Here is a 60,020-nt window from a genome sequence, read left to right on the forward strand (position 1 = left end):
CACAAAACACTATTCCAATGTCCGGAGGCACTCGTTGTTATGAACCGAAGTTGAGCGCTCACGCAGTTCTCGTGTCCAATCATGGCCTCCGAGATTTTTCGCGCGCTGGTTGCGCTCTTCAGGCTATTGGGGGCGTTTCGATCTGGATGAGCATCGTACCGGCGTGCGGTCGTGTATCACTACTGCGTGATGCACGTTAAAGATCACAGGCTAGGGGTTGCACTGCACTTGCTGTATTTCTCATCTATAGCTGGGAGACTCGTCGCCCGTTGGAGGCAGACTGTATACAGTCTGCCTCCGACGGTCGACTAGGCTGTATAAACGTACACACAACCCAACCCCAACCCCTCAGGCTACTGCAGTCTCCTGTAGAGACTATTGCTGCGGGGCGTTTGGTGGCGCTTGCAACCAAACCGAACAACACAAAGGTGCATTTTAGATTAAATGCATGCGTTATCTTATCAAGACGTACACGTTTCAAACGCCAAGAACACCGCTTCTTCATTCGACAAGCAAATCTCGTAAGAACTACTTGGCGCCACGTATGAACAATGCGCAAAACTTGCGTTTTTCTTGAGGTGAAAACGGTTATAGGTAGACACGGCACGTGCCTTCTTTATAAAGTTGGGCGCAGATGCGAGGGGGTGCCAGATAAAAAAGACCCCACCACAGAATACATTAAAACGCGAGATGTTACTGACGCAACGATGGTGGCTTTTGGGGGTGATCTACGCGCTAGCTATAAATTAGAACAGTGTTTGCTTGGTACTGAATGTAAAACGCCCGTGTGACATTTTTCTAACATCTAAATTTTTGTATGATCAGAGAATTGGGTATAGAGCCGCGAAAATGCTTGACTCTACCGTTATTAATATTGGCTGTTTATAATTCTTTTAAAAGAAACACAGTTTTTTTTTAAATAAAAGAAAGAAAAATAAACAGTGCTAGCTATACACTAATGCTGTCTGTGTCGGTGAGTTGTACGGCCAGAGGAACATAATATAGAAAATTAATCGTTACGATACGATGGATAATTAACTATAACGTGCTAATTAACGTTGAGTAGTTGAAAATATACGAATGGTTCAGTAATCAGAAACATGCTCAGCGTCATCAAAAACAACTAGATCAGCAATTAAAGAATACCTGCAGCACGTGGAAAGTACAGGGGTGTACTAAAGGTGTACCACTCGTGGAGCAGGTGCGAGGCTTTCCACACGAAAAAGCGCCCGCGCGGTTTTTCCGTCTCCTATCATCCACGTACCCTCTCGCGCCATGGCCTGCGCATTAAAGATAATATTGATATACGTACAGTCAAAACAAGCTCGCGCTCCATAATTCGTTCAAGCGAGGTACAGTTATGACTTGCGAAAGCCATCCGCGGCGCCGTGGTATGTTGGGCACAGAGCTGGCAGTAATGTAATTACTGTAATGAAATTACAGTAATTTAATTACTTGTTCCAGTAATTAGTAATGTAATTCATTACTTTTTGTTGCAGGTAATTTAGTAATGTAATGAATTACTACAGCGACGGTAATTGTAATTAAATTACCTAATTACTTTTTCGCACCAGGCATATTTTTTGTGTCCACAATACACAAGAGCGCTTTTCTTTTTATTTTACTTTTTTTTTCCTCTACACCTTTCCAAAAAACGCTCTTTGGCCGCTATGTTGCTGATGCTAATGCGGCTGGTGCGACTCCCGCGCCCGCTATCACCTAGACATTTTCTGCCACTCTCTTGAACTGTGAAAACCCGGTCAGCGCGATTCTCTACCTATGTTTTGCGGTTTTGCATTCGACGTTTTCTGGCCGCTCTTAAAAGTGTCCGCTTACTTTTTCTGATGCATGCTGCGTACCCTCTCTGTGTTATCTTCCACTGTGAGAAATAGGGCTGGTAAGTTTCTGCCATTCGAGCTTTTCTGCTCGACATTCTCGGGAAACGAAGGAGGGGAACTAGGTCGAACTAAGGCCCCTGGTGGAACGGTCCTCGACGCGATTTTGCGAACAATGACAATTGTTCTCCCCCGTCCCAGAGATAATCCGCATGGGGTCCTCAGTCATCTCCAAAAATAGTTGTCCGGGTTGGGGTGGGAAACGGATCAGTCGCGTGCGTTCCTCTGTCTATCGGTAAACATATTATTTGTGAGCGTGAAAAATGCATGCCTTTCGGCTATCTTCTGTTGTTAATTAATTTCGACAGCTAAACGCTTTGTCGTTTGACACGCGGCTAATCGAGCGGCGCCAAAAAAACTTCCCGCAAAAAAAAAAAAAAAAAAAAGCTACTAGCATTCTAGTCGCATTCGTTCTGTCACGCGCGTACCCAACAAAAATGGTTTACTGCTTTTTTTTTTTCAAATGTAGTACAATGCTTCCCAATGTCCTCGGGAAAATACATGCACCATGAAACACAAAATGCAGTGGGAAAACACGAGAATTTAGCCGCCAGCAGTGTTTGAAACTGCGCCTGTATAGGCGCAGCCTGTAAAAGTATACAAAAGTAATGCGAAAGTAATGTCATTACTTTTAAAAGTAATTTGTAATGGTAATTAATTACTTTCTGGCTGTGGTAATTCGTAATGTAATTTAATTACATTTCAGCAATTTTCAGCAAAGTAATTAGTAATGTAATTTAATTACAAAATATGAGTAATTTGGCCAGCTCTGGTTGTGCATGATGTGAAGGGGTCCCCCGTCGCGAGGGATGAAGATGACCACCGTTAGCCACAAATTCACGACGCAATTATTTTTTCGACACGCGAGCGATAAGCAGGATGTTGGTGCAGCTGCTATGATTAGACAGCGCGCATTCTTGAAGTCATCGCTGCAACAAAGTATCTTCGAGCTCGGCCGCCTCAAAGGGGAAAACTGCAACATCATCTTATAAAATATAAAAGCGCTAACAAAGACGAGGACAAAAAAGGAAGGCGAACAGGATGAGCGCTTACTCTCAACTAAACATTTATTTAAAAACAGCTAAAGCAAACAACTTCCGACAAAAATACACTGAATCACTCAGTGGCTTCACTCATCACCAGGTGTCAATAAAATCACTCTCTTTTTGGTGCAGAAAAATTGACGGCTTCAGTGCCCTCTTTCTTGATAGCATGCGCTTTAAACACTTCCCTCGCAGCTTTTTCACGAGACCTTCCCACAATCGTGGTATTTTGAAAGTTCGGCTGGCACTGACAGTCTCTGCAATAAAGAGGCAAGTGTCCTTCAGGTGTTGAGCGTAAAGCCAGGTCATGTTCGCGCATCCTCTCATTTACGCACCGTCCTGTCTGACCGGTGTACACTCTACCGCATGTCAGCGGTATTCTGTACACCACACCCACGTTACAATCTACAAATCTTTTGGCATGATTGACGATGCACAAGCGCACGTCGTTCTTTTTTTTTTCTGAATCCATGGGCATAATTGAGCCAACTTACATGGCGAAAACACAAGCGGCACATCAAATCTTTCTGCCACCTTTTTCAAGTTATGTGAAAATTTGTGCAAGTAGGGGACGACCTGAAGTCTTGTTTTTGTTTTTTCTTTTTTTACCCTCAAACTTGCCCTTGATCTTCTTCAGCAGCGTCTCGGCAACTCCAAGCAAAAGCGATGTTGATAACTGGCATCTCTAGGTCGACTAACCTGCCGCACTTTTGCTTGGAGTTGCCGAGACGCTGCTGAAAAAGGTCAAGGGCAAGTGAGGGTAAAAAAGAAAAAAAACAACAAAAAAAACGAGACCTCAGGTTATTCCCTACTTGCACAAATTTTCACATAACTTAAAAAATTCAAAGCCGTTTACAACTCCCTGTAACGCCGAATTAGAGCGCAGCTCTTCAGGAGGAGTAGGGAGGGGTACTGAGGGGGGGGGGGGGAGGAAGGAAGGGTATTGAGGGGAGGGTAGACCCCTCCTCCTTCTTCCTCTCCTCCTCCTCCCCTCATTCTTCAATATCCTTCGGGGGGGGGGGGGTCACCTGACCTTGGGGGGAAGGGGTCACGTGACCTCGGGGGGGGGGGGGGGGTCACGTGACCTGGGATGTCACGTGACCTGGGGGAGGGGGTCACGTGACTCTGGAAGGGAGGGGTCCCGTGACCGTGGGGGGAGTCACGTGACCCTGGGGGAAGGGGTCACGTGACCTGGGGGTCCCTCGAGAGGTCACGCAGTCTTGAGTAGTAACGCGTTACTGTAATTTCGTTACTTTTTTGGTAACTTGTAACTGTAACGAGTTAATTTTTTTTTAAATGTAACTTACAACTGTAGTTCTATTACTTTTTTGGGTGTAACGATGAAAGTAACGACGTTACTTTTGTCGTTACTTTCCGGTGTTTTATGAATAATATATCATTGTTCGAGTACAATTTAGATTTTTCTTGCACTTTTCATATCGTCTATTCCGACATTTCGAGTGTCAAGTTGGCCTTGCACAAACTTGTGAATACGTTCTTTCTCACGAGTCACGACCCGAATATAGCCACGTGTAGATATCATGAAAAAAATCTAGTTATCGTTACGCACGCGCTTGTACTTTGTGACTGAACACTTACATCTTAGTGTCTTGAAGCACTATCTATTCTGTGGTTTTTCTTTTTTTCTGTGAAAACGCTTTTTAATCGGGTGAATCAACCGTGAAACAACAATACACGCGGAGAACACTGCGCACGTTTCGTATTTTGATTAGCGCCAGTACTCGACACTGCGCATGTTTCGTATTTTTATTTGCGCCACTACTCTGGCGTGGAAATTTTAAAACACTAATTTCGAGAAGCAACTTCTGCTAACTTACAATATGAAGTAAAAAGCCTACTGAGGGGCGTTTTCTAGTTTCCCCTATTTTTCTGTTATAAAAACGTAACTGAAAAGTAACGTCATTACTTTTTAAAAGTAACTGTAACCGTAAATAGTTACTGTTTTTGTTGCGGTAACTGCAACGGTAACTTCGCTACTTTTTTCTGAAAGTAACTGTAACTGTAACGAATTACTTTTTAAAAGTAACTTACCCAAGACTGGGGTCACGTGGCCTTGGTGGGTGGTCACGTGACCTCGGGGGGACACGTGACCTCAGGCGGTCACGTGACGTTGGGGAGGTCACGTGACCTTGGGGGTCACGTGACGTCGGAGTCACGTGATCTGGAGGTCACGTGACCTCGGGGGGTGGGTCACGTGACCTTGGGGGTCATGTGACTTGGGGGTCATGTGACCTTGGGGGGTCACGTGACCGCGGATACGCCGACGGCGACGCCGCTCAAGCCGCAAACGGGACCCTAAGAGCTGCGCTCTAAATAGGTGGAAGAAAGATTTGATGTGTCGCTTGTGTTTTCGGCGCCAATTAAGTTGGCTCAATTATGCCCATGTGTTCAGAAAAAAAAGAACGACGTGCGCTTGTGCATCGTCAATCATGCCAAAAGATTTGTAGATTGTAACGTGGGTGTGGTGTACAGAATACCGCTGACATGCGGTAGAGTGTGCATCGGTCAGACAGGACGGTGCGTAAATGAGAGGATGCGCGAACATGACCTGGCTTTACGCTCAACACCTAAAGGACACTTGCCTCTTCATTGCAGAGACTGTCTGTTCCAGCCGAACTTTCAAGATACCACGATCGTGGGGAGGGCTCGTAAAAAAGCTGCGAGGGAAGTGCTTGAAGCGCATGCTATAAAGAAAGAGGGCACTGAAGCCGTCAATTTTTCTGCACCAAAAAGAGAGTGATTTTATTGACACCTAGTGATGAGTGACGCCACTGAGCGACTCAGTGTATTTTTGTCGGAGGTTGTTTGCTTTAGCTGTTTTCCAATAAATGTTCAGTTGAGAGTAAGCGCTCATCTTGTTCGCCTCCCTTTTTTGTCCTCGTCTTTGTTAGCGCTTTTAAATTTTATATCATGAAGCAACTCGCCCGCTTCGTCACTTTAGTGCAACATCATCGTCTTCATCATCGTTGTCATCAGGGTATACTGTCCAGCTATTATGGCTTTCAGTGTAAGCCAACATCTGCGCTTGTTTGCCTCAAATCTCATTTTCTGTTCCTAGAACTACCTGATGCAATATTTATTTTTTATTTTTACTACCTTTATATTTGTTTTATCTCTCTCCCTTTCGTTCCCTTACTCTCCCTCCCTCTGTTTTACTGGAAAGATTAATTAAGCCTATAAAGACTGGAGGAAAAAAATATGAAAATAAACAATGCGAGAACAGAAGCAGCACGTCCAGAAATAGCCAAAGGTCGATAATGCGCACGAGAAAAGGGCAACGAGATGGTGTGCATTTTCGAAAGAACAGAATGTTCACCAGGGCCATTTCAAAACGACAAGGGTCATGATGGTCCTTCTGACGTGTGCTTTCGGCTAATCTTGAATTCTTCTTTCCTTGTGTATTTACTTCCTTCTGAAACAAAGTCGACTAATATTTTTTCTCGTTCTTTTTTTTTCTTGTCGCGCTATATTTCTGTGCCCTCTGAAAAAAATAATAACGCTTACCATTAAGTATCTCAAGGCTAAGCGAATGAGATACTTAATGATCATGATAACAGCATGCTTCGGTCTGACATTAATGCTATCAACGAGTGGTGTGAAGTATGGTCTATGACTCTTATTACTAACAAATTACAGATGAATGCCTGTATCTCCCCAGTCACATGAAACTCACTACTTTCTTAATTAGGCTGAGCTGGACACGGTATCTTCTTACAAATACTTAAGAGTACGTATAACTTCTAACCTCTCATGGGAAACACATGTTCAGCAATCACATCTAATGCTAACCGTTGTAGGGCGCTTGGCCCGCCATGCGGCGGCGATTGCCGAAACTAAGGCGGGGGGGGGGGGGAGGGGGGGGGGGGGTTGGCGGTTCCCGTTAACCTCTTAGAAATAGGAAGGTCAAGCCGGGCCATGGACATTGACTGTTTTGTTTGTCCGGGCTCCTGTCAGCCAAGTCATTGTAACAAACTCTGCCCGAGCCCACGGAACGAGTCGTAGGGTCGATCACCTGCGGCGGGCGGCGGAAGTCGAACGCCACAGCTATATGTTAGGATACCTCAGGCCTAACCTTTCATTAGTACCTGTTTCCCTCAAGCTATTCTTTTTTTTAAACTCTAGTTTGATTGAAGTCATAATATGCAGCTTTTGTCTGTGATCCCAGACAAGCCACTCTTATCACCGCGTTGGAGTCATTAAAAATAGATCCGCTCGTTTTATTATTTCTAATTATCATTATAAATCTAGCGTCACTTCTATGAAATCAACTTTGTCACTTCTGCCGATCTTCCTGCGACGTAAGCTTTCACGCCTCTCTTTATTTCAGAAAATATGTTCTTATAACTCTGTGCTTCGCGACAAATTTATCACCGTCCCTTTTATATTTCTGCTCGTCATGATAATCAGCACAAAGTTGAGGTACCTATCGATATCACATCTACATTCCATTCTCCTTTCCTTCCTCGCACGTCCCTCAACTGGAACCACCTTCTCGGACCAACTGATATCCATCACCAACACTGTACTTTCTAGGTCTAGGTTTTTTTTTTTTTTTTTTTTTCTTTCTGGCTAGATTCAGTTTTGTTAAAACTGTGATCGCCCGATACAAAGGGTTAAGCCACCATATCCATATCCATATCCATCCATGCTCTAACCAATCATTTTTCTGTTGAGTGTAAATATCTGTACATTGTTGTGAACCCAACTTTGCCCCCCCCCCCCCCCCCCCCCCCCCATCCCCCCTGTAATGCCTTCGGGCCCTGAGTGTAAAGCAAATAGATAAATAAATGACGAGGCTAGGAAAATGGGCTTCATCGAATTACGCTTTCCAGACGCCTGCCCTCAAGCCAAGTTCAGGGGCTTTAACGTGATCACAAACGAAGAGTACGCACTAAGGAGTTTTCGTGGATCGTTTCCGCAGTCCCGCAACGTTTTCCGCAACCTGCTACGAGATCCGAAACTCCGCAGGAAGGCTAGTGCCGCGCATGCGCAGTAGTGGCATCTTCGTTCCGGAGAGCGTAGCGGAGGTGGGAAAACGATCTACGAAAACTCCCTAACGACACGACCGCCGCGCTTTCGCGAGAAATACGTGCACCTCACTAAGCTGGCAGTTCCCTTCCTTATTATTTTTTTTTCTAAGGGGTTACCTCAAATGAACGCCAATGTTCGTTGCGGTAGGCGGGGTCTCATTCCATGAAACGTCCTTCTCTTTGACACTGGCAGCTTAACAAACGCAGGCATTCTATTATCACCAGAATGCGTTCTCTGCCCAGCAGACGAAAATACGACAGCACGCCGAAGGCGAACACTTTGAAAAATGGTGTATGTCGAACGCCAACTCTATTCGCACAAATAGAGACGCGCGAAGACACTCACATATACAGCAGGACTAAAGCAGTGGCCAATAAAATAATCCAGTCCGGCAATCCAAGGAATCCCAGAAGGCCCATGATTGTTGCTGTCAACCAGTCGTGCGAATCCCGTGAGCGAGGCCGCCGCTTCTTGATGACCGGGCCTACTAGTGTGCCTACATTTTAGAGCGTTTCTCCAACTGCTCGAATCGAGGTCACGTGGCTCATGGGCAGCGTGTGCAATACGAGTTGCAAGGAAGGGGCCGAAGGCGTCAATCATCGGCAGGCATCTCCAGGCTTTGCTCACCCTCTACCCCAGCCATCCTCCTTGCCACTTGAAAACCCACGCATGCGCACCAGCAAGGAGGTGTCCGCCTTTAAATTGCAAGCGCTTTCCGTGATTGTAGTTGCTTCCTCCCTTAAATCCAGGCTCTTTATACCTAACGATTGAACCTGACGGCTTAACACAATGTGTGCGGGAGTTGCTCTGAGCTACCCTAAAAACGATCCCATCGGTCTGGCGATACAACGTGGTGGGCTATTTTTGTCCGGCGGGAGTTGTCGATGTACACACTTGAGTGTTCGGAGGTCGAGCGAACGAACGCGGCACGGACCCTCCTATCTGGGTCGCCCGTCAAGGACAGTGGACGGAGCGTGGGTTGAGTCTGTCGTCGCCTAGCGACGCGACTCACGAGTGAGTTACCCTTGGAAATAATTGAGGAAAACAGAAAATCGCGCGTCTATCAGATAGCTTTCAGTGTCCCGCGTTTTGAAGAACTTCGATGACAAATGTGAAGCATCGCGGGCGTCCCCTTCTTTTTTTTTCTTTTTTTTATATACAAAACATTGTCCGCCAATCTTACTTTGAAAAGATACACCCAGCATGCGATTTTTACTTTATTTCTTCATTATTCAGGATCACACCGCTTCTTTATTAACACAATTCTAATAAATAAAATATCGCCTCCCACTTTCACCTTAAAAGGGTACACCAGCGTGCTTTTCTTTTTTCTTCACACACGCCGCTTTTTTATTTTTTATGAACACAATCTATAAAGAAAATAACAGATATCTTCTCGACGGCAAATTTGCTTGTCCGAAACAATGCTTCATTGTTTCATATCAAAAAAGTGTCAGGCAAAAGATAATTAATTACAAAATAACGTTGAACGATTCATTACGTTTTCTTTTTTTTATTTAACGTTAAAACATTATTTATATTTTTATTTAAAAAATTGACTGTGTGATTATTGTCGTTGACAGTTTGAAAGAAGCGGGGCGTGGCGAGTCCTAAGCATCGAATTATCTCTCCACAGCCAATCAAGTTGCAGCATTGGCCGATAAGAACGTCGAAGGGCCAATTACGAAGTAGGAAGGTAATAGGCCACGCCTGGCGTTTCTTAAGGTCTTAGTAAGTCAATAAAAACAACAAGCGACACTCCTTCTTTCCCAAACCGAGGGGAAAAAGGGGGGGGGGGGGGGGGATACTCGCTTATTTTCTGCATGAGGTAGTTGGCGGAGACATTTTGCAGAAATTTATAGACGTCGCGACATGCATGTTTGCGAAAATGAATAATGACATTACAAAATATGATTTTTTTACGACCATTGTAAACGCGCCATGCAACTGACATTGACATATAGAACCTCCCGGAAACATAAAAACTCCTGGCTGTTCATTGCCAACTTCCAGGAACACTCAGTGGAATAAAACCTTTTTAAGAAAATATCAACATTTTAATTGATTTGCGTTCTGAAACCCAGGCAGTGACTGCCTGGGTATCAGACGTCGGACGATATTTTGTCAAGAAAAGCAAAAATTGATAATTTTTAATGTGACTTATAGGATTCAAGGAAAAGAAACTACAGAGCTGTAAAATAAAAGCTACACGCGTCCAAATGTTTAATTGGTGCTTACTAATAGTTCATCTGTCGCCTAAAATATTTCCAGGAACATTGCGATGTTTTTTGTTCAGTTGTTGTTGGACATCCAAGAAAGTTGGAAATGTTAAATGCGACCGCATTAAAAAAAAAAAAAAGAAGCCAGGGGACGGTCAATGTTTTGTAGCTTAAAAAAATACCGGGCTTTATTTTTTAGTCATGAAGTAGAGAATTGGCGTCGTAGACTTGAGGATGGAAAGCATCCCGGCAATCAGGACCTTGAACTTACATTCACTCCCTGCGGCATCACCAAGCCGACGCTGCCGAATTCTGTATGCAAGCTTGTCTGTCTTGAGCAGTCAAGGCTACCATTGAAACTCACCGGTACTTACAACAGAATTAAAGAGTCGATAAACGTGGGGTTACTGTTGGACATTCGCCGCGTCAAGCATAGACGCGTATATTTACATGACAGAGGAAATCCCGGTGGCCAAACTGTCAGTCAAAAAGCCATACGGCATGCAAGTTGTTTACCCCCTGATGAGGCTATACGTGCTTCTGCTCCCCCTTCCCCTCTCCCCCTCCCCCCCCCCCCTCTCCACGACCTCGATCAATGTCGACGAGTTCGCTGCCTCGTCATCGAGCGTTCCTTGAGCCTTCTCTTTGTTGACCTTTCAGTAATGTGCCCCCTCCCCCCCCCCCCCCCCCCCCGCCCCCCCACGTCCCCGCCCCTCCCCCTCCCCCCCTCCCCGCCCTTGCATTCCGATGCGCCAAGAACGCGCTTTCGCAGTTTGTGGCGTGGTCCTAGCATTTCCTTGTCGGTCCGGAGCCAATGAGATTAAGGCATCAGCCTATTAGAACACCGAAGAACTAATCGCGTGACTATGATAGGCCCGGCCCAGCGTTTCTGAGGCTACCAGTGACTAAACCGAGGACTATAACATTTAGACATTCCTGTCAATGATGTGGAACTAAATGCTCCGAGGGCTTTTATTGATACAGACACGGATCGGAAACCGGACATGCATTTCTAAAAGTATAGAAGTAGATTGATGGCTGAAGAGCGGTCCAGAGACTGGCATCTAGTTGTAAGCGACAGCCTGCGTCGCGTCTGCGAGTCAACGCTGACGAATTCCGATTGTCCAGTCTTCTGCGTTGAGCAGGCCGATGCCCCTTTGGAAAACCATTGGTACCTATACGCAAGAAAAACAGAACAAACCAGAGGAAGGTTAAGTAGTGCCTTAATTAGGTAAACTAATATTTCGCGTGGTAATTTGTGTCCTGGTCAATGAAAGCCCTAGAATAGCCCAAAAATATGAGAAAGTAAGAGAGACCCGCTCCCTTCAAAAAGCGCAAAACGTTTTTTTAAAACATAAAAATTACGATCTCATGTCGATACCTCGATTGGTGTGTTTAGAAAGACCAGATGTCAAATACTAAAGCTTGCTAACTGTATATCGCTTACTGGAAGACAAGAAGAATACCACAACAAAAGGAATGTATGTAACGCTTGTTACACGTACGCTACATAAAAAAAAAGAAGAAAAACGTTTTTTTTTTTTTTTGTTCTTGAAAACAAAATTTGGCAAATGTCTTGTACTTCGCAGGCGCCTGTTCTGCTGCAGGTTGTTTTCCAGCTTGAGAGTCTACGGAAACTCCAGCAGTCAGGTGTTGTGACTCCGCGCTGACAGCGACACTCGTGTCCATTCGTACTTTTTTTCTAGGAAGTTTCTAGCTCCAACCGCCAGGATCGCGACATCCGACACCATGACACGCCGGTTTCTGCGACGCCATTTGTTGCCACTTCGGCACCATATTTAATGTATGGGCGGGATAGGACACTAAATGCATCAGTCGAAAACGCGTTCGTTGTCCTGAATACCAACAAATTTTAGGTCAAAATGTCCATAGAGTCAAAATGTCCAATATTGGGCATTTCGACTCTATGGACATTTCGTCCCGATGGACGTTTTGATTCGTTAAGCGTGTTTCACATGCAGCGATTTTGGCCCTAAAGCGGCGCGATTTCTGCCGTCGCGGCGCTCGTGCCGCTCAACCGCTGGTGCTGGCCAGAGCGCCGCGACGGCAGAAATCGCGCCGCTCTAGGGCCAAAACCGCTGCATGTGAAACACGCTTTAGACGGTCCTCCTCCTTCACTCATATTTTAACACTGGTGTTGATACCGACTTGTATACACATGTAAACTATATACACGCGTGTTCTTGCACAAACAGTCATAATTTGACCGCTGGCGCGAACCTGAGGGACTTTTTTTTTTTAATTTTGGGACGAACCATATTTTGCTGTTCCGGATGTCTAGGAGAGAAGAGCATTTTCTTTTCAAAAAATAAAACAAAGATATTACGGGCCGCTCAACCTCCCCCAGAACCTGCACAGTGCTGAGAACAAGGTGCCGAACGTTTAAAGAAAAAGTGTTAAAAGTTCTAAAAGATGTGAGCGAATTAAAAAAAAAAAAAAAAAAGGCGCGTTCTCTGACTTTCGTTTTACAAATATAGCAGTTTGAATACAATTACGAAGAACTAGTCCTGCGATTCATTCACCTCATCCTAAAGAATATGACGTATACCACTCTAAATTTCGAAAATTAGCTGGAGAAATTCACCAAGTTTCGAATTCGCGAAAAAACTCTCATTTAGAGTAACCACAGTCTCTTTTGTCAGTGTGTTCAACATTAACTGACTTTCTAGTAAATTTTAATTATGTTAGCGCTCAGAAAAACAGTAGCAAACGAGCTGTATATTGGTCGCATACCTGTGGTTTGATAGAACTAAACGTGCCACGGAATTATTGTAAAAGTTTTGTCATTTAGATAAGATAATGTCAACCAATAGGTGAATACTAATAAAAAAGAACTAACTCGAAAATACTTTTCTGGCTCCTAATGACGGGCAACTATTTTATCACCACTGTGCTAATTTTGAAATTTGGAACATTATCGTGCTAACTACTGCTGAAAGTGAACGAGCTGCAAATTACGACGTTTGTAACAAACGCACTCTGCGGACCGAAGGAGGCGGGCCGTTTGTTAAAAGACAATTCGTAAAAAAGCCACTCGTGGCAGGGCTATTGGTCTCATAGGGGAATTCGTCATAGGGCACTTCGTGACTTGGTCAACTGGTCAAACACCGAGAAAGGGCTGGCATAGAACGTTTATGTGGAATGATACAGTTTCAAAGACCCCTTATTTTTCGCACACTTGGTGGTTTCGCAGCTCTCAGTCACTTTTGTTTTCTGGGTTTCGAGTTGAACCCTGTTTAAAATTACACTCTAAAAAAAAAAAAAAAAAAAAAAAAAAAAAGGCCCGTGCGTCTACTTTTTAGCATAACACTCGGAGAGCCAATCACCGCAACTTACGGAGGCAGCCCAGCGAATGACGATGCCGAAGCATATGTTTAGGCCGAAAAACGCAGTCTGAGTTGTTACATTAATCAATGCAAGCGTGACGTCTTGGATTGCTTAATATCACAACTCGGACTGCGTTTTTTGATCTAAACATATGTTTCTGCATTGTCACTCGCTGAGCTGCCTCTGTAAGTTGCGGTGATTGGCTCTCCGAGTGTTGTGTGAGAAAGAAGACGCACGGACGTTTTTTAGAGTGCATAGTTTGTCGGGTTTCCAAAACTTGTAAACAAAAACAAAAGGACCCGATTGACATTTTTACTCGGTCGTAATTTCGACCCGATGGACATTTTGACTCGGTGGACATTTTTACCCTATTGGGCATATCGTCTCGATGGATATTTCAACCCGATTAGACATTTTGTCTCGATGGGCACTTTCACCAGAAGCCATAGTAACACACACCTGGGTCTTGGCCGTGCGCACAAACCGGACGTTGTGCACGGCGTGCGCGAGGCACAGCTTGACCATCTGGATGGCGAACCTCATCCCCACGCAGTTCCTCGGACCGGCGCCAAAAGGCAAGTACGTGTACGGCCGAATGGATCCCATGTTTTCATTGCTGAACCTGCGAAGGGAGAACCAAAACGAGACGCGCACCGTGTGCCATTCCATTTGAGCAATTGCTCAGCGGCGAGGGAAGCGGAGACAGCGTCCTGGTACTAACTTCTGCCTTCGAAATTTCCAGGTTGGCATAGTTCATACTGCTGGCTATTCCCGCTTTCTATTCCCGCTTTTGTAATAGCCATTGTTGCTTTTGCTATTGGTCTGCTTTCTGCTTTTGTAGTGACTGAATCCGATTTGCTCTTGTATTGTAATAAGTCACTCGCTGATAATGGCTTGTTTCTAGCATGCTCGGTGTGTAACTATATATGGTTATTATTTAGCTTCGTGTTCGGGCGTTTCCAAAACAACCTACAAAGCGAAAGTAGATGTGGAAAAGAATAATTGTAAATGTCAAAAATGCGAAACTTTGAGCGCTCGCGGGGCCGTGAGGGCTGGAAGGCACAATCACGACCAAGAGGCTGCCTTTCAATAAATATTAACAGAAAATAATTTTTAAAAAGACTTTCAGAAATACCTACAATTAAGAGCAAAGTAGATGCTTTGATGTTGATAAAGGAAACGGTTGGCAAGGTGGAAGAATCTGTTCAACATATTTCCGAGCAGTATGACAAGGTACTAAAGAGGTGAAGCGAAACTCTTATCACGTTGTTATCCTCAAACGAAAAGTGGAAAAGATCGAGGCTGACAACTCTAGCCAGAGCATTCAAAATTGAGACAAGTCAACGCTATAGAGTAATGCAGTAGAGGACAAAACATAGAAATTCATTGACTGCCACAAAGTGAAAACGGAAACCTACGCAGAAAAATAAATATTCTCGCCGGTAAACTACAGCTTGTTGAACTGTTTCGAAACGATGTAAAAGGCCTTTACAGGCTTTTTCCAGGGCCTGGCAAAACTCGACGAACCAAATTTGTGCCATTGCATATTATGCGTAAAATAAAACATAGCTCCGTTAATGCATTCCCCCTTTGGCCTGTAAGGATACACAGAAAGTCTCGCAAACTGTGGGTTACTTGTGAGCTGTATAAAAAATTATCGAAGGAAACAACCCATGGAGAAATTCATCCGGCTTAGGGACCAAACCAAACTAAATACAAACAAACAATAAATTAATTGAGTATCTTAAGAAGACACGCGTAGATCATCACAAGAGCACATTTGTAGCAATATCTAACGAACCCAAACAATCTGGAGCGCACTAGATATAGTGTTATTCCAATACACAAAAAATTAGATCCCAGGTGCACTTTTGATGGTGTTGACTCGTGTATTCGCATCTACATTACTGGTTACTTCTTCCTGGTTTGACAAACACTAACATAATATTTTTTTAAAGATAATACGCTGTATTGAGACCCTGCAGGGCATAAAACACATAGCGCTGTTCCTTTTCAACACGCAAATTTCTTAGCATTACGCAACTATTCCAACTAATGCTTTCGATTCATATCTACTACAAGATAAAACGTGACTTGACCACGTTCTTCAACCCGTTCCTTCTTATAGACCTTTTCCGTGTGCTCTTGTCCCCAGCCACCTAAAAGGCGTATCCGGTATGGGCGACAAAAAAATAATCCAACGTTGCAACCTGCAAATAGTAAAAAAATAAAGGGGAGGCAAAACGGGAAAGTGTGACGGTTACGCTTATATCCTAAATGCCTTCTATTGGCGTGGCAAAGGCAAAACAATGTTTTCGCCCATACTGGAAGTGACGTCAATTCAAGATGGCGGCGCACTTGCAGAAAAGGTCTATACTTCGTCTAATCCTACGATGGACCAACGGCAAAAGCTACAGAACGCCAGATCCAATCACGAGCCACTTAGGAATTGAGTGGTATTTTGCTTCGATGCACGTATCGGTGCCCGCGTCTCGAATCACTGATATGGATGGGGGGACAGTGGTTCGATTCAAATAGCACTGACTCATAAATTTTGCATTGCAAACAAAGCCATGACATACAGGCTCTTTGCAGTATCGAAGCCATAGAAATGGTGCAGCGCTTTTAGAGCGCAGCTCTTAGGCGCCCGTTTCCGGCTTGAGCGGCGTCGGCGCCGATGTAACCGCGCGTAACCCTCGTAACCCTTCTGAGGGTCACGCCCTCACGAGGGTCACGAGGGTTACCTTCACGAGGGTAACGAGGGTTATGAGAGTTACCCCCACGAGGGTCATGAGGGTTAAACGAGGTTCAAACAGACTCGGAATACGGAGTCCGAAGGCCGGAACCCGCTTATGTCGCTTCTTTTATTACCTTTCCGGGTCAAACTTAAAGGGATCCGGGAAATTCTGGGGATCGTGGTGCATCGCGTAGACGGGGATTCCGACGACGCAGCCCTTGAACAGCCGGATGCCTGTACCTTCGAGGACGTACTCTGTGGTGGTTGTTCTGTCCACCCTGCAAGAAACATACACAAACGTACTCGAGTGAAATTGAGACATGTAGCTTTCCTGACGCGCACGGTGGAAAGAGAGACAGATGTTTTAACGGCACAGCCTCGCAATAAAACAAGTGTGACGAAAGTTTTCTTGCGTGCTTGCACACAAAAAAAGATTTTGAATTGGGGAAAAAAACCGAAAGTAATTTATTCTATATTTTATAAAATGATTACCAATGTTTACATGATATAAAAGCCTGAATAGGTACTATTGGGAACAGTATGAAAGGGAACAGTTAATCTTTCTTCTTTCCAGTTTCACAGCTCTCACAACCTTCGTTAAGCCCCAGCTTGTCAAACAGTATGAAGTTTAAGACCTAAACTTTCGGTCCTAGCCCTCAACGGGACCATAACATGTTCCAAGTAGATCAAAAACGCGAGGAAGTCTGTTCCCTTTTATATCGTCGCCTATAATACATTTAATGATTTCATTGGTTGGTAATGCGAACCAGTCAAACAATACATCTAAGAAATACGGCACTTTTCCTCCGCCAGGTGGAAACTTTCGCGCATGCTCACGAAAGTCAAACTTTAAGCGACCTTTTGTTGGACTTCGCGTTGGGAGTTTCAAAAAGTCGAACTTGGTCGGGGACCGCAAACTTCGGCAGGTTAGCGACATCCCCACTTGCAGGGTTCCTAAGCGCTGCGCGGAGCGCGTCTCTCATATATGGCTCTGGCATCTTGTAGACCGACAGTGCCCCTGCTGGGAGACGCGCGAAGCGTGAACAAACATTTTGCTGCCTTAACTGGCCTTGTTCCGACAGGAATTTTCTGTTCTTCCACCATGGTGTGACTCATTTTGAATTTTTGTTTTAAATTCTTGTTGGAAACCGTAGCGTGTGTTTTCGAATGGCCGACTGTGTAGCAGACTTTGAGAATTTTACAACAGACTGTAGTTTCATGCGGTTCGTTTGCAGAAGACACGAAGGCAGCACGGCTGCAGTTTCCTTACCAAAACATAAAACAAACCTTGAAAAAAAAAAGGAACACTTGTTGTTGACTTATGTGATGTAAAACGACCAGAATTTTTCTGGCCGTGATGTCATGAGTTGCAATTTTTTACCACTTATCGTCACTTGCAAGTTCGATGATATGGATAAAAACAAATGGAAGTTTGGAGTCATTTTATTCTTAAAGGGGCACTGACACCATCAAAATCATATTTTTTTTATTATCCGAAACGATTGAAAACGATGCCGGGACATTGCTCTCAAAATTCGAAACTTGGAAATTCAATATTTCTGAATTAAAAGAAAAACAATTTCCAAATGCCAAATTTGAAGTTTCCGCGTAATCCGCGCCAGTGCAGTGAGTCAAATTTTGCGGTCTCCTGGGACTCGACTTTCTTTGGGACCTCCGTTGCCACTGCGACCCGAAGCGAGGCGGACGTGGCCAGGCGGGATAAAAGGGCGCCGGCACGGGAAAAAAACGGTTTCTTCCCCGTCTCGCCGATAAGCCACTGCTCGAGCGCCGCCAAGTTTTCCGAGCGACATCACAGCGAAATTTGATTTTTGGTAATTCAAAAAGAGGGGCCGTAGTGCGTTTGCAATTGCGTTAAAAACCTTTTTTACGACTGCCGTTATTAAATGTTATAGAAATGTCGCCTACAAAGCTTCTAAATTTCCTGATTTTTGACGTCACCGATCAAAAGAACCAAGGAGGTGAGCACGGGAGATATAAACGCCAGAAATAAAAAGGCACGCGCGCGCGAGGGGAAATTTTTTTTCGCGATGCGTTTTTTTTTGTTTTTGTTTTTGCGTGTCTATGACTATAACTTGCATCGTTTTAGACAATAAAAAATAATACGACCTTTGGGGTGTCAGTGCCCCTTTAAAGGCCGACGTACCATCATCAGTTTTCTGCAGGGAAGATAATCCTCTTAGCGGTCCCCTCTCCTAAGCTGCGAGGGGAGCCAAGTTAGGGCAAGGGGAAACGTGGAGAGCATATCGGAAAGGAGGAGGCGGGCAAAAGTGGGAAGCGCGAAGCGTACGTCGGCCTTTAAGCCAACATCGTGACAGCTGACATCCTGACACTGCGCTGATTTCCGTCGATGGGAGAAAAAATAAATTGTATAAAGACGGCACGCGCAGAGCGGTTGGCCAATCGCGGATTTCGCCTACAGCGATCCTTTGGTAGCGCAATAGACCATTTGCGATATACCCCAAGCGCCCCGGCCCGCAATAGAGGAATCATGAGAACGGTGTTCCTTCAGCTCTTTAGTAATCGGTAGTTTCGACCCAATGCATGGTCACAGAGTTTCTGAGCGTAATTCGGAGTCACCTGAACAAGCGCCTGATATACCCCAGGACCTGTCATATCGCTTTAAAAATTTGTCCTCAATGTCGTTTTTCTTTTGGATGCTGTGCATGCTGTCCAGCCTTCAACGGGATGAGCTGCAGAAATCTCTTACATTACTATCATTCTCGTACAACTTCAAAGACGCCGGTATTGAATTAGAAACGCTAAAAATGCTATAAACAGCCCCGCTGACTCCCAGCTAAATCCTGGTTTTTTGGTGTTGTGAATTATCGGCTTTTTAAGCCATTTTCGCTCAAACAACAATGACGAGAATGATAATAATGTAAGAGATTTCTGCAGCTCAACCAGGTTGAAAGGTGGATCGGACGCAATATATCAAGAATGCTGGCATTGACGAAACATTTGAAAAAGTGATATGACAGGTCCCTAAGGTATATCAGGAGCATGTTCAAGGTGACTCCGAATTACGCCGAAAAGCCGTGTAATCACTGGGGACCGTTCCCATGATTCCTAGAGTTCGGGTCGGGACACTTGGGAACATAGGAAGTGGTCTATTCGCTAGTAGTCACCGACGGTTTGAGAAACGCAGAGTGGGATCTATTATGTTTACACTCTTAGCTCTGCAATTCGTTCTTCGGCATCCTTATCGGCAGGTGCAGCAATTTCATTGGTCGAGGAACGATATTAAAAAGGCTCATGACGAAAATAAGGGGGACAAAGGACAAACATAAATCTCCAAACGCTGTGTTTGTCCTTTGTCCGCCTTCTCCAAAGCTTATTTTCGTCATTCTTGTCCAAGTCGTTTGCACATTTGCACTTAATTGCATTATATCATCGTGACTCGCCACGTCCTGGGTTTGTTGAGCTCTCACAGACACTAAAAAGCGCAAAGAGCAGCATGAAGGAGGAGGCGAACTCCTCTTACGGTCGGCACAGACGCAGTTTTAATTTTTTAATTGCATTTCTATATTCTCGGAGTGTCTACAGAGATGTCAAAGCACAAACTATTTGTCATTCTACTTAATATTGCGTTTAGCGGTGCGGCAGTCTCAATCGGTATTCTGAACGGGCTATAATTTTTTTTCTTCTATTACCCAGAATATGTGATAGCATGGGCACAGCTGCAAATAATCATAAATACAATTACGTCTCTCGAAAAAAAAATATTTGGTCAGATTCCTTTGTGGAAGAGATGGAATCCAAAACTTTTGTCATTTTCGAAAGCATAGCGTGCATTATGATAACTCTAATGTCACTGACAAGGTGAGAACAACAAGGAAGAGCTCCACTTGTTTCTCTCAAGCTGAGTCTCCCCCTCGAAAACGCTTCAACGTCTCGTGCACATCAAGCGCGCGCGCAATGTCAAAGCACAGTGGAAGGCATGGCGCGCGTAGTGGAGGCCAGGTGTTTGAAGGACATGCATGTCGTTTTCACTCTGTCAGTGTCTATAGTGACATCATTGAGCCTACAATACGATACAAATAAGCAAGACCGATGACATGCACATTTGAAGCCGGAGACGACGGATGGGAGAAGAGGATGAGATGAGACGCGTCTGAAATCCGGTTTCAAAGAAATGCGACCGAAACCCGCTCGCCTACTTGCTTACTTTGTTTTCGAAAGAACGATAGTGGCGTTAGGCGGTTAAACTGGACTGCATAAAGAAGAGAAAAAATTACCTCGGCGCTGGCGGATACATGCGCAGTGTTTCTGACACAACGCAGTGTAGGTATTCGAGCTTGGAGACGGCGTCAAGGCTTGGTTCTGGACCCTGTAGAAGGAGATGAATGAAAAACATTATAAGACCTAAACACAAGCTGTTCTTTTCTTCTTAATAATGAGATATGCCTGCATTATGCTCTTTCAGGGTAATTCTTATTTGATTTTATATGTTACGCTTCCAACTGGTATTATAATCTAGATTGCATGCTGAAAACAAGCATATACGAGTTGTGAAACTCGTATATGCTTGTTTATGCTTATTTTATTTTATGCTATTAGCTTATTTCACAACTCGTAGTTGTGAAATATTAAATTAATGAAAAGAAACAAATTTGAAACTACCGACTCTCTTAGTTCACAGTAAACTGATGAGTAGAAACTTTCCTTTTTTGTTTTTACAAAATATTTTATTGGGTTACATAATGCTGTACTGAGCTGCCGAAATATCAGGATTTTGAAAATTTCACTGCAGACGACCCTCAAAGTTGTTTTGAATAGGTTTGTTCTCGGTTTCCACCGCTATTGTAACAGGAAGAAAACATCATTCTTATATTTTGTGCTTAATATCAGTGGTCAATGTTAAATGCAGGCAGCGAAATTTGACGGCGGCATTCTTATGGCATTAAAAGAGCAGAAGATAGTATAACCAACGTTTCAGCGCTCTATATTAACACCATCTAGACAGCACGTCTTGCTGTCTAAATGGTATATTGCGCGCGCTGCTAGCCAAGTATCGGCAGCTAGCGCGCTCGCAGCTAGCAAAGTCACGCCCGTGGCCGAATAATTATCGTACTTGACTCCTACGCAAAGGGCCGAGGTTCGATACAAAGAGGGAGCGTCACAGGCGTTGAGGGTCGGCAGAGTAGCATGAACGAGCGCAAGAGCGAGACTGCCTCGGGATTGCCACGCGGGGCCCCTTACACGCGTGGGCCTCTGGAGATATCGGACCATAGTCCACTGAACTCAAGAAGGTAGGGCGAGGGAAAGGAAGGCCGGGCAGGCGGAAAGCAGACGGAACGCTGGGGAGTAGGGGGGAAACCTCATCCTCTCTTTAGCGTTTCGTCTGCTTCCTCCTCCCCGGCTTTCCTTCCCTTCGCCCTACCTTCTTGAGTTGCATCGGACTATTGAAGGTTCGGTGCGTAGAACATTCGAAGCTCGAATAAGCAACAGAGTTCTCGAATACACCGCAACGCGACATTTACTGAAATAACATAAAGGTGTGTCCGCTCCCAGGTATCGAACCTCGGCGCCTTGCGTGGAGCCAAGCACGCTAACCATTCGGCCACGGGCGGGCCGCTTAGTTGGCTAGCTGCGCGCGCGGCAATACGATAAGTATATCGAGAGCAGCAACATTAGGATGATTTTTTTTTATTTACAAAATATATTAGACAATAAGGACAGGGAGTGTGACAGCATAAACTATATCGTAGCGATTTGGAACTGAAACTTTCTTCGCAGCTCCAATGGCGTATACATTTAATCCCCTTGGCTTCGCTAGACTGGTGAAACACATTTTGGCCACCGAGCCGCGTCAGTTCTCGCTCCACACTTGCGTAGACGGTAACGGCACTGCACACTCCTTCGCGTGTTTTCCGCTGGCGGGCGTCGCGTCTTCTGGGGTTGCGAGCACACGCGGAGCAAGGGAATGGTGAACCAACACCGCCTATAAGACAAGAACCGCGCATTTTCCCCCAGAAAACGCCATCCCTAATAGGTCCACACAGCGCCGCATAGCTGGCGTCAGCGTCGCCGCCGCTGAGTGTCTTGCAGCGTTTCACAAGGACCGCGACGCTACCACGCGGAGACGCCAGTACGGACGATTCCGCCGCTTTGCGGTAACTCTCGTCGAGCAATTCAGCACGTTTAACGCTTGGGGTAGGTCAGAGATCCAATAAAGATAACACCATGCACGGGCCTTAGGTTTTTGGTTGGTATTGCGCTCGGACGGCCATCTTGCATGTGGCAAAGTCGATTTTTTGGAGCGTTGCATAGGCTGGGCGGCATCCTGCTGAAGACACGTTTTCTGCTCGTTCGCCGTCATTCGCCTAAGGAGTTTTGATTTTATATCATTTGGAAACGATCATAGTTGCCTTTGAGACAACACGTGGAAATTTTTGCGAAAGCTCAGCGCCGCAGGAGAAAGGCACAATTCGGTGACTGCAGGTCTCGAGGCGTGATCAAAGCTTTCTTGGCACGCCGAAGTGTTGCGTCTCTGTGCTTTCGTACGCTTGGATACCAATCAAAAATCGATGCTGTGAAAAATGTTTGAAGGTGTGTCGCGCGTAGGTGCGCCTGCAAAATATATCGGCCACGGAGTTCTGAATCGTCCAGCTGTTCCGATGAGTTGCTATCAATAAAGGAAAAAACAAACAGTTTGCTATTATGCACTATTAACCACGGCTATGTTACAAATCTCCTAGAATGGGTCCCATGGCAGCACAATTAGAGCAACTCTGGGAAGCAAGGTTCGTTTTCGAGTTTAAAAGTAGGAAATGGCGAAATCGAAAATATCTTGAATCGCGGCCCATATGGGGGGGGGGGGGGGGGGGGGGGAGGAGAGGAGGGGGGTCGTGTGCAATCTGTCCTCGTTACCGCCGCCGTATCCCCATCCCCCTCTTCCGTCGCCACCGGATCAAGCTTGTTTCTGGACCGCGAGTGCCGGAGTTATAAATGCAGTCGCCAGAATAAAGTAAAACCCTGGTCCAGACTCGCATACGCTTTCACGCACGTTGAACTCGCGAAACACATCCACACGACGTCGATTTTGCGAAGGCACAAAGACGCAGAACTTCGCCGTGCCAAGGAAGCTTTGATCAAGCTGCGAGACCGGCGAGACTTGGGTTCAACGAGTTGCGGCTTTTTCCTGAGGTGCTGCGATTTTATTAAAATCTCCACCTTTTCTCAAAGGGAACTATGACCGACTACACGAGGTTAAAAAAAAAAAAAGCTTATACGGCGAAGGACGACCAACGAGCAGAAAACGTCTCTTCAGGACGCTGCCGCCCAGCCTCCGCAACGCTCCAAAAGTTTGACTTAGGTACATGCAAGATGGCCGTCCGGTGGCCGTACTTGCGCTGCAGCGACCAAGTGGGGATGCGCGATTCAAGAAATTGTTTGTAGAGATGAGTACCCTAGCACGCGGCGATGCAAAGACACAAGCGTCTGCCGTGTGCCGTCCAAAAGACCTGTCTGCCGCATGGTGAGGTTCGGGGAGTTTAACTAACGACGACGTAACGCGCATTATTTGACTTCTAGGAGGTGTTGGGTGAACTCACATGTTTTGCGAAACAGTCGTCGACTTCTTGTCTCAGCCTGTCTTGAATGTCGGGGCACAAAGCCAGCTGATACACGGCGAAGGCGATCGTGGTCGACGTTGTTTCGAAACCCGCCGTGAAGAACAACACACACTGCGACAGGGCTTCGTCTTGTGTCAGGGCTGAAAGTGGCGGATCACGGCACGGTTGAATTTAGCAAGCCATCGGCGAATTCTTAGAACACGTTTAAAGCGTGGACAGAGACACAGTAGGCAGCTAGCTTTGCGTCTACCCGCAAATCGAACGTTTGTAAAGCAGCGTGCGTGTAGTCAAACAAAATGTAAACGAACATTTTGTGATGAACGAGGTCTCCGACTTCTGCTCGCTCCCAAGGTTGTAGAGACTGTTCTCCATGTCTTGGACACCGTCGCTGCCGACTTCCGCGATACCCGACTCTTGGGCATCTACCATGAGCTGGAGAAAGTCCTGATGCTTCTGAAATGTTTACGAAGCAATAGCGTGGTAATATACATAATAGAATATTAGAATGCATTTAAACAATTTTAAAAATCCTTTAGAAATTGAGGATATACTCTGAAACCAACGCCAGGTTTTAGGCTCCGTATATTGTTTTTGCGACAGACAGAGAGCGATCATAACATTATATAATGTGTGAACATGTACTTACGATATTAGCTTCTTTTCGCTTTTCGATAATGCTTACGCATATATCCTTGAAGTAAACAAAGATCTCCGTCGGAAAAAATTTCGGGCTGAGCACTTTGAACAGTGACGGAAACAGGTTTGAAAGAACAACTGAAATGTAAACGGAGAGCTCATGAATTAACTTTGAAATCCAAATACTGTTTTTGTTGGCCATACTTACTTATAACCAGCAGAAGTGGATTAATTGTAGTCGTGAACGCCTTCCTGGCTTTCGTTACAAATTCATTCGTCTGATTGGAATGCGAGTCAACTTTAGTTCCAAACGCGCACCTGCCGATGACGTCCAGTGTGTAATGGCCGAAGAACCTAAACAACAAATAAGGTATAACACTTAAGGGGCCCTGTAACAATTTCTGTACTTTCAGTAAATACCGCTTACAATTGTTTCTTAACATCCCTAACTTACGGAACACAGGTTAGTTTCTTTACCTACGGAAAGGAAGTCGCAGAAAATAATTAAATAAGAATGAGCAGCGTTCACTCCTTAACTCGGAACCGGAACAAGCGGCCTCGTGATCTGGAGCCGATTATATGCTGCCAGTTTCTATGACAGCGACGCGCTCGGCGTTGGTAAGGCACTGGACACAGGCTGCAGTTCCACAGATTGTTAAGGTTCGGTTATTTCCCTCATCGCAGGGATTGGGCACGAGACACTACGCGAAGGTATGTCGAGCCATTGATTTCCACGAGCCCAAATCGAACGCCCGCGCAGTGCTTGTGTCCACTGTATAAGCCGGATTTAAATATCGTCCCCGTGGGGATCGCAAAGCTTGATGACGAAACCCTACAGATCTCGTTGTTGGCCACGCCATCCATCTGATCCCCACAACTTCGTCATCAGGTGTTGCGAAGGAGATACTTTATGTGTGAGGGGGGGGGGGGGGGGGGGGGGGAGGTTCGCATTGCTTTCTACGAGTTAAGGTTTCGTTTTAACGGAGGTCAAAACGAGATGTACCCCGACGTCACGGGGACGTGTCAAAATTTGCCGAGAGTCGTGTGTAGGAGGTGGTATATGTACGATTGTGCCAACAGACCTTTTGTGAAATCCCCCAAGCTCCCCGGCCCGCGTGCGAGGAGTTGTGGGAGAGACTGCCCCTCGCCTGGCCGCTCTGCCTTGAGATCGCATTGCCTTGTTGCTTGCCTCCTCTTAATCCTCTGTTTTTTGATTCCCTTACCTGTTTTAATCTGTTTACGTGTATTTTTTTTATTGCTTCTAAGTGCTTCTATTGTCTTCTACACGTGATATTTCTTGTATATTTATTTTATTTGTGTCTTTATTTTACCTTTCTCGACGGGAGTACCGACGGACAACACGCCGCTTCGCGCGTCGTTCCCCAGGTGAATACTACCGTTGCTACCGATTCTTATCGCGCTGTTAGCTGTTCATTTTGGTTCAATTCGACCCTCGTGCAGTCGAGAGGAGCCGTTTAAGAACACCCGCGCACATGTCATAGGGGTAAGCAGAGCTCTGAATCAAGAATCGCGACGCGGGAGCCGAGTGCACCGTGATTTGGCTGCCAGCGCTCGCTCCGCTGACTCGCACTGCAGCGTATGCCTTCGAGTGCCGCTTACTTGACCAAGATACAGCACGCCGCTTTGTCACCGCGAACCATTTGTCCGAATGTTTGCGAAGCTGAGGCACATGCAACGCTGCGGCGCCTCACAACTGCGCGCAGCGGCGCGAGCCCTTCGCAAGCGCCGGTGGCCCAACGTCGCGGCTTGTATGCGCTGAACAGATAAAAATAGGTAATAGAATAAAAAAACAGAGGATTAAGAGGAGGCAAGTGACAGGGCATTGCGATCTCAAGGCAGAGCGGCCAGGCGTGGCACAGTCTCTCCCACAATTCCTCGCGCGCGGGCGGGGCGATTGGGAAAATAGCAAATCGCCTATAGAGTTTAGTAGCTGCTGCGTCGGAGACGTTTCGTGTGTGTCCCCTTTTTCGTCAGCAGTATCCGGGTTTTCAAAAATCTGTAAGGTAATTAGCTCACCTGTCTACTCACTCTATCTTTAATTCTCCTCTTTCTCTGCGTGAAAAAAAGTGCCCGCCAAATGTCGTGATTATGCTCGGTGAAACGCGCGTAAATATGTTGAAAATACGTGCTATGTGGGTCGGCCTTAAACCGCTCGACGGGTGCAATGGAGACAAGGGCAGCCAGCTTTGCGTCTAGCCCCTAATCATTGGCACCAGCGCTCGGCGTTCTGACGTCTCCGCAGGCTCTCGTCTTCTCTCCCTCAGTTTCCGCCCACATAAGAGTTGCGCCACCCGCGATAGTAGCTGAGTTAGCGTCCATACTCACTGTTTGATGTCCAGCTCTTCATTGTTTTCTGCCGCTTTATGCAAGTGTTCGCAAGTGAGCTTCGCACAATCTTGAATGAGGCCATTCATCTGCAATTGAAAAAAAAAAAAACAGCGTTAAGTTCCGAAGCGCTGTTTTGTCAACTCTTGTTTATGTTTCTTTGTAGCCGCCCCAGCGTACCAGCGGCAGTGGTGTGACCTTGAGGAGAAGGAGGTAACGCAGGGAGTGCCCCGGGAATTTTTTTTTCTTTCTTATGTTTGTCGTCTATCGCGTGGAAACTATGATGTGCCTGATCCGGCGCCTCTATGTCGCGTCGGATTCAGGGAAACGTGCAAAGTTTTGGAAGCTTTAAGTTGAAGTAGTAACTGGAGGCCTTTATTGTGACTGGTTCAGTCCCGGTCACGTGATAAAGCCACCTTTGAACTGATTGCTCGTGTGGTCCGTCAGAGAGGGAAAGGTTGAATTTTGAAGAAAAGAACGAGGGTGGATCTTGAGATACTTTGGCTGAGTCTCTGGACGAGTAAAGGCCTGTCCAAACAGGACACTTCAGAAATCGTGAGGCGACACGACTCCGGCAAAAATCGTGGAAGTTGAAGCGTCCGGCAGTCTGATGTCCGTTCAAACACTACCGAGCAAACATCACGATTTTCCTCCTCGCTTCCTCCGATTTTCGGTGACATTGGTAGTCGTCAGACTTGACGTCACACGCCGCCTGCCAATGCTGTCCATCTGTTCTGCAGGTCCCTCGCATCCTGGACCGTGTTCTAAAACTTACTCCATCTTACTCCAGGATAAGATGTAGCGGGCCATTCGTCACATGCCAAATTGGTTATATAGGACATCTTGTAACAGGACTGTTCGTCACGGCGGAACATTTGTCGAGGGATGATTCGTCAATTGGGCCACCCGTTACACTGTGAGAACTAGTTCGCCCCCTATTTTTGTCAACCTCCCGATGCAGTCAGCCCATTGGGCTGTGACCGCTAGTTCGTCCCCCCAATTTGAGTCAACCTCCGAAAGTTCGAATTCTCGCAAGGTCAGCTGAGCATATCGAGGTCAAGGATGTGAAGCAAATGTTTGGGTCTCTGGCTTCAATTCGAAAAAAAGGAAGTGAAAGCAGGCGAGAAGTGGAGCGATGCTACTTCATGGCTGATTTTCGTATACGTGCAGCTGAAGGAACGAGTCAACGTGCCACTGGATATGTCGCAGAAAAGGTGAGTCCAAGGCGGAAATTACAACAAATCCGGATGTCAGTCGAATCATCGCCATTTCAAGCAGCCACAAGCATGCGGGGGACACGACGAAACTCCGCCTGCTCAAGACCCGTCCTCGGACTAAAAATAGAAAAAAAAAATCGTGTGTCAAAAACTACAACAGCAACAACAACAGCAACAGCAACAACTACAACAACAACAACGTTTTTACCTCTAGTTTTAAAGCATTAGGTTTTCTAAAAAAAATTCTCGTCACTGTGGGGAGCCGCAAAACTCTGCAGCAAATTATTTTAGACGCCGCATCTGCCATCAGTGAAAACACCGCTTCATAGGTGCCTGCCCCGTCGTCACTGTGGCGAGTCATAAGGAACAAAGGCAGCGCGCGACATCCAGCTACAGTGTATACCGTCCACCAGAGGGGACATCCGAGTTCCCGTGGAGTTGAATGTAATGCCGCGGTGATCGATGGTGGCGTGGATTTTTCTTAATGCTTTTTGCATCTCATTGCAGGCGACATATAAAAACGAATCCTCTCTCCTGCATGATAGTGGAGACGGCTACTCAGCAAGGATCCTCATCTTCGCAACCGAGAACTTGCACCACTTGACTCAGTCTACCGTGTTGATAGTAGACGGCACCTTTGAGGTGACGCCACCCCTATTCTACTAGCTGTACACCGTGCACGCTGTTCTTCATGGAGTGGTAATGCCAATGGCGTACGGGCTGCTACCAAGCGAGTCAGATGTCTATTACTCGTATTTTTACAGTCACCAGTAGCATCGTTTCTCCTACTGCAGTTTGAACAAATGGGCGAGGTAGTAAATAATTACTTTAAATAATTTTGTGCTAGAATTATTTGTTCCTCCATTGTTCTGCCAAGTTTTTTGCTGCTCTTCTCAACGCCATCGGTCCCCTCATCACTGAAGTCGTGTACTCGTATTTCGAAATCGCAGCTATGAACGCCGTCCAAAATTGCATACTTAGCTCCAGGATTCAAAATGTTTTTTTTTTTTTATCTGAACCAATCGGTGTACCGGAGGGTCAGCGCTTCCGGCATGCAGATTACGTACAACACACAAGAGGACTTTGCATTGGTGGCGAATGACCTAGACCTCTGTGAATATGATATAAGGCTCTTTTATGTCAATCCCAATATAACAATATTCTTCTTTTCATTTTTTCAGATGAGAATGTTCATTTCTTCTGACCGCTGAAATCTCAAAAGCATTTCGAGATTTAATGGAGGTCATCCCAGTGGAGGCAGTTCCAGTGGCGAACTATTTTGAAGACTCCAACGTCGGCCGACCCCGACGGAATGGTCTGTGTTCCGCACTCTTTCTGCCGGAGGTGTGGCCCGTCAGGGAGTCCACTTTGGAGGACATGCCGAGAACAATCAACAGCGTCTAGGCGTGGCACAAAGGTTTTCAGTTAAGTTTTCTAAAGTCGGGCAAGAAGGTGTTACGCATCAGATATACGCATACGTGACAATGGTTATTGTAGAATAATGCAACTCGTCATGCTTACATAATGCTGGGTACCCCATTAACAAAAAAGGACAGAAGCGAAGGCGTGATATGCTGTTTGCATCGGAATATGGGGTTCTAAATTGTCTTATAGGGCTATGCATACTCAAGTTTTTGGGCCTGGGGGAAATTATATTGATCCCCGTGTGTACCAGATAGCCTAATTCTTTGCCACCTCCATAACACCGGTGGCAAAATAAAAACACCGAAAAAAAAATACAACCAACAGGTAGTCGAACCGGGAAAACCTACTTCTAGTTTCATTGTGCCATTCTTCTCTTACATGCCAAAGTTTTATATTTTTAAATATTTAGGTTTGTTGCGACTTTTTTTTTTCTTTTTAGAGGAACATGGGCTGTACATCGTCAAACCTCTGGTTTTTCTCGTACTGCGTGAAGAAGGAGCAGTCTTTGACCGAGGTGAATATTGCGTAGGCTTAAGGCCGACCGACGTTTTTTACAAAAGTCTAAAAAAGAAAAAAAGAAAAGCACTCGGACTGAAGAAAGCGCATGCGATTCATCGTGGAAAACTACAGCAGTACCCGCCGGATGGACTGTCTGAGACCGCTTGCGGCCTGCAAGGTCCTTATTTTTTTATTTTGTTTAATAAAATTGTTCCATCAAGGCTTCTTTGCAACATACAATACAAACATTTCATGCTCCTATGCACGGCGCACTAAACAAACCTTTTTCGCTTCCTTCCTGGAATATATGCACTTACATACGTTGGTCTTTGAGTCAGAATGCACATATCGCTCGACGTACAGCATACAACGAACAATAGATTCATATTAGTATTACTGCACTCCAGCGAACCTAGTCAGTTGCTTAAAATGACGGTTGAAAACCTCCCGGAACACTCGCTCCGACCAATCGTCCGGTGAACGAATCATCCTATGACGAATGTTCCGCTGTGACGAATAGTCCTTTTACCAGATGTCCCATGGCCAATCGGCATGTGACGAATTGTCCTTATCCCGAATTTCCCAGCCACCAGAGAATACCCTCGTGACCTGAATACTTACAAAAAAAAAAAGAAAAAAAAAATTCCCGTTACGAAGAGAAGCAGGAAACCAAATAAGGGGTCTTTTTTTTGAAAGAAAAAGTAGACTCGCGGACAGTTCAGTGTTCAGAGTTTAGTTGAAACAAAATAGTAGTTAATATTTTTTTGTACGGGAAACTTGGGTTTTTTCTCGGAAAGGAATTGGCTTCAATTAGGAGTTTTCCTGTTTTTCCCAAATTCAATAAAACAATTTTGGGTTTATCGGTTTTCAGAGAAAGCACGGAACCCTATGCAAGGACAGAGTGACCGCCGCTTTACAGAGCGTTCGGGTATCGGACCGGTCAAACTAAACACGGTGAAGGGAATCGGGTACATGAGTCATAACATGAATGAAACATGATCATAATCAAAGTGGCGAACCGGAGCCGAACAGTTATATCTTGGTGAACCGGAGAGATTTCATTTTAGAGCCGCTTCGCAACGTGTCGAACAGTGATGAGCCGATCAACAAAGTCTAGCTACGGTTACTGACAGCTTCAGGAACGCAAGGCATGCCGAACCCAGCGCCCACCTCATTATCGGTCAGCAGCCAATCAGATTGCGACATTCGCCGATAAGAACGCCGAACAACCAATCAGACTGCAAGGAACATAATGAGCCACGCCCTTCGTTCCTTGAGCTATCGGTTGCTATGCGGAACGCAAGTTCGTCTGCTTATTTTGCGGGGGGGGGGGGGGGGGGGGGGTGACGTCAGAAAGACGCTGAGCTCTGATTGGCTCCGATTGAAGGATAGTAGGTAGACCTGAAAGCAAGCTGCCCTGAGGTCTAGCCACTATCCTTCAATGAGAGCCAATCAGAGTTGGGCCTTCTGACGTCAACACAACCGCTGCAAATAAAGCAGACGAACTCGCGTTCTGCATAGAGCTGCCCGCAACATTTTTTTCTACCGAATATGACTTACCTTGCGCAACTTCCCGGTGGAAAACGCGGGGCTAACAGCAGGCCGAATCCTCCTCCAGCGTTCCACGGTGGCGAGGCTCATCATGTTGTTCAGAATATCATCGTTAAAAGTAAGGAGCTGTTAAAAATATGCATCCAAAAATTTCATTGAAAATGATTGCAGCGGTAATATTTCACGGAGAAGGGGAACAAGGGGGACAAAGGACAAATACATATCTCCAAACACAACTAGGTGACTGGTGCGCAACCGACAAAACCCGCCTGATCCAGTTATCGAACCAGAAACCTCTCTATTTTCAGTGGAGCACTCTACCAACTGAACTAACCAGGAGTTAGACGTCAGTAGAGCAAACGGGTTTCATCAGCTGCCACCAGTCTAACATCAACAAGGGTGAACGGCCTGCATTTCTAGGTTATAATGAGAATGCAATCAATGCAAAGGTGCAAGCGAGCTGGACAAGAATGACAATAATAATTCCTGGAGGAGGTGAACAAGGGAGACAGAGCACAAACACATGTCTCCAAATACAGCTAGGTGACCGGTCCGCTACCGAAAAAATTCATATGGTTCTGATATCGAACCAGGGACCTCTCAATTTCCAATGGAGGTACTAACACGTAGTTCCAACCCGCTATGGGGAGTAGTGTAAGCTGCTTGATTCCCGCTTATCCACCTCCCCCTTCTTCTCCGCGCGGCACAAAGTGAATGGTCGCTTGCGCGCTATAAATCATCGTTGTCTCAAAAAAAAAAAAAAAAATATTGTAAATTGAAACGATCGATTTCGTTTCCAATTCCTCTTTTAATTTAAACGTATTTTTGTAGGTCTTGACAGTTAGTTGATTGTTTGTTTTTTCGCTCCAGACTGCAGTTGGGAAAGTTAAAACTTTAAATTGTCTCACACTAAAAGTCTACTACTCCATTTCTCTTGAGGTCCGACAGCATTGATGGAAGAAGAGCGTGTTGGTGCGGGTCAGGATTGAAGAAATAATAAACATGTAGGACAAATATGACGCAACCGCAACTTTCAACTAACAACGGACATATGGAAATTCCAAAAGCGAGCAACCCATTAAAGGCGGGAAAATCGAGGAAAGAAAAAGTAACTAAGAAGAGAGGAAGGAGGGAAGAAACAAATAGATAAAATGCAAATTTCAGGCCGACGAAGTCATCTCAGATTTGAGAAATTGAATTTGCTTTTTCAAAACTGGTTGAATTTCTCATATCAAGAGATACTAGAACTGAGAACAACAATTACTGTTACGGAAAAAGAGGGAACAGGTTTGGCACTTACTCGTCTGTTGGCGAGATGAGAAAAATCTTTGACGAGCACCTGCTTCACAATCTCCGGATCAGACACAATAAGGGTCGGCGACGAACCTTCGAAAGCGCTGTAACCAGTATTCTCGCGGGTAATTAAGATACGTTGAGAGGGAAGAGGGTGGGTATACATCTTTGCATTTTGGACGGGTGTAATACCTACCCGAAGAGCTTTCCATACTTTCTCTGGTTTCGAAGGTCCAACTCGTGAATGGGCTGGGCGCAGAACGGGAGGAGAGAAGGAAGGAATGTCAGAAAATGGTCACTGTGGTGTCATCTCGCCATAATGATTACGGGCCACTGACAGCTTCAGAAACGCAGGGCGTGACTTGATACGTTCACACTTCTTGCTTCGCGATTCGTTTTGCATTTTTATATTGACTGCAGATCCATGTAAGAAGATGACCTGGGGCCCTAAACTCGCCAGACAGAAAGTTGGTGCCGAAAGTTCGTGGAGCGCGCCGATTGAACGTCGGCGAAAAAAGCGCGAAGTCATCGTCGTGATTGGCCAATCGGCGCGCTCCGTCAACTGCGGATCAAAGCTTGTGTTTGACGAATTTAGAGGCCCAGAACTCACCACACCCTGAGTTTCTTAAACTGTCGGTGACTATGCGGAGCGCAAGTTCGTCTGCTTCTTGCACAAGGGCTGCAATGCTGTCTGAACGCCAAGCTCTTATTGACCGATTGAAAAAAAAAAAATAGTGGGTAGATTTTGAGACATCTAGCATTGAGGTCTACCCAATCTCCCCCAGTCAAAGCCAATAAGAGCTCGGCGTCGTTCTGACGTTACCGCAACCCCTGCGGAAGAAGCAGACGACTTGCTCTCCACATTAGTTTATCCCTTACTTTCAGTACAAAAATGCTTCATCCACATTGCGAGGTAAAATCCTATTTTTCGTGTAAGGCTCGTCAATATATTAGACGCTAAGGAACGTCAGCTACCTGCGGTAAGTACTTATTTCGAACTTCTTCTGTTCACGTTCCGCCCATCGAAAAGTACTACGATATAACCCAAGTAAGCATTTGATCTCACCACTCCGCCCGCCGTCCCCTTCCTCACGACAGTCCTCCGTCTGCTATGGTCAGCGTCACCATGGCAACGAAGCGTCTTCTTTATGGAGGAACACGCGAACGCGGTGTCTGAAGCCAGCAACGGCAGACGTACGTCAACTTCCGAATATCGCCTTCGAACGCGACAGCGGCGGCCAAATTCGGACGCGCCATTGGGGAGTGTCATGGTCGATTCACGAAAGAAGAAGAAAAAGCTGAGAGCTGCGCGAGGGGGGAGAAAAAAGAAAAAAGAAGTGGAAGAGATCGTCGAACGGTCGTCGGAGTGCAGCCATCGCGACGAACTGCCGGGCCTGGGCGCTTGGGTGCCATGACCCAAACCAGAACCAGTCAGCGAGTTGCGGGCTGAAGCAAGGCAACAGGAAGGCTGCCGGAGCTCAGTCGGTGAGAGGACACTAAGAAACCCGATCCCGAGATCCCTTCGCCGTGGCCAAAGCATCCATCAGCGTGGTGCCGACCAGGTCCGGGTTAGCCCAGCGATCGCCATTGGGAATTTCGGCGTCCGGAATCCAGGCTCCCGTTACCATCATCGAGAACTTGGTAACCACGATCCAGAACCCGGCAACTACATCCGCAACCCCTTGAGCATCTTCCGCCAACGGAAAAGACCGGAACTCAAGTGAATATTGCCTTGTGTACATATCCCTCAATTCGGTTTATCTTCATGTTCCTTTTTTATTAGACACCCTTTTTCATTTTCTTCTCAATACAAATTGCCTGGATTCAATTGGGTCTCGTATTCTTTTTCTTTACATAAATGATTATTTGAACGAGCCTTGCGTACCTCGTGACAAATATTGGCGTCCGCGACAGGACGAGACCTATTGAACTTGGGCAGCTTGTGTCTTACAAGTATTCCGTGAACTGGTCAGACGTCAGTAGAAAATGGACTACAGAGAGATGCTTGACGTCGGAAAACAACTGGGGTTGCAGGGAGAGGGCCTGAGGAAATGGGTTGAAGAACAGCAAGCCCGAGAACGAAAAGAAAAGGACCTGGAGAGAGAGGAAAGAGCTGTCGAAAGAGTTGCCTTGAGAGAAAGGGCGGAGATTGAGGAACGAACACTTCAGCTTCGCATAAGATTAGCCGAGAGCGGAGCGTCTGCAACCGCGGTAACCGATTCGAATGGAAACGGTGGCGAGAGAGTTAGCTCGAATAGTCTTTGCCCTCGCAAGCTGATTCCCCCATTTGATGACCGGAGGGACGATCTCGATGCGTACCTTAAAAGATTCGAGTGCATTGCCCGCGGGGAGGAGTGGCCACTACTTAAATGGGCAACAGCACTGAGTATGTGTCTTACTGGGGAAGCACTCAAGGTGTATGGGAGACTATCGCCCCAGGATTCTATGAACTATGAAGCGACTAAGAAAGCGCTTCTCGAGAGGTTTAGATTCACAACGGAGGGTTACCGGGAAAAGTTCCGAAAATCTAAGCCCGAGGAGGGAGAGACAGCTAGACAGTACGCAGCTCGGCTGCAGGGGTATTTCGACCGGTGGATGGAGGTCGGCGAGACTCCTGCTACCTATGAAGCCCTTCGGGATAGGGTGCTGGAAGAGCAATTTATTTCGCAATGTCACGCGAGGGTAGCCACCTTCCTGAAGGAAAGGAATTGTCAGACGCTTGCGTCGATGGTGGAGACTGCGGATCGCTTTCTTGAAGCGCAGAAATTGAGAAGCCTTTCCTCTCTTGAGGACGACACGAAGACGAGCGCATTTTCACCAAGTAGAAATCACGGAGATCAGCCACCGCCTATGAGGCCAAAGTGTTTTTTGTGTGGGCGCGTAGGTCATAAGGCTCCACAGTGTCGAAGTGGATTCAGGCATAAAATTCCGTTTTGTACAACATGCCAACGAGAGGGACATGAAACAAAAAGCTGTCCTCGAAAACGGCAAGATAAGCCGAGCGTCATGTGCTTTGTAGAACCCCCTCCTTTGCAGAAGGCGATGCCATATAACTTAGTGGAGGACTTAAACGCCGAGCAGAACGGCTACGAAGGAGAGATGGTGAACGTCGTGCAAGAAACCCAGGCGACTAGGGAGGTGGAAAATATGCCTGTTTTGAGCGGCCGATTGAACGGACAAGTGGTTAGCGTGCTACGTGACACCGGTAGCAACACGGTTATTACCCGACGCAGCTTGATACCAGACTCCCAGCTCACTGGAAAAATGGGGATGGTATGCCTTGTGGATGGAACGATTTTAAGCTTGCCGGAAGCCAAGATAAGCCTACGCTCCCCATATTTTACGGGAGACTTGCTCGTAAAATGCATGGAAGCCCCCCTTTACGACGTAATTATCGGAAATGTTGAGGGAGCACGAGGGGCTGACAAACCAAGCTACGAATGGGACACCGAGAGGAACCAAACGCCCGGAGGAGGAAAAGAATCCTCAAAAGAGAGGGAAGATGCGGTTCCGCACGCTGGTGAAATAGCAGCGGCGAATAGAGTGAAAGCAACGAAGGCGACTCCAACTACTAGCAAAGAAACTAGAATTGACATCGACTCTACAGAACTCAAAAGGCGGCAGAAAGAAGATGACACCTTGGAGGCGTGCCGAACCAAAGTTGGGCAAGTGCAAAGCACGAAGGACGGTTCTAAAATCAGCTTTTATTTCTCTAAGGGAGTTTTATGCCGTCGCTATGAACAGAAGGGTGGAAAGAGTTTCAAACAAGTGGTGGTACCAAAGACACTGCGAACCTACGTCCTCGAGATAGCACACGACAGTGCGTTGGCCGGACATCAGGGCATAAAACGAACTACTGACCGAGTGTTAGAAGCGTTTTACTGGCCAGGAATACAGGCCGATGTTAAGAGATTTGTGAAGTCATGTGATGCGTGCCAAAGGGCTGCACCGAAAGGAAGACTAAAGAAAGCGCCACTGGGCCGAATGCCCATTATTGACACCCCTTTCGAGAGGGTGGCCATAGACCTTATAGGTCCCCTCTCATCTACCTCAGAAAATGGAAATCGCTACATCCTGACGATGGTAGATTTTGCCACTAGGTACCCTGATGCCGTAGCGCTACCATCGTGCGATTCTCGCACTGTCGCAGAAGGATTATTAGAGATTTTTTCTCGAGTAGGGCTGCCGAGGCAGATCTTGTCTGATCGAGGTGCTACCTTCACATATGGACTGATGCAGGAGCTGACACAGTTATTGTCTATCCAGAAATTGCATACTACACCTTATCATCCTATGTGCAACGGATTAGTAGAAAGATATAATGGCACCCTGCGACAAATGCTCTCCAAGATGTGCCAGGAGAAGCCACGATCTTGGGATCGATACTTAGCGCCACTCCTATTCGCATACCGTGAAGTGCCGCAGGCCAGTCTGGGGTTTTCTCCGTTTGATTTAATCTACGGACGTCATGTTCGGGGACCGTTGACCCTGCTGAAGGAGATTTGGACGAGAGACGAGTTGGGAACTAATCTTAAGACGACTTACCACTACGTGTTTGACCTGCGCAGTCGACTTGAGCGAACGCTAGAGCTTGCCCACCAAAGCTTATCCTCGGCAAGAAAGGACCAGAAGAAGTTGTATGACAGAAGGACTGCAAGGAGGGCTCTGAAGGTAGGAGATCGCGCCCTACTCCTGATCCCGACGAAAAAGAACAAGCTTCTAATGCATTGGAAAGGCCCTTTCATCGTCGTGGGTAAAAGGAACGAGGTTGACTACGAGGTAGACCTTGGGCATACCACTAGAACATTCCACATAAATATGCTAAAGCGGTACGAGGAACGTGAGACGACAAGTCAGACAAAGGAGCAAGTGTCCTCAATTTTAGCTGTAGAGGATACGTCGGCTGATCAGCAGCTTCCGTGTCTTGACCTGAGAAGTAAGCAGGGAGTAAGTGAAGTCGCGCTAGCCGACGATCTTAGCCAGAAGCAAAGGAGCGACGTTATGGACATCCTAGCGAAATATTCAAAAATATTTACGGATGTGCCGGGCCAAACAGATATCTTGGAATGTAAGCTGCAGCTGACCGCGCAGGAACCGGTGCATACACCACAGTACCCGATTCCTTTCGCGATGGAGCGCGTGATCGAAGAGGAGGTAGGCGAGATGCTGAAGCTGGGCGTAATAGAAAAGTCAACATCTCCATACTGCTCGCCATTGGTGCTTGTTAAGAAGCAGGACAAAACCTACCGTGTCTGTATCGACTTTCGTCGACTTAACGACATCCTGGTCTCAGATGCCGAACCGATTCCTAGGGTCGATGTTGTCTTTTCAGAAATAGGAAAAAAGACCTATTTCTCGAAGTTGGATCTTTCAAAAGGATATTGGCAAATCCCGCTATCAGAAGACTCAAAAGAGAAGACTGCCTTCTGCACCTCTTCGGGCTTATACCAATTTAGGTACATGCCTTTTGGTATAAAAACTGCGTCAGCAATCTTCACACGGTTAATGAGAGAGGTGCTGCGCGGAATAGATGGTGTGCAACACTACATCGATGATGTCCTGATTGCGTCCAGCACCTGGGAAGAACACGCCTCCGTGCTTGAGCTAGTTTTGCGACGAATAGAACGTGCTGGGTTGACCATAAAGCCTAGCAAATGTGAGATCGGGATGAGGTACGTCACATTTCTTGGACATCGAGTAGGGGATGGTGAGCTTGCGCCAGTACCAGAAACCGTAGAAAAAATTGTGGGATCCAGGCGACCCACAACCAAGAAACAAGTTAGGTCATTTTTGGGGCTGGCCGGTTACTACCGTCAGTTCATTCCCAATTACGCACAGAAGGCTCTGCCTCTCGTCGAGTTGACAAAAAAGAAGGAACCCAACAACGTCCGTTGGACCAGCAAACAAGAGCTTGCCTTCCAGGAACTGAAGCGAGAGCTTTCAAAAGGACCAATTCTCAAGGCTCCTGACCTGACAAAGACATTCATCCTTCGTACAGACGCGTCAGATAGCTGCTTGGGCGCTATGTTGATGCAGAAACATTCAACACTCCTACATCCTGTTGCTTGTGCCAGCAGAACGTTGATGCCAAGGGAAATGAACTATCCTACCATCGAAAGGGAAGCGCTGGCACTGGTCTGGGCCATTCAAAAATTCCACATCTATTTGTATGGCAAAGAATTTATCGTTCAAACGGATCACCAGCCCCTACAGTATCTCCGCAAAATGAAAACGTCAAATAGTAGAATTTTGCGGTGGAGTCTACTTTTGCAAGAGTACGAGTTTATAGTTCAGTACATTAAGGGGTCCGAAAATGTCGGAGGGGATTACTTAAGCCGTATTTGATGTGGAATTGATTGGTTTACCGTGGCTCTTAGTTCTGATTGCAGAAGGATGAGAGGAATGATCTTGTTTTGAACGTTTTGTCGTGGGGAAGAATGGATACACCGACGACCCTTCAACTGGACGCCAGCCCGCGGTTGGTGTGCAGAATCGACTCATGTATATGTCTTTTTCTTTCTTTTGTTTCGTTGGTGTGTGTCTGGTAAAGGGGGGAAAGAAAAAACTTTTGTGGGGGGCTATTGTCATGGTCGATTCACGAAAGAAGAAGAAAAAGCTGAGAGCTGCGCGAGGGGGGAGAAAAAAGAAAAAAGAAGTGGAAGAGATCGTCGAACGGTCGTCGGAGTGCAGCCATCGCGACGAACTGCCGGGCCTGGGCGCTTGGGTGCCATGACCCAAACCAGAACCAGTCAGCGAGTTGCGGGCTGAAGCAAGGCAACAGGAAGGCTGCCGGAGCTCAGTCGGTGAGAGGACACTAAGAAACCCGATCCCGAGATCCCTTCGCCGTGGCCAAAGCATCCATCAGCGTGGTGCCGACCAGGTCCGGGTTAGCCCAGCGATCGCCATTGGGAATTTCGGCGTCCGGAATCCAGGCTCCCGTTACCATCATCGAGAACTTGGTAACCACGATCCAGAACCCGGCAACTACATCCGCAACCCCTTGAGCATCTTCCGCCAACGGAAAAGACCGGAACTCAAGTGAATATTGCCTTGTGTACATATCCCTCAATTCGGTTTATCTTCATGTTCCTTTTTTATTAGACACCCTTTTTCATTTTCTTCTCAATACAAATTGCCTGGATTCAATTGGGTCTCGTATTCTTTTTCTTTACATAAATGATTATTTGAACGAGCCTTGCGTACCTCGTGACAGGGAGGACGACGACTGGTGAGCCGTTCCGACGAGGCTAGATGCACGCTCGGGTCTGAGATTGTAAAACTTTCCCGAGCGAAGCGAGGGGTTGCAGCGCCTAACGCGATTCGTTTGGAAGACTTGCTATGAGCCTAAAATATGCCCTCCCGCGAAGCACTTCCCTCTTACCTTTTTACTAGAAAGGACGCCGGTGAGGAGGCGAGTCCCTTCTCGACTCATCTCGCCTCCTCTGCGGCACTCTCTCTGCTAAAGCTGACAGAGTAAAGGGAATAGAGCCCTATGGATGGTGGGGCGGTACTTCCTAGATGGCGGAAGAGACGGGGACAGATTTTCTGTGCACCTGCTCGCTGACGCTGGTCAGTGTGCTTAAATTAATTTACTTGGCTACGAATGCGAAACGCTCAGGACAGCAGCGTGTCACAGGTTAGGGATATGTTGACGTACTTTAGGAAGATCAGCATTTCGTTTTCTAGACGTTGCGGAAACATCACAGAATTTCTGACGCTTTGTGGAAGGCGAGTGTGTTTTGGGCGCCGGCCACATCATTGTTTGTGGCAAAATAGTGTTGTGGGTGATGAAAATGTCGTGGTGTTTGCGCTGTGCTCTAAAAAGTAAGCCGCGCATGGTGATCGTCAAGCTCCGGTAGAGCAGCGTTCACATTATTGACGTCTCTTAGTCAGAGGCTCACAGCTCACTGCACACCATTGCGGTTTTAGTGCATTGCAACACGTGATCAACCTGTACCTCGGTTACTAAGGCAGTGGCGTTGCAACCACAGGTTCGCGCTTCACCTTTTAAGCCTTATTTTCAGCGCGCGCCAGGAGCGTTGCCGTGCCTACGGTAGCCTGCGGTAACGATATATGGAAACTGCATAATAACGAGACAAGTCCCCGTTGAGGCAGACTAAGTTTGTATAAACATGCAGACGCCCAATTTGTTTTCTTTCTGGGAAGAATAATTGTTTTCGCAGATCGTACGCGAGAGCTTTGCACTACTTGTGGGAGTTTTAGGCGTCAAGTTAGAGCACAGATTGTGCTGGCAACAGCAGAATCCGAGATACACAGTGTATCCGATCTACGAAAACTTCCTAATGAAATGAGACATCGCGATCCCTTTGTGCAGCGCTGTTGAGAAGCAGATAACAATTCCTATCTTAAAGGGGCACTGACACCCCAAAGGTCGTATTTATTTTTATTGTCTAAAACGATGCAAGTCGCAGTCATAGACACGCAAAAAAAACCCGCATCGCGAAAAAAAATTTTTTCGCGCGCGCGCGCGCCTTTTTATTTTTGGCGTTTGATTTTCCCGCCTTTCGCCTCCTCGCTTCTTTTGATCGGTGAAGTCAAGAATCATGAAATTTAGAAGCTTTGTAGGTGACATCTCTATAACATTTAATTACGGCAATCCTAAAACATGTTTTTTAACGCAATTGCGAACGCACTACGGTTCTTCTTTTTGAAATACCAAAAATCGGGAGTTCGTTGTGGTGCCGTCTCCTGGATTTGTATCCTCCAACGGAAAACAGGCGACACCGCTCAAAACCGGTCCGCCGGAACGCCGCCGCCCGCTCCTTTCCTCCTCGCTTTGGGTCGCCATGGCAACAGCAGGGAGTGGTGAAAGAAAGGGGACTCTCAGGTCTCCGCAATTTTTGACGTCAAGGCACCGGCGCCGATCGCGCGGGAACTTCGAATTCGGCATTTGGAAATTGTTTTTTTACTTCACAAATTCTGAATTCCCAAATTTCAAATTTTGAGGGTAATGTCCCGGCATCGTTTTCAATCGTTTCGGATAATAAAAAAAAATATGATTTTGATGTGTCAGTGCCCCTTTAACGCGCACGCTCCCTCCGTGAAAACTGCATGATGTACGAACACGCCGACCAGAACAGCGGCACCAAGACCGACAGTCCCTGCCACACCGTCTCCGCCGCCATCCCCGCTCCTCTGGTTCTTCATTCGGAAGGTGGTGCGGTTGTACCTGGTTTCAGACATGCTTTAGACACCCTGCGTGCTTTATTTAGCCATCCTACATCTGCTTTATTTTTCTCCTGGAGCATGAGGCACACTGCCATATCTTTAGGTCATCTACTTTAAAGCATTTACCGCTGATTCGCCGTGATTTTTCTACTCGCCAAATTGTGTTTTTGTATCTCTTGTAATTGTATGCTATCGACATTGGCCGTAACGAAGAAGTAGAGCCACGGTCCGACTGCTAATGCGGGAAGCAAGTCGTCTGCTTCTCAGTTTTGGTGACGTCAGAAAGACGCCGCGCTATGATTGCCTCTGATTGAAGGATGGTAGAGCCCAAAGCAAGCTGCCTGAAAGTCTAGTATCCTTCAATCAAAATCAATCGGAGCTTGGCGTTCTGACGTCACCACAACCCCTGCAAAAGAAGCAGACAAACTTGCGCTCCGCAGACATCATGCCCAGAAGACAGTCCGCAGACATCATGCCCAAAAGACAGTCTGCGGATACTGGCTGTGTACGTGGATTGCACAAAAAGTGACTGCAGACTTGTTCGAAGCACACCTATGTGCGAAGTAAGAATGCTCCGAACATGCTTGAGGAATGCCCGCAGATAATGTTGTCATCATGTCTGCAGAGAAACTCCGTGTCTTTTGTACGATGTGTGAGCAGTGTCAGCGGCGAGGCTTCAGGTAGAACATTGAGGCCCTCTTTGGGACTTGCAATGTCCTATAATACTTGCCATGCGTAAAATCTTCAGCAACATTCCGAAAGTCTCGAAGAATGTCATGTGTACAACATTTTGCTTCTTCCAGTAATTGCTGTTTCGGGTGATGTACCTGCGTGTGCGAGAAAAAATGGTACGCGTGAGGAAAAGCAAAACAAAAACAGCGAATAGTGACACTGTGCTCGTGTTACTCTTTAATGCCCGAGTCCCACTAGAACGACAAACAGAAACAAATGGCAGCGACAAACCCAAAACGAGAGTCTTTCACGATTTCACGGCTCAAATACGAGCATCATGCACGCGAGGGTATATCTTTGGCAAGCTTGCAATCACTCGTGCTTACTTCACGAGCACCGAACGACTAAACGCCTGTCAAAGGTACCATCGCGTGCACGCTGGATTTGTGTGAAGTTTGTCGCATTCGTTTGTTTCTGTTTGTCTCTCTATGGTGGGACTCGGGCATAATGCGTGCCAAAATTTCATATTCTACTACGCTACGTTCCACCGCAAGCGCCAGCGAAGCAAAAGCCACAAGAGTGGACGCTATGCTTTTAGCCTGCCTGGCTCGCATGTTCGATCATGCAATGGTCGTGGTTAATTGAACCTATACCGTGTTTTACGGACAAAGACCGGGCCTGGTGCCTAGTCCGCACGTTACACATTGTCATACAAAGCACGCCTTGACAAAAGTCTGCACTTGTGACTTACAAAAAAAAAAAAAAAAAAAAAAAAGCTTGTTGTACACATAAATCAGCATGGACATACTTTGTGTATGGGAGGTGGATCGGTGGCTGAGTGTGTTCGCACACCGCAGCTCGGAGCACTTGGAGCGAAAGCTCGCGCTGCAAAACCCATGGGGATCCTGGGTTCAATCCCCAGCCCTGCCCGTTTCAACCTGGATGAGATGAGCATCGTTCCGGCGTGCGGTCGTGTATCGCAACTGCGTGATGTACGTTAAAGACCCGAGCCTAGCAATGGTACCCCACTAGCTACATTTCTCATCTCCATCGCAAACCAGTGTTTCCGTACCTCAAAGGCAGACCGACCTTACGTTGTATAAACACGAACGTCATTTTTTTACATACCTTGTTATTTATTGTATTTTTCACATCTGATTATAATGACCGATTTAGAAACGCGAATATCTTATAGTCCACCTTGGTAGTACCCATTGGGTAAAGTTTCAACTTCTAAGAATGATAGTCCGCCGACTCTAGTCTGTGAAATGCGGTACATGCTTTCGGTTTTGGTTTTTCTTAGCTAGGACAAATAGGCCCGTGGTTTATTCGAGGAGGTATACGATTAAACCAGAGAAAAAGACCCTGATACAGAAGTTATTCAAAACACGCGATATTACTGACGCAACAATGATGGCTTTTAAAGATGCTGTATGCGGAGTAGTTCTGTCCGCTTTTTTATTGTTCCAACGTCTCAGGGTTACTACGGACGTCATTCACCAGCTCGCCTGCGTTTTCTACCTTTCTTCATGTTTACATGGAGCGGGATGTACCTAACCTGTGCGTATGAATTTTTTAAACACAAATATAAATCTCTGCACCATTAGAGCTTTCTGTGCCGAACCGCCAAACTCTATCAAAAACGCGCAAAAAGGGTATACAAACTGGCACCGTGGCTATGGCGAGCCGGAGAAAGTTCACGGCAAAGCCGGGGAGACTTCCCTCCTCGACACGACACGTTCCAGCAAGCTATGGCGTCCCAACCCGTGACGTGTTCCATGGCGAAACCGCTAGGTGCTAGCAATCACGTTCACGAGTGGTGTGGAGAGGAGGTCAAGGCTTGGGCATGGCTTGCGCATGGCTTGGGCATGGCTTGCGCATGGCTTGGACTCACTCGGGCGTCGCGGCGTCGCCCGAGTGAGTCCATGCACCGAGCAAGTAGAGAAATTTTCATTGATGCCCCGGTGGGGCCACTCACATCGGCTCGCCACGGCTCGTTGTCGTGTTTAAAAAGGAAAATGGAAAGGAAGTTAAGCTTTTTCTTGACGGAGCGGTGACCCGCTCGCGGACCACGCTGCAAGTTTGCATGAGGATGTCGGAGTTATTGCATGAAAATATAAGAAAATAAAGGAAAACAAGTGTCATCTGGACTCAGTACAGTGAACACCAACGAACTATCGATACGACTAGTATATAAACGTTGGCCGCGTCTGCTTGGGAGTAGATGACACCAGCCACTAAAAATGCAAAAAAAAAAAAAAAAAAAAAAAGTGAGTGCGCAGGCGAGCTGATGGATGTTGATCATGATGTAGAAAACCCGAGACTGTGGTAAAAGCAGGGGAAGCGGTGTCGAAGAAGAAAGACAGAGGACACGAGAGTCTCAAACTCAGCTACTGCGTTGATTTCCTCAATGTGTTATATACCCACAAGCTACCCGTTTCCCTGCTTTTACCACAGTCTCGGGTTTTCTATATCATGATCACCAGCCACTATACTCCGTTTCACCTTATGTTGTACTGCAGCGAAGGCTAGAAGCGTGACCTCATAGCGTTGGCAGCCGCTCTTAAGTCACGAGAGCTTGTGCCGCCGAGATGTGCCCCAGAGCAAGGAGCTCGCGCTTGTAGCCTTTCCTGCGGAACAACACAAGGTGAAACAGAGCATAGTCGTCACTATAATCATTGAGGGGGGATCGGTGGCCGAGTGGTCTAGCGCACACCAGCTCGGAGCACGTGGAGCAAAAGCTCGCGCTGCAGAACCCAGGGATCCTGGGCTCGAGCCCCACCCCTGCCCGTTTCGATCTGGATGAGCATCGTACCGGCGTGCGGTCGTGTATCACTACTGCGTGATGCACGTTAAAGACCCCAGGCTAGCGGCTGTACCGCACTGGCTAAATTTCTCATCTACAGCTGGGAGACTCGTCGCCCCTGTGAGGCAGACCAAGTTCTAGGCTGTATAAACACACACACAACCCAATTTTTTTTTTATAATCATTGACAGCTTAACAAATGCAGGGTGCTGCTATTATGTACACGCTTTTGACTGCGTACTTCGTTCCGCCTTCTTATCGGCTTATTCTGCAATCTCATTGACTGCAAATCGATAATAGGGTTGGTTATAAGGGCTGAAGGACAGGGCCAAAGGGTTTACATGAATACGATCGCACCGCATCGAACAGAGCCCGGACCAACCACACACACCCTATCTTCCTGCTTCTTTCTCTTCTACTCATCTGATACCAGTCAAAGCAGTTAAATCTCGATTCGATGCGGTACTGTCGAATCTCCGTGAAGGCAGCCAAAGTGAAGGAGGTAACGACAGCCATGACGCTGCTGTCACATTGGTATTTTGTCCGTGTCCTTCGGCGCATCCAGCCAGTCAAGAATCAACTAGCTTAATTGAACATTTTGTTGATAGCACTGCAGGGTGCCCACGTGACTCGCCACACACTTCTCATACACCATACAAAAGGCAGGGTGTTCTCTGCATGCAGACACGACGAAAGAATAGACTACCTCCAAAAATCTCCGCATGCGACACTTTGCACGTTGCATTAAGGAACCTGATTGGCCATAGAGAGGAGGGGCATGGTTTCGGTTTCGATTTCTCGACGAAGTAGGGCATCTTAGCACTGCATAAAAACAAAAGTCGGCGGTCGCTTGTATCGTACCCATTCATATTCACGAGAATACCCGTTGAAACACGAGCCTTCAGCGGCCTCATGTGCCTGCCTATGGGCTTAGCAAGGAGTAGGAGCACGGCCTCCCGCGTCTCACACCTTTCTGGTGGCCTGGCTAGATCTCCTGAGGGCAAGCATGACACTCCACGCTCAGGGGTGCTTTAAGAAGCCTAAGACATTGAAGAGACGATGAAACTTGACGACCGTGCAGTATACTTCTTCCTCCATATGCCAGAGTCATCCTGTGTTTACTTGTCCAAAAACTCCGGCACGTCGAAAAAAAAAACAAAAAAAACACGTGCCCCAGCGTTTTATATACATATCGGTAGGCAACACCCATAGTATTATAAATTCAAGGACAGTCACATATTTGAACATGCGAGCACTTTATTTGGTCGTGGACGAATGCCATAAAGTGAGGTTGGCGAATCGAAACCGAGACTTAGTGGCCAATCGGAACCCAAGATGCGTTGCCGCTAAGATCGTTTCGATGCAGGAAGAGGTATATTACATGCGAACACGCCTCAAACATGTTCTTTTGTGTGCCCAATGTGACAAGAAAGAAACACGCCTGAGGCAGTGTCAGCAGACTGTCTTTTGTATGATGCATGTGCAGAGGGACCGCTATTTCGAGCTCTCCGTGGCTTTAAGATGACTATACTTCGTTTCAACTTAAGTCCAGACGTAGCCGGCGCGTTACCAAGTAATGGGAACAATCAACCAGCGTGGAAAGCGCGAGTCACTTGGCCTTTGTTGTTTATGATTGGTTCAGCGACGATAGAACACACACAGAGACATGACGAACACCATGATGGTGCAGCGCTTTTGACGCTGTCTGAGTCAGATTTGTGCCCGTTTTTGGAAGAAGTGTAATGAATTAAAATCACAAATTACCGAGCTTCAAATGTAATGAATCACCGTTACAAATTGCTTTCGTTGAAAAGTAAGATATTACTTTAATTGTTATGTTACAAATTACTTTCATGTTACTTTTTCCGTATACTTATCAATAAAACAATTTGAAAAAAATTATGTTTTAGAAAAAAATGTTTTGCAACACTAATTTCCATTTCCCACACGCCCGCATTATGGTAGTTCTTGTAAAAATAAGACAGTGTATTTAAGAGAAAGAATGTAGGTGCACTCCGTTCAAATATTGCCTGACAAGGAAACGAAAGTTGAAACCACACCCGCCATCCCGCTTGCATACGGCGACCGGAAATACCTGGAATTCTGCAGACTAAGCTAGCGGTGTGCAGGCTCTGTTACAGCGTCTACCTCCGCTACGGGATTCAGAGTTAAGGAACCGAATTACGAAAGCTCTTTTTCGAAACAGGCCTTTTTAAGTGTGAACGCAACGTCTCATAGCCGCGGTCTCTTGCCTGTAGCTTTGAAGCACTGTGAGCTTATTCATGCACGGAGTAGAGTTGCAAGCTACTGAAAAATGCATTTTCGCAAGAGCTGCTTTCTGCGTTTTGGTCGAGCGGGTACTGGCACACTCCATATTGCTCCAGTTATTGTATTATGCTCCTATTAAAAAAAAAGTAACGAGTAATTAAAGTAATCCGTTACCAATATTTTGTAACGAAATTGCATTACAAATTACTGCCGCAAAAAGCAGCTTGGCAATTACAAAATTAATCGAAACAGAAACGGATTACAAGTAATCCGTTACTCATAACGGATTACTTCCCAAGTCTGGTCTGACTGGTCCCGTCCGCTCGTAGCGTCGACAACATGAACTCAAGGTGAAATGAGGTATAAAAGTAATTTTTGTTACGCAGCCAAAGCAAGCTCGTCCTCCATAATTCATCCAAGTGAGGTGCTTTTATGACGTTCAAAACAATCCGCGACGGTGTCGAAGGTGCACGATATGACGGGGTCCGCCGGTAAGAGATAAGTACGGTCAGCCACAAGTACACGAAGCTATTGTCTTTTCGGTACCAGCGATAAGCAGGTTGTTGGAAGCTCCAAGTTGTTCACTCGGAGACACGAACGACCCAGGGAAGTATTGCTGCGTTTCCTCAGTAGACGCTTTGCAGGACTGTACACAGGGGCATTTCTGAGCCCTATTCTGGCGTAGACACATTCGTATATATAAAACAATAAATGTAGCGCCCTAAAACTTTTCACATAATTGTCTTTAAGTGGTGCGTCGATTTTACTCGAAGTTCATGAGTGAGGGTTTCAGGAAAAATATAAATATTAAGCCTGAAATTTATGTGTTGTTTTTTTATACACATACAAGAGAAAGATTAAAAAACCGTCTGCTTGACAATTTAAAAAGGAACAGGGCGCTGCTCTGACGTGTGTCTCGACTGACTGACTTGAATTATATCATACTGGTTGTTTCTTGTGTATATATATATACTCATGTAAATAAACCAGTTTAACCTTGCCGCACAAGACGCTGGGACTCCAGTCCTAGCAGGTTACCTGGTTCGAGTCCCCGACTACGCAACACTTACCACGACCTGCGTTCCTTAAGCTGTTTCAATGACTGTGCACCCTAGCAGAGTTTATCACCTAGGTTAAAAATGCCGAGTCAGTGGGCTGCGCACGTGTGCGCATCGTTCATTACCCCGCTCAAGAGAGCGACAGCGCATAAGGCGAATGCGGGAATGGTGTGTATCGGATGCCAACTGTTCCCCAGAAGTAGACAGGCGGAAAAAAAAACAAAAAAACTTACATGTACAGCAGGACTAAAGCAGTCGCCAGTAAAAAAATCCAGTCCGGTAAGCCGACGAACCCCAGAAGACCCATGATCGTTGCTGTCAACGCGAGCGAGTCGTGTTAGCGACGACGCCTCGTCTTGACGACCGCGCCAACTTGTGCGTCCGGATCTGAGCGTGTTTTCAAGTACACTATCGAGGGCTCGTGGTGCAAGGGTTGCGTGTGCAGGGTGTAAGGAGGAAGCGAAAGGCGTCGATCATTTGCAAGCGTCTCCGGGCTTTGCTCAGCCACTCCTCACACTATCTTTCTTACCACACGGCAACCCGCGGGTGCGCACGAGCAACCAACCCGCTCAGTAGGTGTCCGCTGTCCGTTTTTAGAGTTGCTTCCTTTTTTAAATGCAAGCTTCCTAGCGCTTACGATTGAATCTGACGCCCCTGACGGTGCGGTCGTGTATATGTCGACTTTTACGATGCGACGGGTGTGGCAACGCCGACACAGTGTAAACGGGAGTATAGCTCTCACAAATATTTAACATGATGCGATTGGTCCGGCTATAGAGAGCGTAGCGGGTTATTTTTATCCAAAATGGTTAGATGGGCTAGTTGGTTCATTACGTACTAAAAGCGCCAAAAACAGAAACTTAGTAAGGATTGAGGACAACACAAGACAACTCCTTCTGGATTTTTATCAAGTCGGCGTGGCCGATGACTCCAGTAGGCGGAGGTCGAGCGAACGAACGCGGCGCGGACCCGCCTATCTGGAGTGCCCGTCAAGGATAATTGACAGAGCGTTGGTTCGGTGTGTCGTCATCTATAGCGACACGAGTCACGAGTGGTTTGACCTTGGAAACAACCGAGGAAAACAGAAATGAACGCTTCTATCAAATGGCATATACTGTAGCGCGTTTTGAGAAACTCTATTTTAAGGGGTACACAAGGTATGCGTGATTTCTTTTACTGCCGTAAATGTCAGGTTCGCCGCTCCTTAAGGGGTATTCACACGAGGGAGAAATCCCGGGGATTTCTCCACAGCACGCGCATCCCGCGACGAAAACGTCAGGCTTTGCGACGTGCAAAAGCCTCGCGTTTTCGTCTCGTGATGCGCGCGTGCCGGTGAGAAATCCCCGGGATTTCTCCCTCGTGTGAATATTCCTTTAATAGCATACTAAATGTAGCCCTGGTGACAAAATACTCCAAGGAAAAAAAAAAAAGGAATCGGAGGTTCTAAAAAATAACGTGAGTTATCATTATAAAAAAAAAAGGAAAAAGTCACACGAAACTGACACACAAGCAGATAGGAAAAAAAATATTTTCCTAATCAAGATTATAACTATAGAAATATGAACGAAGAGTACCCCCCTTCCGATATAAAAATGTTGGCGTATCTTCGTCGTCCCAACAGATACGGGTTAGAATCTTTCTTATTAGACAGTTTTAGTGGACCGTACGCTATAGCTTTGCGTACGCAAGGAGATTGCGGGTCGTGAGTGCGCATGCGCAGAACGCAATCGAAGGGCTAGCGTATTGCGTACGCACGCAACGCCGGGGATTTTGCGTCGCTGGCTAGCGGACCTTGCGGGACGCTCTCGAGAGATCTCGGACCAAACGAGAGCGCCAGTTTCAAGATGGCGGTTGCCTCGACTGGCGCAGCAAGGGCGACGTGGTGTTTTCGAAGTTCTGTGTTACGTGAAATTGCGTGGTGTTCAGCTCGGCGATTCTTTCTGGAACCTACCGCGCTCGAATCAGATCGCCCTGCAGCTGAAGGAGTGCACAGTGGAAATGTTCGCCGCTCGCAGTGTGCGTCGACGCTGCGATCTGCTCAACGCTAAGCCTATTTCCACAGTTCATCGCCGACGGACGAACGACTCTAAAAAAATCGCCGAAGTTCTCGCTATGCACTGGACATCAGGGTCATGAATTTCATTCCGCGATAGCATTGATAAAAGGTGCCGTTTCCCCGGGACGACTGACGGAGGCTTCGTGATCGAATTTGGCTTCGCACTCGTACTCGTAGCCTCTGTACCCCGCAGAAAAGCGCGCTTGACGAGGCAGCTAGCTGTGGCTTGGTTTCATCTTAAATAAAATGATTGGACACTTTTTCTTTTTCAATATTTCTTTTCAGGAGCATGGTTGCGCTATAAGCACGCGGAATTCTACGGCTCTGGCAAATTTAACCAAGATCATGCGCGGTGTTAACTCGAAAACGTAACGCACAACTAAATTCGGTCCGAGCAGGTCATTTTTAGCGTACGCTATACTATTGCGTATTGCGTACGTAAGATCCAGGAACGCTATACTAAAACTGTCTATTGTAAATATGGGGGGTTCTTTTGCGCGCCCTCGGGGGCTTCTTTTCAGAGCGCGCGAGATCGGGCGGTGGAAAGGGGGTGCGGTGGCATGAGGGCCTGATCGGCTGGCTCTTTCCGAGGGCGCCCCTCCCTGTCAGAGCGCCCCGCATCACTCCGTCTCTAGCTGTCGCAGTGCAGAGCGGCGCAGGCGTCACGGGGTGCGTGGACGGGGATCACGTTCAGTTCAGTTTTATTACCTCAAAGGTGCTCAAGAGAGCACTTCACATAAAGGGGGGGGGGGGGGGGGGGGGGGATTATGTGCAATAAAGTACACAAAAAGAAAAGCAGAACTCGAAAAATAACACTGTCAGTTCACAAAACTAAATCACACATTTCACGAAATTTTTTTCTTCTGTTTCCTGGACATTGTGCGGGGGCAACGAGTTCCAGCCGGCAATATCGGGAGAGAGTGGATGGCGTTTAAATTTGTTAGTTCTGGAGAAGGAAGGGTGAACTTTGAGGGGTTAATCAAGGCGTGAAACTCAGGTGAGGAATTGTTAATGCTATGAAAGAAAACAAGAAGGGCCATTCTGGTTCTCTCGGGTAGTAGTTTCAGTATATAGTTTTTTTTTTTTAATAGATGTGGCAATTGAGGTATACGAGTCGTCATGCGTAATGTAACGTGATGCTTTTGTTTTTGCGCACCCATTCGAGCTTGTTGTTAAGATATGCTTAGTGAATACGCGAGGCCTGACTTCTGCTCGTTACTTGAAAAATGTAATGGATTACAATTACAAATTACCGAGCCTCAAATGTAATGGATTGCCGTTACAAATTACTTTCGCTGAAAAGTAACGGATTACTTTACTCGTTACGCTACAAATTACTTTCATGTTACTTTTTCCGTACACTTATCCGGAAAACAAAAGAAGCAATTGTGATATTTTTCAAAAATGTTGTGGAACACTACTTTTCATATCTCATACATCCGTATTATCGTAGTCATTGTAAAATTAAAATATTGCATTTAAGCAAACAATGTAGGTGCACTCCGTTCACCTGTAAGCTGACAAGGCAGCGAAAGCTGCAACCACACCCGCCATCCCGCTTGCTTACTGCCTCCGGAAATACTCCCAGGAGTTGTGCAGACAAAGCTAGCGGTGCGCATGCTCAGTAGCAGCGTCTACCTCCGCTATGAGTTAAAATATGCGGAACATAATTTGAACGCATGTTTTACCATAACGAGTGCAGCAACTCGGTACAAGGTACCGTGAAACTTTACGTGACAGCCGTGAGACCGGGCGAAGAGATTTAAACTCGCCATTCAGTTGTGATTAAAAACTTCCGTTTCTGCAAAAAAAACAAAAAAAAAACAATGCATGAAAACATAAAAAAAATTAAAAAAAAACATTAAAACGCGTAAGGTTATAAGTAGGATTCCGAGATTTCGGTGCTTATTTTTCGTCAAGTTCGAAAGAGTTTGACAAAAAACAGGGTTTTAGTTTTTGCCAAAAAATCGGGTTCATTGAGGTTTATTTTTTTTTTCATATTCCCAACTCTCTGAAACTCGGAGTTACATTTTACAATGTGTCCTATTTAAAAAACAAATGATAATATTAATAATAATTGGGTGTAAGCATATACCAGATCTGAGAGAACACGCTTGTGTCAACTAGTATTTCTTCAGCTGGATTTCGCGTTGACGCCATTCCCATTGGCAATATTAATTTCTCCCACGACAAAAGTTGCAAACAAGTGTTGCTTTGATAAATGTCGGTAGCTTAAAATCAATAAACCGCTGGAAGTAGTCGCTGTAAAGCTTGTATTTCTCCCATTCATCCAGGCTGTTCGGGGTGGTGGGGTAAAGGGTGTGATATAGAAGCTTCAACTACCCGCCCCCTCAACCCCCTTCCATAAAAGCTCTATGGTTCGTAGCTTTCAATGTTACAAAAACACAGCCCCTTCTTCCTCCAAAGCAGAGGTCTCCAAAATTTTTGGGCTAAGGGGCCCGATTTGCGGTCTGTCGCAGTCTCTAAGACCGGAAAATAAATAGGCATATATAAATGAGGAAATACTAAATGAATACTATGGCAAACTAATACTTAGTTACTCTCTCCTTGCCCGCTGGTTTGCCCAAACCCCAAGAGATATGGAAACCGCAAAAAAAGGTAGACGCTTAAATATGATTGCAAGACTTCTTTAATAAGATGCTGAACCCAAATCCGGATTCCACAAAGTACGGACGCAAAAGCGTGAGCGGAATGATACAAACATCAAAACATCACTCATACAATGATATATCAAACAGATAACCGTATTTAAAAAAAAAAAAAAAAAAAAAAAATGTGAGGCGCATTTGACAGATAAGCTCACGTCTTGTTTCTCCGAGAAGGAGAGGGCCTTGCGTCTTCTCCGCCTCGCCGCCTTGAGGGTCGAAACGAAGAGTGGAGGAAACGAGATATTTTGACGTCACGCGCGTCGTCGGCCTCGTTCAGTCTCGACCTTTCATTTTTTTCCAAAAGTACGGCCGTCGATTCGAAATATCGCCTTACGAGTAGTGTTGTAGAGATTGTAGCGTCCCGCCTACTGCTCCTGCATTGTTTTCTGAAATCTAAATTTCGGTTCACCATCCCTTTAACGCACGGAAGCTAAGACGCCTGCGGTTGGGGACAATTATACGTTTGCCCCACCCCGACTTCCATGGCGCCGTGGCTGACGTGATTGACAGGCGACACTCTGACCAAGGACGTATGGCCCTCAATGTGCGTGACGCGCGTGGCAGTGTGTGAGGGAGAGGGAAGAGGCGTGCCTGAACGTTACGAACAATAGCCCCACCGCTTTGGTTGAGCCATGGACCATGGGATTCCCTGCTAGGGACATGGGGAAATGTGACGTTATAAAAGGAGCAGCAGGCAGCTGCTAGCTTGTGTTCTCGAGTGTTTTCCAGCTGATGTTGAACTTGTCCATATGTACATAAAAAGAGTTACACGAGACACCCCTCCCGCTCTCTGGTCCTTCCCGATTCCGGCGTCCTCATGAGGTCCCTTTCCTGGGTCGGCTCCCTGCCGACCCAGGTTAGCTGACTTTAGCCTCTAGGCTAAAGAGCTATTTTTTAGCCAATGAGCCCCTATACCTCGGTCCCAACAGCGGGCGTTTTTCAAAGTTTTCCAGATTTATCCGGAAACAGAACGCTAGCTATAGGCTATTCGCAACTTTCAGCGATGGTGGTACCGCGGTGTGAGAATCGTGCTCCGGCCCTAGCTCCTGGATGATTGGCCTCATAATAAATGGGCTTGCCTACACCTTCCTGGCGTGAAAAAATAACATAAGGCTCTAATACTGCTTGTATATAGCAAAACTAGAATTACTTACGCGTCGCAGACCCAGCCTCGTACCGCTGTTCTACGACGATCATCCAGATGACAGCCATTTTGATAGGCGCCAGTGCGCCCCCTATAGGTCGTGAAACTTGCGAATAGCTAGGGCTCCGTGTTTTCGGATAAATCCGAAAAACTCCGACAAACGGCCGCCGGTAAAATTTTGGTCATTTCGGATTTATCTGATTAAGTCGGAATATTTGTGTGTCAATGCCAACCCCCCCGCCCCCCCCCCCCCCCCCGGCAAAAAAAAAGTAAAATAATTTTTTTTTTTTTGCATTTTCATCAGCACAGAGCCAATGGTCCTGGAAAATTTCCACCATAATTATCTTTCAAATCTAGGACCGTTGTCAAGATGGTTCTTGCCGCTTGTCTCTTCAAGGTTGATTCAGGGCAATAGGTCGTTCGTTGTACATTTGAATCACGACAAAAGCCACTTTTTTGGTTTCCAGTTTGGGCCATGCGATTTCTGATTTAGAAAAACGAAAGGGTATGTTTTAGTAACAGTGAAAGCTATGAACCATAGGGATTGTATAAAATTGGGAAGAGGGGCAGTTCAAACTCCCGCGGCCGCGGGCTAGATTGATAAAAAATCAACGCACCTGCCTCCGTCCAGGCGGCAGGGAAGCTCGACAGATGGGATGACTAGGAACTTCCTAGAGACTACCTTCGGGAGTTTATTGATTTTAACTTTTAAGGTATAGGCGCTTATCGAAGCGCCACTTGTGTGCGACTTTTGTCGTGAACAAATTAGTATTGCCAATGGCAATGGCACCAACGCCAAATTCAACTGAAGATATTTCAGTTGATACAAGCGCGTTTTATTTTTTATCTGGCATACATTTACATCCGGTTATTATTTATTTATTTATTTTTAATAGGAAACACAGCGAAATTAAACTCCGAATTTCGGAGAATTGGGAATCAAAAAAGTATAATCTCCGAAAAACACACTCCTAATTTGGCGAAAAATAAACTCCGAAAACACGGAACTCTAACTATAGCATATGTTTCTTATAATTATCTTGATGATGTTGTACTCCTTTGTTTACCATAAGCTCTGGCAATGTCCAAAATAATTATACCATAGCGAAAATTGCGGAAAGCTAATGAATAAGCAATGCACTTGCCAGTACCGAGAGGCATAACTGTTTTAATATGATAAAGTAAGCAGGAAGCACTCCAATTACCTTTGAACATATTTTGTTAGATGAGAGCTCCAGGACTGATCTGAATCGAAGAGTATTCCAAGCTGTTTTATCGGTTTCGAATAAGACCTTTTATCACAGTGGTACAATACGCATTGTGATGTGTGTAAGAAAAAAATGATATTTAAAGAAACAACTTTTAATTGATTGTGAAAGCAGAGGAGTTGGGTTTTGGAGATATTTATACTAAAAAAGATTACGAGCGAACCAGCCCATGTGTTGATCGGAAGCTTCTTTCTGGAAGATTCGTGAATATGTGGTGACGAAGCCCTAACACCGTCACCTCCGTGACGTCCAAAAGCCCCCATTTCATCCTTTTTTTTTTTAGGATGAAACGCGAATGATGTTACGAGAACGTACCAAATCCGGCGCGCCCAACCGAGAGGGACGTTTTCAGAATGGTCCTTTTGAGAAGGTACAAACAAAAAGGTAGAAACGAGAACGGACTCTAATGATAACAGCCGTGTCTGTGTTCTCCATGTTTTGTTCCTAGTGTGGGTGTTCAAGATGATTAAAGTTAACCACCTCGGCAGCATTTCTTTTCTTTTTCTTAAGCTTTCATGTTCGCTTTTCTCTTTCTTGCGGTGAATTGTTTAGCACTACCAAAGGAAACAATCGAAGAATAGCTATTTTGCATATTGGCTAAAGCGCTATTCTTTAGCCTCCTTAGCTTTTTAGCCTCTTTAACCTCTTGGCTAAAGAGGTTTAGCTGACTTTAGTTTCTTGGCTAAAGAGCTATTTTTTTTAGCCAATAAGCCCCTACACCTCTTCGAAGTCGTTTCAGATGTGCACAGCGAGCTGAGAAGTCATTTCCAATTGGTACTGAGTACTCTTCAAATTGAGGAAGCAGCTCAGACCTGTGATATATCGCTTATAGCCTCGTCCCACTAGAGCGACAGACACCGGTTTTTGTCCCACGACACCACAAAGCTCCGTGTCGCCAATGCTGTCCCACTGCAACGACCGACACCCGCGACTATCGCCGACAAACGATCGACGACGGACGAGTTCTTGTCTGTCATTGAACTTGAAGCACAGCAAGCAGTCCCACTGAGGAACATCTCTCGGAGACAAACTTATAGTCCTCGCCCGTTTATGCCTTCTGTTGCCTCCCTTCCCACCCTTCTACCCTTCCTCCCGGAACGAGAAGCCCTTGGCGGCCACTCCTCGTTCCCGGCCCCGCAGTTCCGGTCCCTCGATTGCAGGTAGTGGTCGCGGGCGCGGCTTGCTGGATGACGCCGGGCGGTCATGTTGCGAAAGAGACTTTGCTGTGGCTGGTTTTGCTCGCGAAAACTTTGTGCGCGAGGTGGTGCTTCAAGACGCCGAAGTCTACGCCCCTGCATCAGGATGGATACACACATGTGCGAGGACTGACCAAAGTAAGACCTCTCACCACGAAGTAGGACACGACGTTCCGCGGCAAGCCATTCCGGCAGACGAGAGACTTGTCATCACGTTCTGTGATAATCGGGATGTCGTATGGTCCACCAAAGAGTGCCTGCCCTCGATCATTCGAATATGAAGTTATAAACATCCTTAAAATCAGCGTGAAACTCCGTGGCGCTCACCTAGAATGCCTCGAACTGCCCAAAAAAGGTACGATTCGGGTATTTCTAGTTCGGAAAAAGTTTGGTGTCGATTGTCACGACTGTTTACGGAAAGTCGCCAACGGCAAATGAAGAGAAGCGGAAGCTTTAATCAAGAAATAAAGTAATCGTCTCCACTTTCACCGTGTTTGTCGGCGCGTTATAAGCCCAAAGAGCAAAACACGAAAACCGCGTCGCCAGACTCTGTTTGTCTGTGTATTTTGAAGTGTTTTGTTGACAGCTCCAGTCCCACCAGGAAACAAGTTTCCTTGCCCCCGTATTCTGCGTCGTGTCCGCCAGGTGGGACGGCGGACTCCGACAAACAGGTTGTCTGCCGGTGTCGTCTGTCGCTCGTTGTCGTGTGTCGCTGTCGTTTGTTGCTGTCTGTCGCTCTAGTGGGACGCGGCTATTAGAGTCCGACGCCCAGACTTGAGATTCTGCAAGGCAGAGGATCCCCCTCACCATGGGACAGAAGGAAACAGGCAATGGTGGACAAGGCAGAAGGGGGAGAAGAGGAAGTGTGGGAAATTGGAAAGCGCGAACTGGGGGTCGTCGGTCTTTAAGAGAAACTTACTCTGTCTCAGCTAGGAAGACACCGTATCATTATCTCTCACACCGGTCAAATGAAACTATTCGGACCACACACTGACTATATTCGTTCCGTTCGGGACGAACTGCCTATTGATCGCGAGGAGGGGTTAATGTAACGGGCAAGAAGGTCGTTGAGGTAGATGGAAAAAGAAATGATCAGACGACGGCACCTAGAACGATCAAAGTAATATGTGTTGTTGCTGTCTACCCTCAGATATGACCTCGTGTATGGTGCCCAGATATACAATCGGATCATGCATCACTGAAAATGTTTCAATCATCTTAGGAGTAAAAGTGAAAACCATACTCATATTAAAACTATTATATCCTCTACGAACCGCTCTCTAGGCTACACTCGCCTACACTTTAGATCATCGCCAGGAAACCTAAAACGTGTTTTGTACACCACTATCGGCCAGGCCTACATTAAAATATGCGTCCTTCATCTGGCACCCTCATCAGAAATATTTATCAGACTCCGTTGAATCCGCTCAGAACCATATTGCTCGCTTTATTTTTAATGGATATTCTTGCGCCTCAAGTGTATCATCAATGAAATCCCGTCTTAACCTTTCTCTACTCTCCTCCCGCCGTAGAATTTCCCGTCTTTCTCTTCTTCATAAAGTCTTTTACACACCTTTCTTGAAAATGTCTCTTCTAAAGCCGCCCACCTAAATATCATAAAGACTGGACCATTCATGGAAGATCTGCCGTCCCAAGTCATAAAGTCGTGCACACCAGCATTCCCTCATCCCTGAAGGAGTCGTGGACTGGAATGACCTCAAGGGTTCGGCATAGTTACCATGCCCTACTCCAAGCAATTCCGAATAACCCTTCAAAACCACTTGTGCTGACCTACTCCCTTCTATAACGCCCCCGAGGCATTGAGTGTATGTATAAATAAATAAAAGTGGCAAACGACATAGCCGTGAAATGACAGTGAAGTAGCGGAGGTACACAGGGCACCCGCACTCCTTGGCACTCTAACTTCATTGAAACACTTTATGGCTCTCCCCATCACCTTCAAAGATGGCTAAAAAGGGAGAGACAGGTGTTAGCGTTTGAGGTGCCTCTCAGACAGTACGCATGCAGGTACCTCTCACTGTCTGTAGGACACTCCGGCCTTTAGGAAAACGTTCGAGGAAGCAATGCATCGAGTGCTTCGTATCTATACTCCGACTTTATTTGGCGCGAACCCTACTTGCAGATTATTACATGAATGAAAATTTTGTCTATGATCGAGGCTTGAAGGCGTGCACCAGGAATGCTTGACCATCGAGGGGTGAGCCGCCCGCTTCCGTCTCTGCCCACCACTTGGTAGCTTGCTCGGTTACGTCTCTCAGCAGGAGTGGTCTTTCTTCTTCTGTGACAATGGTTGTCAGACGGTTCAAAGCCATTTGAGTTCCTGAAAAATATATTTATGCCGTTGTTTATCCTAGAAGTGCAAGGACCTCTGGAGCCTCAAATTTGTTCTATTGAGCAAACGCAGACAGAACGGGTAACGGCTCCACCTCTAAATGTTTAAATGCCAAATATATGGAAATATCTCATAGCCAAACATTATAATTATGCCCCCCCCCCCCCCCCCCCCCCCCCCACCAAGTGGGGACTATGGAACATACCCAGTAGTTTCGAGAAGGCAAATTTGTTTGAGTGCGATCTTTGTTCATGCTGACATAGTCGAAGTTCACTATCTTTTACCTAATATATTGTAGCTGCTACACGGAACTATATTTACTGAGAAGTGATCAACGCGCACATATCCACAAGCACTTTGGTAACACCGACGACTGGCAGATAAAAAACACTTTTTTTTACACCGCGTAAGATAAATCCGGCTGAACGGTACTCGCGTAGCGCTTCTTGGCGAAGCAATGTTGGAACTTCCTTGAGTGTTGTTATT

The 60,020-nt window shown here is 46.3% G+C and overlaps 1 protein-coding gene across 1 annotated transcript; it reads right to left on the bottom strand.

Moving 5' to 3' along the window:
* Positions 1–11,148: 11,148 nt before the first annotated feature.
* LOC120838801 (cytochrome P450 3A24-like) lies at positions 11,149–49,524 on the bottom strand. Its single transcript, XM_042293977.1, has 14 exons — positions 49,082–49,524; positions 42,775–42,871; positions 33,052–33,104; positions 32,863–32,959; positions 31,572–31,688; positions 26,872–26,960; positions 24,734–24,879; positions 24,536–24,663; positions 24,198–24,342; positions 23,869–24,029; positions 20,551–20,642; positions 16,429–16,572; positions 14,017–14,179; positions 11,149–11,384 (listed from the first exon to the last, which is right to left on the bottom strand). The coding sequence occupies exons 1-14, from the start codon at positions 49,153–49,155 to the stop codon at positions 11,310–11,312; spliced, it is 1,581 nt and encodes a 526-aa protein (XP_042149911.1). The 5' UTR covers positions 49,156–49,524; the 3' UTR covers positions 11,149–11,309.
* Between the last annotated feature and the right edge of the window lie 10,496 nt (positions 49,525–60,020).

The sequence above is a fragment of the Ixodes scapularis genome, unplaced genomic scaffold (assembly GCF_016920785.2).
Source record: "Ixodes scapularis isolate PalLabHiFi unplaced genomic scaffold, ASM1692078v2 PGA_scaffold5__190_contigs__length_132052651, whole genome shotgun sequence".
Classification (NCBI taxonomy): Eukaryota; Metazoa; Arthropoda; class Arachnida; order Ixodida; family Ixodidae; genus Ixodes; species Ixodes scapularis.

Coding starts and splice junctions, on each gene's coding strand:
- LOC120838801 (XM_042293977.1), bottom strand. CDS start 49,155: ATGGGTCTTCTGGGGTTCGTCGGCTTACCGGACTGGATTTTTTTACTG. Junction 24,030..24,197: donor GACCTCGTTCATCACAAAAT/GTTCGTTTACAT, acceptor CGCCACTTTCAG/CCCTGACACAAGACGAAGCC. Junction 20,643..23,868: donor ACGACTGTTTCGCAAAACAT/GTGAGTTCACCC, acceptor CTCCTTCTACAG/GGTCCAGAACCAAGCCTTGA.